This window comes from Dreissena polymorpha, chromosome 8 (genome assembly GCF_020536995.1).
Source record: "Dreissena polymorpha isolate Duluth1 chromosome 8, UMN_Dpol_1.0, whole genome shotgun sequence".
In the NCBI taxonomy this organism is placed as follows: Eukaryota; Metazoa; Mollusca; class Bivalvia; order Myida; family Dreissenidae; genus Dreissena; species Dreissena polymorpha.
In genome coordinates, this window is record NC_068362.1 from 69,850,031 (window position 1) to 69,922,119 (window position 72,089).

General features: G+C 36.5%; 3 protein-coding genes across 3 annotated transcripts in view; 1 reads left to right on the forward strand and 2 right to left on the reverse strand.

Annotated features, from left to right (window-relative positions):
• Nucleotides 1-6,519: 6,519 nt before the first annotated feature.
• LOC127840612 (uncharacterized) lies at nucleotides 6,520-17,607 on the reverse strand. Its single transcript, XM_052369020.1, has 9 exons — nucleotides 17,582-17,607; nucleotides 13,429-14,363; nucleotides 12,256-12,349; nucleotides 11,308-11,474; nucleotides 10,109-10,264; nucleotides 8,894-8,987; nucleotides 7,951-7,986; nucleotides 7,465-7,670; nucleotides 6,520-6,528 (listed from the first exon to the last, which is right to left on the reverse strand). Exons 2-9 carry the CDS (start codon nucleotides 14,161-14,163, stop codon nucleotides 6,520-6,522), a joined length of 1,497 nt encoding a protein of 498 aa, XP_052224980.1. The 5' UTR covers nucleotides 14,164-14,363; nucleotides 17,582-17,607.
• A 5,755-nt stretch (nucleotides 17,608-23,362) lies between these two features.
• On the forward strand, nucleotides 23,363-60,533 carry LOC127841272 (uncharacterized). Its single transcript, XM_052369955.1, has 17 exons — nucleotides 23,363-23,435; nucleotides 25,124-25,212; nucleotides 26,896-26,982; nucleotides 28,715-28,759; nucleotides 30,735-30,786; nucleotides 31,922-32,137; nucleotides 33,872-33,967; nucleotides 38,333-38,455; nucleotides 40,198-40,249; nucleotides 41,597-41,719; nucleotides 42,558-42,635; nucleotides 44,937-45,084; nucleotides 49,483-49,926; nucleotides 55,929-56,060; nucleotides 56,926-57,003; nucleotides 59,329-59,397; nucleotides 59,773-60,533. Exons 1-17 carry the CDS (start codon nucleotides 23,429-23,431, stop codon nucleotides 59,893-59,895), a joined length of 1,962 nt encoding a protein of 653 aa, XP_052225915.1. The 5' UTR covers nucleotides 23,363-23,428; the 3' UTR covers nucleotides 59,896-60,533.
• A 7,285-nt stretch (nucleotides 60,534-67,818) lies between these two features.
• The window catches only part of LOC127841279 (PRELI domain-containing protein 1, mitochondrial-like), a 10,332-nt gene continuing 6,061 nt past the window's right edge, over nucleotides 67,819-72,089 (reverse strand). The window contains exons 3-4 of the mRNA XM_052369974.1: nucleotides 71,371-71,587; nucleotides 67,819-69,467 (exon numbers count right to left, since the gene is read on the reverse strand). Of these exons, the coding sequence (XP_052225934.1) occupies nucleotides 69,165-69,467; nucleotides 71,371-71,587 (520 nt within the window). The 3' untranslated portion in view covers nucleotides 67,819-69,164. The remainder of the gene's footprint in view (nucleotides 69,468-71,370; nucleotides 71,588-72,089) is intronic.

Genomic DNA, 72,089 nt, shown 5'->3' on the forward strand with positions numbered 1-72,089 from the left:
GCTAAAGATCGCAATTGTTTCTCAGGTTTATCTTCCAAACTCTTATAAGGGCCAGGTCTTGTAAAGTCTTTTCGGCATGAAACATGGACCATGTCACCTGGAGATACTGTCACATTGGTTGCATGGTGTTTACTCGCAAGGCGAATTCCTTTGCAACCTTTCTCACTAAGTTTAGAAAACGGCCTCTCATCCCCAATTGGCTCGTGGCACAATGGACAGCTCAACGTCGTATCCATCTGGAAAATAAAATGCATGTATTTACTGTTCAGATTCATGTTTTTCATAGTATTAATATATACAAATATGCATTTTTTTAATGTCAGGTACACAGAAATGAGTAATTAATGACTAAATTACATATTCCTTTTACAAAAACATCAAACATAGATGGCAATTGTGAATATGAGAGTATGTTAATTTCACCATGCAAAAGGTTGTATTTATGATATTATGACCCAAATAGGCTTCCGTAGAATCAAAAAATTTTAAAACCCTTTATTTACCTATTAAATTCAGTAGTAGTTAATAACAAATAGGAGTATTGTGCGCATATTATTTGTATTTCATGACAAAAGATTGATGTTTCAACAATAGTTTGTGTGTTTTCTGAAAATGAACTTGAATAAATTTACAATGACGTAAGCGTAAATATGTTGCTGTACTGCTGTCATTTACACGTAATTATTGAAATATCTGGACCATATTTGTGATAAATACTTTACTTAAGTTTGTTTTTAATGTTGTTAAAAACAATCAACGGCAAATACTTACGTTTAATGGTCCCTACAGGCTTCTCTGTAACATGTTGACAGATCTATACGAGTTCCCGCATGGACGCCGCCATTACATATTTTGTGACGTCACATTTTAAAGCCATTGACATCACATTTCTGGTGGTATGGTAGTAAAGATGGGCCATACATTCAGTTTGAAAAAATCCCAACTTTAACCATTAATATCTCTTTTATTACAAAAGCAAAATTTCAGGACTTTGTAGTACAAACATATGTTAGGTGGTACATTCGCATGTTATACTTACAAATTCTTTTGCAATTAGTTCTAGGTCAAATGCTTCGTTGACTGGCCTATAAATGTAGATAGTGGATTTGCCCTTATGAGACCTCTTAAGAAAACACTTGTTAATTGACAAACCCTTAGGTAGGCCACACGGTCACCAAAGTACCGGTTTGTAACAACCCTTTACATATATATATATATATATATATATATATTGTGGCATTGTGTCACACCGGTCTTACTGACAATAACGTAGTGACGTCAACATTTATGTATAGAATGTATATTGTGGTACAGAGGCTTTTAGATGACCACAAGCGATTGTGTAGACAATTTCCAAATTACTTAATTACTTTCGTGTTCCAAAAAGGTTATATTAAAAAGTTTATTTTTATTCTTCTGTTGTTGTTTTTTGTTAAGCGCGAAATCATTCAAAAAGTAAAAAATATGTAAACAAATGCTAATTATGATATTAATGGAATTAATGACTTATTTTTTTTTTAAATACAACGCAACTTTTGCCTCTGTATCGTTATGCTGCGAACATCGTTATCAAAAAAATTTGGCTTAATTGCGTAATGAATATTATACCACATAAACATTTAATAATTGGTATTTGCTAAATTAATAAAATTATATTTTAAATACCGATTGTTTTGTGTTCTCTTCGTAAACAACAACAACATCCCCATGCACGCGCAGAGCGCGTGTTTTACAAAACTGGAAAGAACATGTAGCTGGTGTCTCTGAAGAGCGGTATTTATGAACTGTTTTTACAATATACAAAAATGGTGGCTGCTGATTAGCTGAACGGATTGGGCGAGCACTAAGTTATTAAGGGTATATAAAAAAGAATTCCTCCGCAGTAAGAAACGTATTCGGTCTCTGCGATCGTTCATTTTTGGGTTTCTTAACCCATGTATGCCTAGCGTCTAGAAAAAAGGCCTTTGCAAACAGCGTAGACCCAGATGAGACGCCGCATGATACAATTTTGAAGGATGGGAGAGTCCACTAGGCATAAATGGGTTAATGCTGATGAATGCTCTTAATAAACCCTAATTGATTGATGTTCTCACTAGATTTATTACTCAATTCGCAGCTTTAACTTTCATCTTATTATCCAATATGTTTGTTCATATTTTCTAACTATAACAAATAAACTGTGGTGCGATTCTCAAAAAAGGATTGTTATGCTGCATCACTTTTACGTCCATATTACGTCAGAGCTGGGACGTTAAGTACTTACCTACTTCACCGGCCAGGCAAACGTCAGTGCAATTGTCCTCATCTACCAGCCCGTCACAGTCGTTATCCTTCCCGTCGGCATCGCTACTATCAGATAGCGTACATACCTGTAGCGCAATACGTATAATTGAACAATGGAAGAGTAATTCACGTATATAGCAATATAATGACCATTGGAAGAACTATATAGAATTGGAAAAGGTCACTCATATTTTGCGATATGTCGGGAACTGGAAACATGATTACATCAGGTCGCTCACCCGTCGGGGAACTCAACTTATCTGAGCAAGTTTTGTAATGTTTTAATGTGACTTCATAAGTGTTCACAAATTTTCACTGAAGTCATACAAGGAAACGGAAACTAAAAGTTGGCCTTGTTCTAAAATGGAATGAAACCGCTTTCAAACTGTTTTAAGATATCATTAAAAAATCATTAAAAAATGTAACCCCGGTGTAGCAAATATTGATATCGGGCAGGGGGAGGCATGTTTTGAACCTTCTTGGTAAAAGACCGCCATATGATGTCACATTCAAAATAAAGAGTGTTGGGCCGAGCGGTTTCAGATAAAAAAAATCACTACATACATATAAGGGTATGAATTGACCCCCGGGTCGGACCAATTTAGGCCCTATGTATATGATTTGAATAAACATGTTTAAGGACATCCATATCATGTTACATTTCAAATATAAAACATTGGCGACTTGTTGTTACAGAAGATTTTTCAAGTGTTCACTAAATATTTAGAAGCTTAAAAAATGATCCTTCTGCGAGGACAATTTTTACATTAGGGGCATGACCCCAGGACGAAGTTAGTTTTGACCATAAAACCATGAAGTGGGCAAACTTCGTAAAAGACCACCATACACTTGTGAATGCCAAATGCCAATTCTGTGAGCACCACGTAATGTTTTAAGTACACTTAATAACGAAAACTCTATGTTTTAACACAAACATACATTGCATATATATTGCACTTCTAGTATATTAAGTACAAAAACGTTTGCTCGAATATGTTGTAGAACAATAATTGTGTCTATATGACGTATGTACGAAACAGCACATACTAATGCGGATTTTTAAACACAGTGCATTTCTTATTGTCATGAAAGAGTTTTCTGCTGGTTAGCCAACTTTTATTAGCAATTGAATAACACTTTCCTTCCGTTTATTTTCTGTTACTTCTCCTTCTGAACTTGTATTCTAAGTTAAATTTTTGATTAATCAACGTTTTATCTGTTTTGAAAAAAAGTCAGAAGATAGTGAATATGCTCCTAAATGTGGAAAATCAATACACATGATAATGATTAACATTACATGGTCGGGATATGCTCTCTTTTCCGGAGCATGGTCTCGTACACTGTGCAGTTATTGCTGTCACGTAAATAGCAAATATATACAAAGTGAAACTTAATTTGCAACATCAGGAGATAAACTCTATTATATCGTGCGGTCTTTTATTTATAGAAAGGAAATATTTGCCGAACAGTGAAACACAAAAAGTTCTCGCAATGGCATACATGTACACAACATACACTTAAAGGGACCTTTTAACGTTTTGGTAAAATGACAAAATTTGAAAAAGTTGTTACAGATTCGCAAATTTTCGTTTTAGTTATGATATTTGTGAGGAAACAGTAATACTGAGCATTTTCCATGCTCTAAAATAGCCAATATATGCATCTTTTGACGATTTAAAAACCTGAAAGTTATAAAGCGTTGCAACGCGAAACGATTGAATAATTTGGAGAGTTCTATTGTTGTCGTTATATTTTGTAAAACTACGAGAATTGCTTATATAAAGTATAAAATACTTTCTACTTTGCGTGAGCGCGGATGATCGTTTGGTCTCAATGGTTTATACTTTTACTCCAGGACTCCAGGGGTCAGTGGTTCGAACCCAGTTGGGGGTTACTTTGTTTTCTTTTTTAAATTTTACTCTCGATTTTTTCACTGGAGCTTTTTATTTCCAATGTTTACAATAATCAATATAAAGCATTTAATGACAAACTTCAAAACATGCAAAAATCTGTGTAAAGGCCCCTTTAAAATAAGTGAAACTGGGGGTCATCGCATGTAAACGGTCAGTGCGCAACATTCACTGTTTTAATAAGTTGCTAAGCAACGGCATTCCTAACACTAGCCAATAATCATTTACAAAACAATAAAGTTATTCCACAAATTACCAATTACCACAATTTACATTTAATTGCAATAAAGCGACAACAATTCAATCCAATGTTATCATAATTTAATTACTCCACGGTGAGCTATCAGAAAAATTTACGTAATCGTTATGCATATTTTTTCTTGTTCTTGTTAGTTATTTAACAAAAATAAATAAGAAAACCGTAAACGGTATGTTTGTGAACATCTGAGGAAATGAATTACTTAGAACTGCAACTTTGACTTGACCACAGAAGGGTTAAAGATGATCTAATAGGTGTGTTACTTGTAGGTAGAGAAAAGATCTTACCGGATTTGTTGTTTTATATAACTGGTCACTGGCAAAAAACATGCCTTTATAATAGGCCTCCTTAATTATTATGCAATAACAAGGCTCATCGTTATTGCTCACGTCCTGGCCAGTTTTCGTCACGCAAAAATGCTTGTGAGATTCGCCGCTTCAAATGTAAAATAATAATCATATTATATTCTCTTGTCGAGAAACATTTCTAATAGCACATTGTTGATACATCATGTTATTGTGTAAACTGTACGTAATTGTATCAGAAGGAAACATTTTCAGAACGTGGTCATGACTAATTTTAAAGAAACATTATTACATCACAGAACTATTAATGAAAGTAGCCTTATAGAGATATCGTTTAATAAACTAATTCTGAAGGAGGGAGGGATAAATGTATATTTTGAGGGAACAAACGGAAGAAAAAGTTAACGAAAGGAAGAAGGAAAATACAAATGATTATATGAATTAGTGCATTAACAAGAGAATGGCGACATAAGGATTGCATATGAGGAAGACAGATAGTAGCGTATGGAAATTATCTCTCCTTATAGATAAACATACATGGATTGGAAATCTTTGCGACAAGAATCGCTGAACTGATCGGTTGGTGGAATAAACATCCTCATGTTATTCACTTTGAGCAGCACATACACAGGCTTCACAGAGTTCAGTCTGAGAATCTGAAGAGACAAACAAAGGCTTCATCATCATCATCATCATCGTCATCATCCTCCTCCTCCTCCTCCTCCTCCTCCTCCTCCTCCTCCTCCTCCTCATCATCATCATCATCATCATCATCATCATCATCATCATCATCATCATAATCATCATCATCAATCATCATCATCATCAGCAGCAGCAGCATCATCATCATCAGCAGCAGCAGCAGCAGCATCAGCATCATCATCATTATCAGCATCATCAGCATCATTGTTTTATACTAAAAAGACATATCAGTGTATTTTTTTTAATAAGCTTTATCATCATGATTTTTTCAATTATTAGTTCAAATTATTATTATTGACATCATCATAGTCATCCTCAAAACCACTATCGTCGATACCATTATGATCACAACGACAATAACACCAACACTCATGGTCATACCGTGTTTTTGATGAGTGCTATGTTAAATGACAGGTCCGTGTTCTTAGGTGCGTAGGACATATCGTAAGTGTGGTTAACTAAGACAAAGTTGCTGTCCTCGATGCTCTGTACAAAAACGGTAGCATCGATGTCCAGTTTCGGAATAAAATATTCCTTTCCCAGTGTATATGGTGGTGGTATCTGGATAAAGTCTGTGTCGCTTATGGACTCCTTGCAAAACATGGCAAGTGTTTGTTTATTCCATGTATATTCTGAAAAGCAAAATGATTCTTACTATTATAACAAGTGCATTTGTTGAAGAGCTAATGTAGTTTATTTGACGTTTGCAATGTTTTTATAAAGATATGTTAAACAATTATTGTTCTTTTTTTTTCTCAAATACTAAACTCTTTTCACAGTTCACAGCGAAGTCCTCCTTTCTCGATTAGTGTTATGCTTTTTTATTTCCACGAAGATTCCAGTTGTGTGTTCCTTTAAACCATCATATTTTGTTTTGGTCAATATATTATAGTTGAATATTTACTATTTATTGACAAAAAAGCCATCGACCAAAACAATAAAACGTTAAAAAGCTGATCTGAATATTGGCCTTCAATCATACCTATAGAAGCACCAGTGGTCACTTCTAGTATTCCGTTGTTGTAGTTAAGGTAGTTAACGTGTGTACAATCAGAGCCGGCTATGGAAACTAGAAAACACAATAAACATCTGAATTACTGGAAAGAAATCACTTTCATATAGTTGTGTTCGGTAACGTAGAAATGGGCAAACACATTTAATGTCGTTTTCCTTGTCACACTGGTTTAGCGTTCTTACTTCGTTCTGATGTCGACCGAGGATGCGGCAGAATTCCCCAGGACGACGTTTGGGCGTCGTGAGAACGCGTGAAGAAGGCGTCGAAACGCCCAGAACGACAAAGGTAGCGGCCTTGCTCAAAGTACATGCCTATGCTTGGTGTTGTTACTGCGTTCTAACCAAAACCACATGAGATCGCGCTGAGGATTCCAGAAGCAAAGCAATTCAAACGCCAAGGAATCAATACAGCCGTAGAAGACACGCTAATATCGTATTATGGATACCGTATGGACGCCGACGATCGCCACGTGTGAAGACCGAGGAATCGCAGTAAAAGTGCAGTAAAAACGCGTATGACGTGTTGGGAACGCCGCGTTCACATGTTGAAATCAGTTGCTTGTAGCAAGACCCCAACTCGATAGTTGACGGTGTTTTGATTTATTTTATATAAAAAACACTTTGTGCGACGGTGTGACGCGTATGGTATAGAAAAATGTAGATGTACCTTTTTTGTACCCAGAAGACAACACATCGGTTGGAATGAGCCTGGTCCAGTAAGAGTTCCAGTAATTATTGTCTCTACTTTGTAACACCCATATTTCTATTTCTTCGTTGGATTCTATGAAAACCTGACAGAGAGATAGTATGTTACATATATGTGTATGTGATGTGTCCGGTAGAAATCAAACATACTTGTATCATACTTAGTTCAACAATACTTTGTATCGAAAAGTATACTTAAGGTCACATAATGTAACTTTTGCATCGGTTCATATAATTTTTTTATAATACAGATTTTAAAATTTTCATACACGGTAAAATGCATTACCCATGTGTTTGACAAGAGATTTTGATACTCCTCATATGCGCCAGCGTTCACTATCAGGTTTTTTTCATTCTTTAGTGTCACGCCGTCTAAAGTGAAGAATGTCACATTTGCATCTTTATCATTGGCCAATATTTTGAACGAACGTGTGTTTTGTGGAGGGGACACAAACCGCAGTCCCTTACTGTCTAGCTGTTGGCCTGTCGCACCTAGATATAACACAACAAGGAATGTGCTTGAGGTGATAATGATGGTGGATTCTATAATAACATCAAAGACGACGGCGAAAACAATTACGATGATGATAAAATTATGGATATATAGTAGTAGTTGTAGCAAAAGTAGTAGTAGTAGTAGTAGAAGTAGTATAAGTAGTGTTGGTGGTGGCTGTGTCGGTGGCGGCGGCGGTGGTTGTGGTGGTGGTGGTGGTGGTGTTAAAAAAATAATATTAACAATGATATCATAAACTTATCTTAAATTTTTACATACCAGTATTGATTTTCCCACAGTCTTCCGACATCAACTCTGCAACATAATAGTATTGTAATTCATTTGTTTCAGTTTCACTGTTTATAAGGACATACCATGATTGCCATGTCTAAAAGACGTAATTGTCAATAACGCCTTCGGTTTATATTCCAAAAAGGCGCAAAGCATATTTTAACCTTTTATTGTGACATAGAATATCAAACTTGTCTTATTTTCTTTGCTTGCATTTTTTTTACCAAATCAGCAATTAAAAATTAATCCCCACTCTATGAAATGGGCTTGATGTATTGTATTTGATCTTGAATTGTGATGTCGGGCGAAGGGGTCTGCTTGATTGATGCGAAATTCCGTTTTTACGTGCTTATATATCACGTCTCAAGTATTTGAACATGTTTATCCGTGCTGGTTAAACGGATCTCAAATTCGAGGCGAGTAAAAAGCAATGTAACAGTATAGTTTGTGTGTGTTTTATTTTTTAAACAGACATGCAAGCTAAGAGAAAAGACTACCTTTCGAACTCTTTAATACTCGAACAAGTATTGAGTTCATGTAGTGTTATTCAACACGCAACATATACATAGCTATAAATATAGCAAATATTAGCAAATTTGTGTTACAAATAGCAATAGCTGAATCAGTTTTCAAACTACATGTTATAAATAAGTGCAATCCTCGTGTAAGTTGTTAAACTCTATAAGACACACAAGTCAGAAACACTCGCGGTTATAGTCACGTACATTTTAATTCTTATTGTGTGTGTACATTTCTACCGGTATGTCTACCATATATTTTTCTCTCAAGAACAATGAACATATTGTCATAAAACATCTTTCAATTAAAACAAAATCAAATAATGTATTTCATAACAGTAAAACAGTGTTATTCAGTGTTAAACTTCACTGCTTTAAATTTTGGAACTTTCCTTCCCCTGTATTCGACTTACCTAGCATGAATTTGGCCCCGCCTGTTGCCGAATACAGGGTCATTTCAGTTGGCTCCTGTGTTATTGTGTCCTTAGAAAAAGCTGGGGAATATGGCTGCAAGCGAAATTGATAAAGATTAAGACAGGCGTGCATTTATACGTTATTGTTTCTGCATGAGTATGTGCGTGTTTGCAGCCACGGGACTCTCTATTGAAAGCTACTCATTGTACTCCCGTCGGATTCCGAATGATTCCGGGTCAAAATACACTGCGTTCGTTGTATTGAGGGTTGAAGTAATTTATCGTAAGATGCGAAGTGGTGAAATAAAAAATTACATGAGGTCATTAATGACATATGACCCCTGAGAATGCGACTAAATTTTTGAAATAAAAAAATAAGATTAGAAATACATGGATTCACAATTCATTTACATATACGTGGTAGTATTCATTCATCATGTAGTGAATCAATAAAGTAAAATGAAACGAAATGAAATAGAGATAAATACAAACTACTAATGTATATTACTAGAAGCCGATAGGGCAAACATAAAAGTTCTCACTATGATGCTCAGTCTCATATAACGGAACACTTAAAAAACTTCGAAATGCATAATCGCCTTCACACAAGACCCCCACACACCATAACATGTTACAATTAATCCCCACACAATTTGTTATCGAACACATAAAAATATTGAGCCGCACTCTGGGAAAACCGGGCTTAATGCATGTGCGTTTAGTATCGTCACTTACCGCTTGAATTGATTTTTTTATATTTGAGTCCTGTTCTGGGAAACTGGGCATAATGCATGTGCGTAAAGTGTCGACCCAGATTAGCCTGTGCAGTGCGCACAGGCTAATCAGGGACGACACTTTCCGCTTTTATGACATTTTTCGTTTACATGAAGTATCTTCTTAGCAAAAATCCAATTTAGGCGGAAATTGTCGTCCTTGATGAGCCTGTGCGGACTGCACAGGCTAATCAGGGACGACACTTTAGGCACATGCATCATGCCCAGTTTTCTCAGAACGCGGCTCATTTAAAGGAAGTCTCTTGTGCATGAAAATCCAGTCTCCAGGGACCGCACATTATAATCTGAGACGATACTTAACGCACATGCATTAAACCCGGTTTCCCCGAGACCGGGTCAAATTTAATAATATGATACTATTCGTTCAGTTAAAAAAATGAATACTCACGGATCGAACGATCACCATGCCACATGTACCTACCCATGTAATGTGAATATAGTTCGAGTCGCTCTGTATCTGTACATGTATTTGCATTTGTATTTTAAGAAGAGGCCCGTTGTTCGATGCTTGTGTTATGTTAGTATCGTTGCACTTACTCATGTTACATGACGACACCATTATTTGCAACGGAGTCACCTGTAAGAACAAATCAGAAGGATCCATCGGATTTTTTACGGATTAAAAAAGAGAAGCGAAATCGACGTAGTAAAGCATTTTTCTGACAAAACATGAACTAACATGCATAACCCCTATACGGTTCTCTATCTACATACCAAGTTTCATCAACCTAATTTCTGTCATTAAGTTATTGAAGGAAAAGATGGACAGACGGACACATGGGGGTTAACATATAGTCCCCACCGGTTAAACGGGTACGTTACTTATAACACATGTTTTGATTGTCGACGAAGTAATCTCACTGATAGACCAAAAATGCGCGTTTTGTTTAAGTGATTCCTGTGCCCAGTTTCATAAACATTCTTCATTTGTGAACTCAACCCAGAACATTAGATTTGAGTTTTCATTCAGTTGAGTATTGGTAATGTCGTTCCGCTAATAAACAATCTCAAATCTCATCTTTAAAAATAAGCAAATATTCTTCTTCAAACTCGTTAATGAGTCATACTCAAAACTAAAAAACTATATATGTACAAGAAAACATCACACTGTGATAAACACATTGAGTATGCAGAGGAAAAGTAACTTAAAAGTAAATAAAGAGAACGCAAAGCTGACTCCGCCTCTTGATTTGAGTTTATTCGTAACACTATGCACTGGTTAGATAAGTTACTTGATAAAATGTCTACCTTGTATAAGTGATTCCTGGTGAAGTAAGTTATTTGCTAGACAACATCACTAATTTGAGTAAATTGATCTGTACAAAAACACGAAAGTCAATCATCGGAAGCTTTTTTTTTTAATTTCTTGAGACATAATGCTCAACTTGATGATCACAAATGTTTTTTTTTAGTTTTGAGATTAACTCAAACCTGAGCTTGAGTGAGAATATGTAAACAATGTACATATAGTTAGATGCGTGCCCTAAAGATCGGTCTTTCTTCTTGCGTCCTTTACGGTGGGGCGTTTGCTTAGTTTTACATCGATACTGTTGATTTCTGTCTATAGGAAACATGAGCGAATATAATGCAGAATAAAGCCCATTGTTGTTTGAACGTTACCATGATAACAGTGTCCTCTGTGGACAACGCGCCTCTGTGAAGTTTTATGACGGCTACGCTGTGGTTGTTGAGAAGTTCAACGGTAACTGGTATCAATTTGACACCCTCGATATTGACAGATGTTACATTGGAAGTCGCTTCTTTATATGCAGTATTCACGACCAGTCCTGAAAGCACAACCACAACTTTCTTGCTTATTGCTTATTTGCAAATTAATAAAATTTAAAATATGAACTGTCAAAGAAAAGCGTTTATGATGTTTATGACTCTGAAAATTCGGGGAACTTTGCGGTGCAACGTCTTAGAGCGCACGTACATGCAAATTTAACGTTATTGAATGATGTATAACACAGCTAAACACAAATAAGTTATACATTTTAGTAACATATAAATCGCGTCGGAAGCTAATCGTATTGCTCTGTTATATGGTTAAATGGCGTCACTTGAATGCGTGCGTAACGTTGAAAAAAGATGGCTTGAAACTGATGGAAATATGTACAATAATGTTATTCTGGAGATACTTATCTTTTAATTATCTGAAAATCTGATTTTGAATGACCCACGGTAAGGATGAATTTATTGTGGGTTAATTTTTCGACAACATTGTATCATTCTAAATAACCATTTGGAAGAAGACTGCTGGCGAAAAAAAGAAACTACTTTTTATACAATACTGAATCTCATTAGCAATAACTAATTTTTACCTGTTGATTTTGTAAAAAAATAAATGTTCACATTACGCTGTGGCACGAGCTTTGCGTATTAATCGATTTACTGACTTGCAGCCATATGGTACAAAGCAGTTCAACCAGGTTTTGAATGCACTGACTGAATTATATTAGCCCTTGTCAACATTCTTAAAATCGGCTGATAGGTGTAGTCCTGAATTTGCAAAGATTATTAAATGTTTAGGGAATTATATGTAGATAAACGCAGTTGTATACGTACGTTTGTCTAACTCCGTGCATGTGTCCTCGTCCACGCGACCATCGCAATTGTTGTCAATATTGTCGCCGGCCCAGGCTGCGGTACGATCACAGTCCTGGAATATACCAGAATGTAAATATCAATATCAATCTTGTCGCCGACCAAGGCTTCGGTATGATCAGCGTCCATATAAAAATATCAGATAATGGCCGTCAGCATCAGTCTGATCACCGGAAAAAACTGCGCTATTAGCACAGTCCAAACAAAACACAATTCACTAACATTTTTAAATAAAAAAAATAACTACAAAGGGACTTTGTAACAATAATCTTCTCATAAAACGTCTCCTCAGCAAAGATGCAATTTTACATATTCGTCCAATAAAAAAAACGTATTCGTAAACGGCTTGTCAAATAACAAATACTATTAAAACTTACAATTTAAACAAGAGATTGCAAAGCAATATGGTCCCCTACCGGTGAAACTCCACCATTGTCTGTATTATATATATATTTGCCATAGCAACCATAGTTCTTGACGTAGGAACAAAATTATATGACGTGCATTATCTCCATATTACCATCTAGACATGTTTCAAGTTTCATAAAAAAATATGAAGAACTTTAAAAGTTATCGCAGGATCCAGAAAAGTGTGACAGACAGACAGACAGACAGACAGACAGACAGACAGACAGACAGACAGACAGACAGACAGACAGACAGACAGACAGACAGACAGACAGACAGACAGACAGACAGACAGACTCACGGACACACAGAGCGCAAGCCATAAGTACCCTCCGGTTTCACCGGTAGGGGAAAATAACAATTTTAAACATCCAAAAACAACTCAGGCAAATACTGACTATACAAAATCCTGTTTGAAAATAATCATTCTGAAGAAAAAAAATCCAGAAATTAATATTTCGACGATTCCTTTAACTTGTACAGTAAACATTATTTGTGTAAATGTAATTTGAATACAAATATGTTTCTTACCGGGGTGGTGGTGTTTTCAGCCCAGTTTGAGTGTAGCAAAAATGCCGCTGTATTGTTGCATGTTGCATAAATCATTCCTGCAATGCTTATTTCATTGAAGTTTGTGCTACACGTTGTATTGACATATTGAAGCGTGGTTCCAGTTGCTTGAATTGCATTTCCAACGACGAGTGCACCCTCACAAGGACAGGTTACTTTGCCTGACGTGATCCAGTGGTTCTTATCCGGTACCAACACCATCGATGGCAAACCCACCACGTTGCCTGTCCCGTTGTACAGGTTGACCGACATGATATGCAGAACGAGAACCGGTCTACTTGTTCGCACAACGCTGTTCATTCCCCAGTCGATCCGTCTTTCAACCGATGCAATCGTTTTTGGTATAATAAACGATGAGAAACCGGCTATTGATACTTCCGTATCAACTGATTTTGTGATTATTTTCATCAAATCTCCAGCGTTATTTCTCGGGTTCGGTGCAAAGACGAACGTTGTTCCCCATTTGTTCACTGGCGGAATTTGTTCGATCATAAACGAAGACTGGATGTGTCTAGTCCCAACAAACACGGCGATGTTCTTACTAGCGACGATTCGTGTTCCGCTGAGGTCTTGCGTAGACTCGATCCGAAGAACTTCCAGCTCGTTCAACGTCACTGGGACGCCGAAGTGGTTTGCGGCATTGGTATTGCACTTGAGCGTTTCGTTTTTCCCGTCGGGCAGGTACACGGTAACATTCGTGTCGTTGTAAACGGGAGTGACGGCGAACTGACAGTAGCCTCCCATGCTGCAATACGTGCCGACGTAATACTCCGTCCCAAGATGTGCGTCTTCAATGGCAGCGTAGCCTTCCTGCATCTTACCATAGGACTGGAGGACAATCACCGGGGTGGTGTCAGTATCGTTATCGACGGCGAATCTCAGGCCGCTCATGCTTATTCCAAGCTGTGAATTTAGGACAGATGGGCAATCTTTCACGTCGTATGTGTTTGCTTGGGGAGGGGCATTTGGAACCAATGTACAGGATTGATCAACCAATTTGTAAGGTGTCGAAAGAGTCAGAGCGACATTTGTTGTACTGTCGTATGTCGCATTCAGATACAACAGTGCCGTATGGTACGTCTTCTTTGCGACTATATTCGGAAATAAATGGAGTCATTAAAGTATATTTTGAAAAGACCACATGAGAAATCAAGCAAACATATTGCTTTATAATTGACTTGATTAGCATGCATTTATATTAATAAACACAGCAAACGATTCGTAAATGTGACTATCAGTTTATGTTGAAATGTGTTTACAATAAATAGATAATTTCTCATTTGTCGTTTGTTTTTAGTTGACGGACCGGATCATTTACTGAATGAATTCTCAAACTGTGAAAGCGATGTTTATTGAAATGGTTAAAATGTCCAGATATTTTATACAGCAATATTTTATTCTTTAAAACATCAACAGATCAATTTAAAATGACGAGTATTTCCCTAATTAAGAAACGAATACAATCACAAAAAGCCCGATGATTTGATTCGTAAATGGTAGGGTTAATTTAAAACATGAAAACACGACATTAAGCCAATTACTCATTGAAAGATCAACCGACCTGAGCATTGAAATTGACCTTACATTTGAGCGGCTATGTGGATATATGTGCATGTCGAACGGCTATGTGACAATATGTGAATATCGAGCGGCTATGTGACAATATGTGCATGTCGACCGGCTATGTGACAATATGTGCATGTCGAACGGCTATGTAACAATATGTGCATGTCGAGCGGTTATGTTACAGTAAGTGCATGTCGAGCGGCTATGTGACAATATGTGCTTGTCGAGAGGCTATGTGACAATATGTGCATGTCGAGCGGCGATGTGACAATATGTGCATGTCGAGCGGCTATGTGACATATGTGCATGTCGAGCTTGTGTTAGCGGCTATGTGACAATATGTGCATGTCAAGCGGCTTTGTGACATATGTGCATGTCGTGCTTGTGTTAGCGGCTATGTGGCGATATGTGCATGTCGAGCTTGTGTTGCATATAAGTTTCAAAATGTCCACGGAGTTAGCTGTGTAATGGTTACTATGTATTGTGAATACAATACTAAGCTGAATTCGAATGTCTAGCTGGATAGAAGGTGTTCGATCTAAAATGGTTATCGAGCAAAGGACGAATGTCAACGAGTGATTATGGTATTCGAACGTGAATATCAAGAAAGGAACGAATAACCAGCTCGGTATTGGATATCAAAACTTAAGCGAATATGAAATTATGAGGCTAAGAGGGGTATCAATTTCTTTTGAACTTAAACGAATGTCGAGCCAAGGTCAAATACCTATCTCGCAATTGGTTGTTCGAACTTTTAGCGAATACCTAGGTGATTATTGTGTATTCGAACTTCAGCGAATACCGAGTCGAATACCTAGGTGAGTATTGTGTATTTGAACTTCAGCGAATATTGAGTCGAATTCCATGGTCAATAGTGTGTATTCGAACTTCTGCGAATATCGAGTCGAATACCACGGTGATTATTATTAATTTGAACTTCAACGAATATCGAGTCGTGCGCCTAAGTGACTATTATGTATTGAAACTTCAGCGAATATCGAATCGATGACCTAGGTGATTATTGTGCATTCGTTCTTCAGCGAATATCGAGTCGAATACCTCCGCGATTACATGTATTGTGCATTCGAACTTCAGTTAAGGTCGAATACAAAGATTATTATAGGGTATTTGAACAATTTTGAATATTTATCTGCGGGTATATGAGAATTTTAGCGTATTTAGAGTAATGAATACCAACTGGGTATAAGTTATTCGAATTTAAGCGAATATCAAGACAGATTTGAACATCGATCTTGGTATTGGATATTAGATCTATAAAAATACCAATCCAAACTAAAAATAATATTTAGCCAGGTGGGTATTGAGAATTCTATTTTAATGTGAATATGGAGCTATGGAAGAAATCTAAGCTGGGTATTGGGTGTCTGAACTTTAGCGTATACGTGTCAAGGTCGAACTTGTGCGAATATCTAGCCAAGGATAAATAACCTGCGGGGTTTTGAGTTTTCGAACTTTTGCACGCAAAAAACGAGCCAAGGACGAATTTTTCGTAAACACTATATCAGCTAAGTATACAACCTTGGCACTACATTTGTAATAGAACGAATATCAATACTATTCAAGAACTCTCTCGAACATCGCTTATGCGGAATTGTCTGACAATATGCCAACGTCCACCCTACGAGATTATAGGAAAAATTGTCATCAAATTCGGCTCACAATTTTCTAAGATCTCCGTAAACGTAAACTTTAATTCGAAAATGTTTTATTATAAATGAAAAGGCAATTACTGCCTGAAAAATCTTTGGCGAGGAACGACTTTACAGTGTGCGCATGTATTATCAAAGGTGCAAGAACTCCCTGAAAACACATTTGCGCTGAACGAAATGACAAAATGCGCAATTCATCCCTATAGGTATACTGCATGCAAAGTTTCATCAGATTCCGATAATTAGTTCCTAATACCTTACACAATGTCAAATTATTACTAAAATCGCAATAAGTCATTGCAAAATTATTGGCGCGAACAAACTATAAATATACATATACCACCCAAATAGAGATGCTGCATGTGAAGTGTCATTAAATTCGGATTATTAATATCCGAAATCAAACGCCAACAGAAATTAATCTGCACATGACATAAGCTCCCTGAAACATTTACGGACATGAACGTCAAGCTTTTTAATATAAAGTTTCATCAAATTCGGATCATTATTTGATGAGATCGCGCATAGACAACAGAAATCCACGAGAAAGAGACGGACGGACGGATGGACGGACGCCAAGAAGGACGGAGACGATAATAGGGGAAAATCGTTTCAGACCCGCGCAAATTCTATCCCATCATAATTAGAATTTGGGCGGATGGGCAAAGTGGTGAATACTAGCTCCCTTTTCGGTAGCATTAACATAAAATCAATGTGTCGTGCCCATTTAGTAATGCTTTATAATACATGACGATAAGTTTTAAATAATTATTACTTAATGAAACATTTAATGAAAACATTTAACGCGCAGTTATAAGAAACAGAAACGTCATGAAAGAATTTAATAAATCATACACGACAATAACATTTCATTTTTAAATTGTTATAGTTTTACAAAAAGCTGTAGGCATTCTTGGCAGTCTTTGAAAGTTGTAAAGCAATACAAAAATGATAGGGGGAGTTCAAAAACACTGACCATTTTGGATATGACATTAACAGAGCGTATTTTAAGTGTTCAATTGTTCATACCAAAGAGACAATATTAATAATAAATCTTTATGAAATATACATACCAGCAAACTGTGCCAGACCGACGAGCACACTAATAAACAGGAGTCGCAACATCTGAAAGTTGATGATTCACTTTTAGCCAAATTATCAATTATGGTGTTCAGTATTACTGGTATTAACACTACTAGTATTTCAATACAATTATGTTCAGCGTCGTTGTTTTGTTTTCATTTCAAATACGTCGAGTACGTTAGTGCTATTTCGTTATAATTTATAACGTTTTAACTAAATTTTAAATTTTGGTATGAAAGAGGAGTAAAGTATATATGCAATATATGCGGAAAACACTGAATCGACTAAAACTGTCGCAGTCGTGCCTGACATATCCGCGCATGCATCTTTGTTCGATGGCAGCGCTAATAATGTTTAAAATACATAGTTTAATTTAAAAAATGTAACATAAAAATATGTGAAACATATCTTGTTGTGAAAGATTTCAAAGCCAAAGACTGAGTTTATTTATTAAGTACGAAAATTCACAAAGGGCAATTACTGTGTAATGAAGAAAGCACGAGATTTCGTTCATGTTTACAATTTAACTAAGTGAGATTTATCTACTTATGAAATTTCAACTTGACACATCTAAAAGTTTTGGATTATATTTGGAATATAAAATTCATATAATAAACAATGGCAATAACTTTTTTGATGAGGAAAAAAGAGAGAGCAAAGCTGTGTTAAAATATTTACAATACTTGGGACAACATTTTATGTATGTATACATTATTTTTTTTGAATTATTATTGTTGTCATTTTGTCTTCGTTTCATAATAGTTTGAACGATGGTTTATGTTTGTATTTCTTAAACCAAATACACAAAGGTCAAATTAAACGTAATTTATTTTATATGAGAGTTTCTCAAGAGACCGTCGCATATTTAACTCTGTTTGGTATTCCAGTTAGTTTGTAATCATTTTCGATACATGAAATCGATCGAATTCGCTTCATTCACGATGAATTTTTATTTAAAAAAAGAAATTTTGCATAGAAATTCGGATGATGTCTGATCACCATTATGGCAGTGGGAAAAACTCGTGTCAAGTAAATAAAAAAACTATTCATAACAAAACAAACAAATGCCCGATCTACCCTATCTTTTCATTGGCGGTCTCTTGGAAATAGATTTTTTTTTCAAAACTAGAACATGTTGAACAAATTCGCACAAACATGGGGATTGCTTCACTATTGCTTAACAAAACAAAAATTGTTAAGTGTAAAGTTATGAAGTAGTCTCATATCAAATAAGACACGCCAATCCATAGTGAGTAAAAGTATATGCAATTGTTAACATTATCATATAAATATTATCAACCAATCAATAATACATGAAAAGCGTGACGGTGATTTTTTTGTGAAAATGATCAAATTATTTACTAATATACCTTATACATGAAAAGCGGGACGGTGATTTTTTTGTGAAAATGATCAAACTATTTACTAACATACCTTATACATGAACGCGTAAATTATTTATCTATAAAAATATACATCGCGTTATATATTCTTCCAATAAGCCCATTATTGACTATATCAAATTACATTACATTACAAATTGTGAAGCGCAATTGAATATGTATATAATTTTGCGCTATATAAATGCTATGTATTTGTATTTACATTAAAAAAAACAATTAAAATGGATTTGATGAGAAACTGAAAATATTAAATTTAATTTAAACGCTTGATGAAATGATACTAGACAATTTTAGATTGAAAGAATGGAGAAATGTATGGAAATGTTGACAATAAGATAACTTTATAGAACGTCAGAGTAAATAAACGTAAATCCTACCTCGGTTCAACGAATGCAGGGAACACTATAAAAATAATAATTCATAAATGCTTTAATGTTATTCATATCACGTTTAAAATATCCCAAAAGTTTGAGGAATGACATTAAAATAATAAGAATCAAATTAGACGATTCATGAAAGGCTGCATGCCACCCACCAAGCAAACGGAATTTACATTTCGGTTCCAGAGAGGATGGTCGCATACATTGTTATTAATTAAATCGATTCTTTAGAACTTTTATCGATAGTAAATAGAACTGAACACATAATTTCTTTATAGTAAATAATTAGACACATCGATTTGAGCGATCCATAAAAAGGTATATGTTATCTAACAAACATATTTGCAGAAACATACACTACATAGTTCAATTTAAAGGGATCTTTTCACGGTTTGGTAAATTGACAAAATTGAAAAAAGTTGTTTCAGATTCGCAAATTTTCGTTTTAGTTATGATATTTGTGAGGAAACAGTATTACTGAACATTACCATAGACCAATATAGCCATTATACGTATCTTTTGACGATTCGAAAACCTAAAAATTATAAAGCGTTGCAACGCGAAACGATTGAATAATTTGTAGAGTTCTGTTGTTGTCGTTTAAATTTACGAAACTACGAAGATTGCTATTATAAGGTATAAAATACTTTTTCTGTGTATACTCGGCGAAATAGCCGTGAGGGCTTATGCGTTTTTACTTCAGACTAACTCCAGGACTCCGGGGGTCACTTGTTCGAGCCCTGGTACCGGCTACTTTTTTTTCCTTGTTTTAATTTTATTCTTGATTTTTTACTGGAGCTTTTAAGATCCAATGTTTACATTTATCAATATAAAGCATTTAAAAGGCCCCTTTAAGCGCTCTATTTATTTGGTCAAATACCTCTTATAATAAATAAGCAAATCAATCTTGAAATTACAGAGAGGACAAACAATTATTTTGAATTATTATAACTATAATAATAATAATAATAATAATAATAATAATAATAATAATAATAATAATAATAATAATAATAATAATAATAATAATAATTATTATTATTATTATTATTATTATTATTATTATTATTATTATTATTAGGATATCTTTAAAGGAAAGACGTGAAATTGAGGCGGTATTCAAACGATTTATAAAAACTTGTATGAAACTTAAACAAAACAAGACTACGGAATGTTCAACGATTACACGAGTTATTACGGATAAAATGACCAGCGAAAATGGGTCCTATTCCATTTATGCCATATATGGCCATTTTAAGCCCAGAATACCTGCGCATTTTCGGACACGGAAGTGCAGCCTGTTCTGGAGCTACGCTGGCCGCATTGACAAAAGACCCATTTTCTCATAATGCGGATCAAATATAGTACATGTAAATGAACTCAAAACGGTGCTGATATTCCCGTGATCCATATAAAAATCTTTCATAACATCAAAACAAGCCAAATTAAATACCTTGAGGTGACGATTTTCACAACAGCTCCATCATGGACGCTTGACTCCGAAGCAAGATAGGATTGCGGCCTGGTAACCAGCGCCGTGTATTCTCATTAAATTTTAATAAGCATGCTACCGGTTGAAAGGCTAAAACTATGTTTGTTTCAAGTTGACCGACCTTAATCGAAAACATTCGAACACTTAAACATGACGCAATAATTGTCATTTATTTAACGCTGCGCTTGTTCGTCCTTGCGTACATTTTAGGGAATCGACTTCACCTGGTCAGCCAGGAAGATTTCGCTTTAACTTTTACAGCTGAATAATCTTATTTAAAAATAAATTGTAAGGAAATCAACTTTGCCTGCGAAACACTATGGTAGAATTAAGACCATTTGCCTCTGACATTAAGTTGTATGCTGTGTTATCATGTTCCTTCCTACCCGTGTTTACGATATGTTTGTGCCAATTTACCAGAAACAAACGTTCGCAAATTTACCAGAAGCAAACATGTGTTTTGCCTAATAAAACGGCGTTCTAGAAAATCGAATATTTTAAAATGAAACTTATGAATTATTTAATATAGAGTATGTTTCCCCGTGGACCATACTATTTATCAAACGTTATATTTCATCCTCAGGATACGCATTGTCTGAACACTTAGCAACCTGATCAGTATGCGGGAAGCGTTTCTGACGAGCCTTTCAATAATTTACAATTAAATCGATAAATAAGTGTCGGTTTAACAATTCTACGAATATAAAACATGTTATCTGATCAATAGAATGTCAAAAACAAAAGTGCGAATATTTACAATAGCGAATTCCGTAAACGAAGCATTCTGAAGCGTATTATGCATTTGCCATTTTTATTTGAGCCGCGTTCTGAGAAATCTTGGCTTAATGCTTGTGCGTAAAGTGTCGTCCCAGATTTGTGCAGTCCGCACCACGACACTTTACGCCTAAACTTGATGTTCGGTAAGGAGATACTTCCTTGAAACTAAAATACCATAAAAAGCGGAAAGTGTCGTCCCTGATTAGCCTGTTCCTATCTGGGACGACACTTTACGAACATGCATTATGCCCAGTTTTCTCAAAACGCGGCTCATTTTATTTAGACATCATTAGCATATCAAAAGCGGCGCCTATTATCGCTGCTGTAATTGCTAATTAATTGATGCAGATTGCAAGGAGCATGAATAAGGAGAGAATAATTATAATTTGTTCATAATGATAGCGATTAAAAAGTTATATATGATTTCGTTGCTGCTATTGCTGCTTCTGATATTACTGTTTTTTAGGGAGGGGGCGTGGGGAGTTGTATTTTCCGGGGTCATTGAATCATTTTGAGTTTCTTGTTTCCTTCAGTCGGAAAAATATTTCAGTCAACAGTTAGCAATTTATAAACTAAATTAATTAACATTTGAGCTGAGCAATATTAAAAAATACACTCCCTTAAATAATGTATTCCTTTATGTGTTGTAATAACATTTTAATTGTATTTTTGCTTTATTGTTCCTAGTCTTATGTTGAAATGTTATGTGTTTGCTTTTCAGGCGTGTGTTGATAGTGCATTATGACGCTACTGGAATTAATTCAGTCGTGCTCTGAGAAAACTGGTCATAATGCATGTGCGAAAAGTGTCGTCCCAGATTAGCCTGTGCCGTCCGCACAGGCTAATAAGGGACGGCACTTTCCGCCTAAATTGGATTTTTGCTAAGAATAGACTTCGTTTAAACGAAAAATGTCATAAAGGCGGAAAGTGTCGTCCCTGATTAGACTGTGCGGACTGCACAGGCTAATCAGGGAGACACTTTACGCACATGCATTATGCCCAGTTTTCTCAGAACGCGACTCAATTATTCAGGCTCTAACCGATCCCCAGATAGAGCCTACAGTTAGGCTTAACACGCGCGTCAATAATGCCATTATCGGGTAATTATTACCAACCTTGAAAATAATTGGAGATGGTTTCATATATTCGTTTACGTCAATGGTTTTAGTGTTAACCCGTTTTATCAATCACATGGTCGGCCTTATTTCTGCTGTAAACATGGAATACTAGGCCTACTTAAATGAATCGTAAATAAATATTCAAAGTAAAAAACAATTTAGTTGTAATAATACAACAGTCATTGACTACATAGCATTTTATTTGAGTACAAATACATACAAAATCTCTATTAAGTAAGTCATTAAAACCCTCCATCCACTAGGCTTCTGAATGGTTCACTATCACATAATTGGAAAAAATTGGAGTTGTTTGATGTCTCGTCGCGGCGAACTGTGGCTATTTTGTGAATCCTTTGGGAGCATAAAAAGAACGTGCCAAAAAGATGATTATGATTTGTGTGAAGTTCTTTTTTTGCAAAGTATCTGCTACACATTTTTCATGTTAATATAAATTCAGTTAAAAATGCTGTTTTAGAAAAAGTATGGTAAGGGTGGTCTTTAAATTGAAAATGTTGCATTTATGTGCGCTTAAAATTTTTGCGTTCAAATTGAATATTTAAGGAAAATATTTAGTGTATTGTGACCTTATTACAGTTGGAATGTAGCCTTTGAAAAAGAAAGGTTACGTTGTACTTGTATTATTCCATAAAAACACAACGAAGTCAGAATGTCAGGTATTTCTAGTTTAATCTTGTCACAAACTACCACTAGACATCAATATTGTATACAGTTTAAGCAAGTTTAATCAAGACTCTTTGCGGAAATGAACGGAAACTATAAACGATGTTAAACGAATTTAAACATAACTAGTTCTGGCGGGCCGCCGTTCTGGCTTCCATAACTTTAAATGTCGCTTTTTATGATTTTTGACAGGCGCGACTTTATATACAGGTCTGTCAATACTATATAAACTGTACGCTGAAGTTTCTTTAGCTAAAACATAACAAGATAACTCATTCTAAATTTTATCTGTATCATTGATGATTGAGTCAAGAGTATGTGAAACTGAAAGTGAAAGAAGTCCCAACAATTTTAATAATGTAACATTTTTTTCTCTCTTTTTTCTATTTATAATTCATAAGCCCACCCACCATTATATGTTTGTAAAGTTAATTATGAATAAATGCAAGCAATTTCTGGCATTCAACGTATGTTTTTGACGATATTAGGAGTATTTTAATATTTGTTCAGCAATCAAAATGTAATTTTTTAATGTGTGTTTCATTAAGGCTGCCAGTACCAAAAAGTACGTACTAGCTTTAACAATAAGATAAATAAGTGACTAAAAGTTGAAAAACGTCATTAACCTTGAATCCCACTCATACAAAAAATAGCCCATTATATCTATTTATATAGGGACTTTTCTGATTTTAGCCCATTTGTCATTAAATTTATATATTAACATCGTAATAAAGCTTGGGCTGTCCATTTAGGTAAAAATTGCAATTTAGGGCATTGGCAAAAAGGCCACTGGTTGGGGAAAAAACAACAAAAAACTAACACATATAGGGCGCTAATCTTAATCCAGCTAGATAAATCCTGACCACAATGGGGATTGAACCCAGGACCTCCCGGTTCTAAATCAGGCAGACACTCTTCTGAGTCACATTAAAAGCAAGCTCATATAGCAAGGCAGTATAAGTTCTTCATATACAGAACCTTGCTACATTGATATATTTCTTAATAAAAATTCAAATTAGAAGAACAAAAGCTTATAAATTATACTTACATGTGTAACCCAGCCAGAAAAATCCCTGACCACCATGGGGATTGAACCCGGGACCAAATCAGACAGACACTCTACTGCGTCGCTATAAAAGCTAGCTCATAAAGCAAGGCAGTATAAGTTCTCTTTATACCGAACCCCGCTACATACACCACCTCCAATTGTGAAATTCTTCCACGAATGTCCTGTTGTCATGATATCTGTGGGACGTCTGACACATATGGTGTTTTTACGTTGGGCGCCTATGTAACCCAGCCAGAAAAATCCCCAAATCAGGAAGACACTATCGCGTCTTTGTAAAAGCTAGCTCATATAGCAAGGCAGTATACCCGGTAAGTTCTCCTTATACCGAACCCTGCTACACATGTATATATTTGGTTGATGTATTTGAAATACAATTGAGATATAATAATCATTAGACACTTACTTAAAAAAAGAACCTTTTTTTGGAGATCAGTAATTTCTTTTCATTTTTTTTTTAAATTTTGGTTTGAGAATGAGTCCATGTAACGATCCTTAGATATGCCAGGAAAAGGCTTGAGCCTTTTAATTCTTAATTTGAATACGTGGATCAGAGACTTCACACATAGCAGGTGGATTGAGAGATCTCTCAGAGGGATTTATCTGTACATTCAGGGATTTATGAAATGGACTCTGATGAGATGTCAGATGATGATGAAGTTCCGGATATGCCCTCCCTCTGGCATTCTGCGATTCACACCAATGTGAGTAACAGTTATGGCCACATTTATTGTCTCAATTTGTCTGATCATCATAAAACTTTGTACCAAGATATTTCCCAATGATATCTTGGTTAAATTTTAAATGGTTCTGATTGCTTGAAAAACATGGCCACAAGGGGGGTGGGTCATCTGTTGAAAACATGGCCACCAGGGGGCTGTGCATTTTTCCTTATATGGCTATAGTAAAACCTTGTTAACACTCTAGAGGCCACATTTATTGTCTGATCATTATGACACATAGTTAGAGCATTTTTCCATATGATATCTTGTTACGAGTTTTAAAATGGTTCAGGTTGGTTGAAATACATTGCCGCCAGGGGGCGGGGCATTTTTCCTTTAATATATGGCCATAGTAAAAAAATTGTTATATCATTCTAAAAGTCACATTTATTGTGCAATCATCATAAAACTTGGTCATTATCTTGGATTAGTTTGAAAACAGTGCCAGTTTGTTGAAAAACATGGCCGCCAGGTAGCAGCAAAGTTATCCTTATATGGCTATAGTAAAACCTTGTTAGCACTCTAAAATTTACATTTATTGTTCACTCTTCATGAAACTAATGGTCAGAATTTTATTTTAAATGATATCTTGGGCTGCACAAAACAGGTCAGTTCCTTTGTATCTCAGGTGAGTGACTTTTGGCCTTTCAGGCCCTCTTGTTTTTTTACGTGCATTGAAATCTCTGACAGAATATAACAAACTCAAATGCATAGCAAGATATGCACAGTTTTGTGTGTGAAAATCACCCCAATTCTAAGTTTGATGTCATCTCCCATTTCCACATAATATATGTGTCTTGTTCTGAGAAAATTTGGCTTCATGCATGTGCGTAAAGTGTTGTCCCAGATTAGCCTGTGCAGTCCGCACAGGCTAATCCGGGACGACACTTGTCGCTTTTATGGTATTTTTAGTTTCAAGGAAGTCCCTCCTTGCCGAAAATCAAGTTTAGGCGGAAAGTGTCATCCCAGATAGCCTGTGCGGACTGCACAGGCTAATCTGGGATGACACTTTACGCACATGCATTATAACCAGTTTCCTCATAACACGGCTCATATGTACAAATAAGAGGAACAATGTAAATTTCAAAGAAAGTTAATTTTATTTTGATAAAAATGTATAACAAACAATTTATGTCTGCATACATCAGTGTATAATAATCAATTTCCACATTTCCTTGAAATTTTGTTCTTCACTATTTAAGTGCACTTTAATTCTAAACTTTAAAGTTTGTGAAAGGAAAATAAAAAGCATCTTAATTTCCCAATTTTAGACGAAACAACATGGTGTTTTTTAATCATAAAGTCCAAAGCCTCTTTTCCTAAATTCCCAAAACATTCTGTGCCCCAACCCCCTTCTCCGTGCCCCATCTTAACAGACATGCATGTTTGTTACTAGATGGTTACTAATAGTGAACATCAAATAATCTGTTAATGGCAGCTTAGAGCATTTCCATTACATGTGTATGTTGGTTTATGGAGATGTATAAACAATACATTTTTTTTGGACAAATATAGCCAGAGATTTCTCTAGTCTTGAATTGTTCACAGCTAACTTGCCTTTTGAATACAAATTGGAAGATTATTCCTTATTTAGAACTGCAATATTATTTTCTAATAGTTTTTTTAGACTTGTTTATAACAACTGTGTTTTTGTTGCTGTTTTAGGGTGCATTGTCCAGTCCAGTTTCATCATTAGAGTCCTCATCACAATCCTTTTCCTTGGAAAAGCTTCTGACAGAACACAAGGAACATGTAATTATAGAACTTTAGTTTTTTTAAACCTTTTGGGTTCGACCAGAAACCATCTATAGGCTGTTATTGGCAATTTCCTTGCATGATATCTTGATTTGTACCTACATTAAATATCAAAATGTTTGTTGGAACTTAAGATACATTGTGTACAGTTTTTATCCAAAAAACATTGTAAAATGACTTGTGCACAGATTTTATTTTGAAGGTTAACATTTAATGCTTTTAAGTGATAGATACGAGCTGCGTTCTGGGTAGACTTGGCTTAACCCTTTGCATGCTGGGTAATTTGTCATCTGCTAAAATGTTGTCTGCTGAATTTCTAAAATTAGCATTTTCTTCGATTTTTTTCAAAGAATACTATCAGAATAGCAAACAGTTTGGATCCAGATGAGACGCGACGTTCTGTGGCGTCTCATCTGGATCCAAACTGTTTGCAAAGGCCTTAAAAATTCGGTTCCAGCACTGTAAGGGTTAAGGCATCTGTGTAAAGTGTCGTAGTCAGGGACAACACTTTCTGCCTACATGTATACTAGATTATTGTTTTAGAAGAGTTTTCTTTCAAACAAAAAATCCACAAAAGCTGAAAGTGTTATCCATAATTAGCCTGTTTGGATTGCACAGGCTAATCTGGAAATACACCTATCACACATGCATGATGCCCAGTTTTCCTAAGATGCGATTTAAGATATAAAAATGGACGACCATCAGGATTCAAACCAGGCTCCTTAAGTTTAGAAGGCTAGTACCTTAATCTCTCAACCATCTTGACTGTTACAGTTCATCCTTAATTATATATAATTTATAAAGACCATCCTCCAGTTGTCACAAATTTAATGGAAAATGATAGAAATACTTGAGATTATAAGATCATTTTCATGTTTTTAACACTTGCTGATTTTATAGATTACAAATTATGATAATGATAAAAACCAAACACTGTATTTGTCAGCATGAGTCTATGTCCTTAGTTTATATGGTACTTGGCGAACAGTGATCTATTATGTTGTGAATTTACCACAAAACGTTAGACAATTGTCATCTCATCAATCTGTGAACAAGCTCCTTTAAAACGCATAGTGAGACTTTATCAAACTGATTGATTATTAAGAAACCATGTTAAGGTAAAAAATTAGTGTACAATTTTTTGTTAATATTAAATAGAAAAAAAACCCATCAACAACTAGTTAATTCTATTGACATGAATCTATCTATAGTTCATTTATATAATTATTACCCCACAAACGAAGTTTATTGGGGTATATAGGAGTGAGCTTGTCATGGGTCGGTCTGTCTGTCGGTCCGTATTAAGTGTCCGCTGTCTAATTCAAGTTGTTTTCATCCGATCTTCACCAAACTTGGTCAGATGTTGAATCTTGATGATGTCTAGGTCAAGTTTGAATATGGGTCATGCCGGGTCAAAAACTAGGTTACGGGGTCACTTAGTGTGTTTTTTAAGATTCAGCATGGTGTCTTCTCTCTAATTCAAGTAGTTTTCATCTGATCTTCACCAAACTTTGCCAGAAGTTTAATCTAGATGATCTTTAGGTCAAATTAGAGCATGGGCCATGCCAGATCAAAAACTAGGTCACAGGGTCACTTAGTTCATTTTACACAATCAGCATGGTGTCCCCTCTCTTATTCAAGTAGTTTACATCCGATCTTCACCACACTTTGTCAGAAGTTGTATCTAGTTTATTTTGTATGCCAAGATTGTTTTAATTTTCTTTTGCAGATACGAGTAGAGAAAGAAGTCGAGGAAATCAGAACATTATTACAGGTAATATTACATTTTGTGTTGAGCATCAAGTAATAAATAATCTGCCTGACAAAGCATTTTTATTTTAGTTTTGATAGTTTGCTCTTACTATATCTAAGTGTTTATCATCCTGTTCTTTCTGTTCATCTACTGGGTACATACATCATACAATAAAATGCACTTTTCATACATTAAACATACATGTTCGATTTTGGGGGCCAAAATATTCTTATGGTCATGATCAGATTTTAGTAAATCATATAAGAATGAATCAATAAAAACTCATGATGTTTTAAGTAAATTTTATTTAATTGCATGTGATTATTGTATGAACTGTCGGACAAATAACCTCTAATTGCACAAAAGCCAACAGCATTTATGCCTAAACTAGGTTAATTTTCCTGACATTTTATACACTGATGAAATGTGGAAAAATACTATTGAATTTTTAAAGTTACAATGTCATGTGTTTAGAAGTTTTTTTTATGCCCCCGAAGCATATAGTGATCGGACTGTCCGTCCGTCTGTCTGTCTGTCCATCTGTCCATCACACTTTGCGTTTAGGTTTCGAAAAATGCTCATAACTTCTATGTCGCTTCAGATAGCAATTTCATATTTGGCATGCATGTGTATATGGACAAGGCCTTTCCATACGCACACAAATTTTGATCCCTGTGACCTTCACCTTGAACTTAGGGTCCGCATTTAGGTTTCGAAATCTGCGTTAAGGTTTCGAAAAAAGCTCATAACTTCTATCAAGCGTTTATAGGGGGCATAAGTCATCCTAAGGTGACAGCTCTTGTTTATAAAATATGAAGGCCACAAATCACTTTTATGTTCTGGTGTAATTTCATTTCACTTTTGGTTTTAACATCTATAAACGACATAACGTAAACGTTTGCACAAACCAATGATGTCATTTCACTTTAAAAGAATTAAAAGGTATATCGTCGCTGTCGTTCTCAAACCTCGTAGCTCCAAAATTTTCATTTTTTTTTCGTCTTTAACCAATATATGAAGTCTGGCGCGTGTTTTGTGCTATATCTAGTAGCTCTACGCCAATCAGAGCCCTTAAAAAAGCCGCGTGACGAAATGATGTAGCTTGATTGTTGGCTTTTTTGTCGGGCAAAAAGTCGTAGCGATTGTGGAAACACATGAAATTTTGTAGTCGCGAATAAACATTAAAAAAGTGTGTTTCATGGAAGTTAAAGCATATTCTGTTAATGGTAAGTAGTTAAACGATGTTCATTCTTATCCTACATAAGGGAAATTACTTTTATGTTGCAATTAACAGATAAAACTTATGAGAAAAAAAAAACATTTTTTTTTGTAAACAGTACTCATATTTTTTATATTTAAAGGAATTTCTGATTAATTATTATACATTATGCGTCCTCTATTTAATCATTTACTTAGAAAGCTATGTTTTTATTTAAAATGATTTAATAACAATAAAATCATGCATGTTTCAAAGCTACATCCTTTCATCCTGACAAATTGTGATGCGGCTTTTATTGCTACGTCATTTACCCTATAGGTACGTCATTTCCTTTGGACAAATTTGACAAAAACATTTTTATATTTGCAGCTACGAGGTTTCCTATCAGGACGAATTGTCGTACCTCATTAAAATGACAAAACTGTGGTGACAAAATATCGTAGCAACCATTTCTGAATATCAGTATGATTTATCAGTATTACTTACGCGTCTACTGCTTATACTGTATTTTGCAGCTTCATTTGTTTGGTATTTTTACAGAATTTCAATATCTAAAACATCGTTATAAAAAAATGTGACGGCTTCTTCTCTCTCCAGAAAAGTTGGCATTTTTTAGCTACAAGATTTGAGAACCACAGCTACGATATAATGTTGTGAAGATTGGTGTAAAAGAAACATTTCATTTGGCCAGTTGTTTACGAAAATTTGGTGCAGCTATGAAAGTTTTGATATAATTTGCATACATAGTGGGTAGAAATTTGCCTTTCTTCTTTTCAGACAAAGAGCGGAGGTTTCATAAATGCCATTGAGGATGATAATGAACTGTCTGGTAAAATGCTTTTTTTATGCACAGGGATTACTTTGTGCCGTCACTAAGAAATTGAATGATAAATTTAGTCTTTTCATTCAAATGAGTGAGTCTTATAATTCAACGTTACCATGTTTTTCAAAGATCCTCTCCTTGGATTCACTGTCAAACAGTCAATGGATTCTTATATTCCCATATTTTGTACAAAAATTCTTAAGTTTATATATATAGGATCTGGCACCAGTTGTCATATCATACCATATTTTATTAAACGAGTACAGGAATTTTGTTAATAAGCCAGCCTTTGGCGAGCTTTATACGAATTTCCTGGACAAGTTTAATGAAATATGGTATGATATGACAACGAGTGTCAGATCTTTTTTATCACATGCCTTTAAATGAGCAAATTAAATAAATATTTACACAAACATAATGATAAATCCCGAATGTTGTTAACATTTTGTGACTTCATTTGACGTTGCAACGTCATTTCAGCAAAATAACAAAATGTGATTGGTAAATAAACAAAAATTAAGCCAATGAAAACAATTTAAAAGTATATTATACATGTGTAAGATAAAAATATATGTAATGGTTATATTACATGGGAAACAGGGTATGGCATGTGATAAAAGAATTGTGTCTGCTGGTTATATAAATTTTGAGCAAAAACCTGAAGTACTCTGATTATTCTCAGGCCCTTATTGCCAAATATTAATAGTCATGCACATGTTTTGTTCCTACAAACACAAGTGATAAGACTTATTGTAGTCAATTATGAAATAATTATTTTTGCAATAAAATAAAAAAATATAAATAATATAAGTATATTTGATAAGGAACTTGTTATTGAAAATAGACAACAATTGAGGGATAACTGACTAAGTATGAGTGCTTAGTACTGAAAAACCAGCTAACCAAAGAAAAGTTTTAGTAGGTCCACCATGCCTTGCCATGACTGAAATATGTTGAAAATGGAAAAAAAATACAAGTGAAAAAAAAAGGAAAGAAAACGTTCATAACTGAAATTTATCGTTCAATTTATTTTTTGCTCACATGGAAAAAGGGTTTAATGGACAACAATTGCATATTTTATAAAGAACTTAAAGAGGGTAAAATTACTTAAGTTGATAGTTCATTTTTTTTCACCCACCAGGACCTGCAGGCAAAGGACTTCAGGACCAACATGCACGGGTTCTGAAGCAGTTTCACATGCATGACTCGTGTATGCGTCAAGAGCGCCCAGGCATGCATGTGTTCCATCCTGAGCGGTACCTGTGCAACTTTGACGCGGGTCTTCATCCATGTCACTGTGGTTTTAGAAATGTGAATGATTCTGTGATTGAGAAACACGTGCACAATCTTGAAGCACGTAAGTATGGGGCTATTGTTCAGCTATGCATGTTTTAACTCATTTCTTTAAAAACAGATTCGCATTTTTATGCCCCGGATCCAATGTTTGGGGGTATTATTTTTTTTTGCCTGTCTGTCTGTCTGTCATTCTGTTCCAAAACTTTAACCTTGATCATAACTTTTGCAATATTGAAGATAGCAACTTGATATTTGGCATGCATATGTATCTCATGGAGCTGAACATTTTGAGTGGTGAAAGGTCAACGTCATCCTTCAAGGTCATAGGTCAAACTTAGCAATATTGAAGTAAGCATCTTGATATTTGGGATGCATGTGTATCTCATGGAGCTGCACATTTTGAGTGGTGAAAGGTCAGTGTTCAGGTCGCCTTTAAGGTCAAAGGTCAAATATACGGCGTCTGTTTGTCCGTTCGAAAACTTTTACATTGTTAATAATTTTTGCAATATTGCAGATAACAACTTGATATTTGGCATGTATGTGTATCTCATGGAGCTGCACACTTTGAGTGGTGAAAGGTCAAGGTAAAGGTCATCCTTCAAGGTCAAAGGTCAAGGTCAAAGGTCAAATTTTGCAATATTGAAGATAGCAACTCAATATTTACCATGCATGTGTATCTCATGGAGCTGCACATTTTGAGTGGTGAAAGGTCAAGGTCATCCTTCAAGGTCAAAGGTCAAATTTTGCAATATTGAATATAGCAACTTGATATTTGGCATGCATGCCTATGTCATGAAGCTGCACATTTGGAGTGGTGAAAGATCAAGGTCATCCTTCATGTTCAAAGGTCAAGGTCAAAGGTCAAATTTTGCAATTTTGAAGATAGCAACTCGATATTTGGCATGCATGCGTATCTCATGGAGCTGAACATTTTAGAGGTGAAAGGTCAAGATCAAGGTCATCCTTCAAGGTAAAGGGTCAAGGTCAAATTTTGCAATATGGAAGATAGCAACTCGATATTTGGAAAGCATGCGTATATCTTGGAGCTGCACATTTTGATTGGTGAAAGGTCAAGGTCATCCTTCAAGGTCAAATATATGGCTTCAAAACGGCGCAGAAGGGTGCATTGTGTTTCTGACAAACACATCGCTTGTTTAATTATATATATAACAACTTAATATTTCTTTGAACTTGTTAGTGTTGCCTGATGGCATTTGTTGGACTGAATTTTGGAATGTGTTTTGGAGTTCGTAGTAAAAAATTATATTGTCTTTATTTTGATGAATTTAGTTTTATTTAATTTTAAATAGTTTTTAAAACGATGTCAAGCTTGAAGTATTGTCTTTTATTGGCTTAAAAAAATGAATAGCTTTGAATCATGAAGAAAAAAAACAACACAGTGTCATTGAAAGCATTCAGCTTTATTACATATTTATACATTATTTCATTAATAGTTTTAATTTATGTAGTACTATGTCATGAATGGATAGAGAAAACCAGTGACAACCCAAAATCTAGAGAAGTAAATGAGCTGCCATCTGGAAAAATGGGGCTTAATCCATTCACATAAAGCTTTGGCCCAGATTAGCCTGGGCAGTCTGCACAGGCTAATCAGGGAGAACACTTTCAGCCTGAACTGGATTTATTCTAGGAAGAGATTTCTTCTATATGAAAAAAAAACCTTTTAAGTGTCCCCCCTGATTGACCTGTGCAGACTGTACAGCCTTATCTGGGATGACACAAGCATTAAGCCCCCATTTCCCGGAACGAGGCTCACAAGCCTGCTTGTTTGCAGATGAGTACAAACAGCTGCTCACCAAGGGTGCCATTCCACACTGCTTGGGGAAAATAGTTTGCAAAGATGAATTCATGAGATGGATGTTCTTGTTAAGTGAGTAAAATAGTATGGCCTCTTAAATGTTTTCAGGCAAAATGTTTACAAACCTGCTGAAATCTCAGTTTAAAAGATTGATACTATAAAAAAGCATGACAGTGTTGCAATAAACTTTTAGATTTTTACTTCCCATATCATATGTCCCACCTATTGACTATGGAAGTGTTTACATGCTAAAACTATGATGATAGTGTACAAAACATTATAAAATATGATAACTAGTTTAATGACTATATTTTGATCCCAGCTCAATTCACTTTCACTTTCAAAACTATGAAAGCAGGGTCATCTTCAGATCCTAATTGCTATATAGCTGTCAAGATACTGAAGTTGTTGTTGCAAGCCTTTTATACCAAGATGCCTGGAGTTCAATACCCATGCCAGCGGCCTGTGTTTAGATGGTTGTCACCATACTGAACAAGTGGGGGTTACCGTACTCACAGTACTCTTGTCACCATACTCAACAAGTGGGGGTTACCGTACTCACAGTACTCTTGTCACCATACTGAACAAGTTGGGGGTTACCGTACTCACAGTACTCTTGTCACCATACTTACCAAGTGGGGGTTACTCACAGTACCCTTGTCACCATACTGAACAAGTGGGGGGTTACTCACAGTACTTTTGTTGTCACCATACTGAACAAGTGGGGGTTACTCACAGTACTCTTGTTGTCACCATACTGAACAAGTGGGGGTTACTCACAGTACTCTTGTCACCATACTGAACAAGTGGGGGGTTACTCACAGTACTCTTGTTGTCACCATACTGAACAAGTGGGGGGTTACTCACAGTACTCTTGTCACCATACTGAACAAGTGGGGGGTTACCGTACTCACAGTACTCTTGTAACCATACTGAACAAGTGGAGGTTACCGTACTCACAGTACTCTTGTCACCATACTGAACAAGTGGGGGTTACTCACAGTACCTTTGTCACCATACTGAACAAGTGGAGGTTACTCACAGTACTCTTGTCACCATACTGAACAAGTGGGGGGTTACTCACAGTTCTCTTGTTGTCACCATACTGAACAAGTGGGGGGTTACTCACAGTACTCTTGTTGTCACCATACTGAACAAGTGGGGGTTACTCACAGTACTCTTGTCACCATACTGAACAAGTGGGGGTTACTCACAGTACTCTTGTTGTCACCATACTGAACAAGTGGGGGCTACTCACAGTACTCTTAATGTCACCATACTGAACAAGTGGGGGGTCACTCACAGTACTCTTGTTTCAACCTTCAACATAAGACCATTCCAATTAAATGTCTTTCAGTAAAAATAAATACTTGGAAATTGCAACTATGATTCCTTATCGGTCCCAACCTTCATAAGTCTAATGATATAATGAGCCCCACATGATGTCTCGGGCGAGGAAATAACTGAACTTCAGGCGTATTTAAACTATTGCTCCCTAAAGAGAATGATGTCACCCAAGGTGGTTGGCCTACTCTTTGCAAGAGTTGTCTTTAATATATACTCTGCCTTTTTTGTATGTTAGTTATTGTATTTTTACAAACAAAAAGGAGAGTAAACCTAAATACCAGTCTAGGTAGACATTGTAATACACAAATACACAGTCAGATTCTAAGGTAATTATACCCCCACAAACAAAGTTTAGGGGGGTATATAGGAGTGAGTTTGTCTGTCGGTCTGTCTATCGGTCCGTATTAATTGTCCGCTCTCTAATTCAAGTTGTTTTCCGATCTTCACCAAACTTGGTTAGATGTTGTATCAAGATGATGCCCAGGTCAAGTTCGAATATGGGTCATGCCGGGTCAAAAACTAGGTCACGGGGTAACTTAGTGCGTTTTTAGCTCACCTGAGCACAGCGTGCTCATGGTGAGCTTTTGTGATGGCCTTTTGTCCGTCGTGTGTCATGTGTCGTGCATCGTCAACATTTGCCTTGTGAACACTCTAGAGGCCACATTTGTTGTCAGATCTTCATGAAACTTGGTCAAAATATTTGTCGCATTGATACCTCGACTGAGTTCGAAACTGGGTCATGCTGGGTCAAAAACTAGGTCACTAGATCAAAAAATAGAAAAACCTTGTGAACACTGTAGAAGTCACATTTGATGCCCAGTTTTCATTTATTTTTGTCAAAATGTTTGTCTAAATGATATGTTGGTTGAGTTTAAAAATGGTTCCGGTCCGTTGAAAAACATGGCCGCCAGGGGGTGGGGCAGTATTCCTTATATGGCTATAGAGAAACCTTGTGAACACTCTAGAAGTCACAATTTTTGCCCAATCATCATGAAACTTGGTCAAAACATTGGTTTCATTGATATCTCAGACAAGTTAGAAAATGGTCCAGATCGGTGAAAAAACATGGCCGCCAGGGGGCGGAGCAGTTTTCCTTATATGGCTTAAGTAAAACCTTGTTAACACTCTAGAGGCCACATTTATTGTCTAATCTTCAAATTTGGTCAGAAGATTGGTCTCAATAATATCTTGGATTAGTTCGAAAATGGTTACGTTTGCTTGAAAAACATGGCTGCCAAGGGGCGGGGCATTTTTCCTGTTATGGCTATAGTAAAACCTTGTGAACACTCTAGAGGCCACATTTATTTTCCAATCTTCATGAAATTTAGTCAGAAGATTGGTCTTTCTTTAAAGATTGTTAAAAACTACCCATGGCAATTTACTATCTGTATTTGTTATGAACAGTAAGTTATGAATGTTTTATAAAATTCTTTCCACCTTAATTATATGCAAAATAAATCCTAAAATTATTGTTGACGTGAAGCAATATTTAAAATGAGTATTTCAAATGGCATACTAATTGAATGAACATTCAATATTCAGGCCATAATTGCATTCTGTATGTGGTAAAAGTTGAAATGCCTGGAAACCCGCCAATAATAAGTGTGCTCTAGTTAAAATTGATTAAATTCTTTAATAATTAACATGATGCTTTTAAGCTGTCAACCATTACTCTCCTCCACTGCTCCCGTGATCAGATATCTGATCATTCCTTGATGGTAGCTTTATCAGTAATTCCTTTAATAATTGACTTGCAAATATTTATTTTATTAAAATGTCTCTAGACCTGTTGTTAAAAACTGTGAAAGCCTCAGATCATTTGTTTGACAGAGCTTGGCCCTAAAAATTGGAACATGTTGACGATGTGAAAATATTGTGTTCTATTTAGCAATTAAGGCGCACACTAACAAATATGTATTTAGTCCATATCAATTTAACTTTTCTGCTAAACACATTCAAAGCTTTACATATTGCCAATAGTGTTCTCATTAGGTACTAGTAATCATCTGGCCAAGCGTTTGCATTTGAATTTTGATTGCCATTTAAAAAACTTTCCATGACTTGTGACAATGTGAATTTCAAGTGTCACTCATGAATGAAAAACAAAGGGCAGAGTATATACATTCTGTTGATATGTTAGCTGTAATAACAGGAGGCCTTTCATCAATAATCTGAGGTCGGAAAGCCTTGCCATTATATTATTCTAAGCCTTGCCTGATATATTACAAAATGATCAGGCAGCAACCTGTTATTCTCTATATATGACCTGTAAAACTAAATAAAGCATTGTTCTGTTCTGTAAATTTAACATATATTTAAATGCTGATCTATTTGAGTGGCGCTCTGAGAAAACAGGGTTAAATGCATTTGCACAAAGTGTTGTCCAAGATTAGCCTGTGCAGTCTGATGATGAGTATTTATCTGCTTAAATGATATTTTTGTTCAAAGCCTCTATAACGCTCAAAATCAACGAAAATTTCGTAAATATTTCGTAAAATAAAGTTAATACCCAAACAATCAGTGTTCCATATAGCAATAGCCACAATTTCAACGCTAGATGTAGTATGATTATATAGATTTGTGTAGATACAAAATGCTTGTTTTTATTTATTTGTGACATAATTAATTCAATTTTAATTTCCCGCGAATATATCTCTATTCATATGACACACAAACACAAAAATGGTACCATGTTAGTGTTCATGTGACGTATGACTAGATATCGTTGTGGGAAATTACAATGGAATTAAATATGCAAAACAATAATAAAAACGAGAATTTTGTATCTACAAACATCTATTTTACCAGACCACATCTGGCATTGAAATTTTGGCAATTGCCATAAGGAACACTGATTTTTAATTGTATAACTTTATTTTACGAAATACTTAACAAAATTTTTGTTGATTTTGAGCGTTACAGAAGTCTCTTCTTCGCAAAAATCCTGTGAAGGGAATATTGTCATCCCTAAATAGCCTGTGAGGACTTCATAGGCTAATCTGAAGCAACAGTTCAAGCACATGCATAAAACCCCCTTTTAAACAAATTGCGGCTCTTTTATGTTCATACTGATCCCCCTGTGTGTTGCAGTGTCTGTGTATGAAGACCAGGAAAGCCTCCCAGATCTCTTGCACAAAGTAATAGAGATCGTACACAGGGATCCAGGATGGCGCCCTGCGGTATCTGACATATGCAGCATTTTGGTTAATTATGGTAAGTCCACACTTATGGGCCTTGTGGATACATGCAGCATTTTGGTTAATTATGGTAAGCCCACATGGATGGGCCCTCTGGATATATGCAGCATTTTGGTTAATTATGGTCAGTCCACACTTATGGGCCCTGTGGATATATGCAGCATTTTGGTTAATTATGGAAAGTTTACACTTATTGCCTCTGTTGACATTGCTCGACATAAAAGATAAAAATGTCTTCCAATTTTAAGTATTTAATGGCTGATGTGTGTGAAGTGTCATCCTAGAATAGCCTGTGCAGTCTGCACAGGCTAATCAGGGAAACACTTTTTGTCTAAACTTGATTTTTGCTTAGAAGAGACTTGCCTTAAAAAAACATCATTAAAACAGAAAGTGTCGTCCCTGATAAGCTTGTGCTGACTGCACACGCTAGTCCGGGACAACACTTGATGCACGTGCATTATGCCCAGTTTTCTCCCTTTTTACAGAGCACTATCCATTCATTATTTATATCAGCAAAAGAAAATGGCTGAAGAAAACAACAACAACAACAAAATTGCATTTAAGGGTGTCACGTTTAAACGTATAAACGCTCGCTTTTCGTGTTTTACTGAAAAACGTTTACCAAAACAGTAAACGTTTAAACGACAATCAATATCAATATAATACATATTGGGGTGCAAATAACGTAGCCAACTAGCCTTATGAAGTATATCGACGAAGAACTGCGCAATCCGGGTACTTGTGGTAAATCCGGGCTACCGAGTTAGGCAGTAATTTATTTCTGTTTTGTTAGCGGATGGCACATACATGAACGGAAACTAACGGAAAATCTTCGCTACTTTCCGAAAATCTTACTACTTGTCAACGAAACAGTGCATATGCCGCCATCTTGAAATATTTTAATTGATTGATTAGCAGAGTAAAACACTGCGGTAGCATGTTGAAAAGCAATATGTTAACCAAATTATATATTGATTTCGTTTTTGCTAGTTAACTGGTTTTTCATTTTCTGCGGTCAAACGATATGCACATTGTATTTCATGTGCAAAATACGTTTTGTTTTAGGAAACAGTATTTTTTATCGATTTTACATTATTTTCGACGTTCTTTAAATTATTTTTATAAAATGACGAATACACATGTGGTGATACGGGTGGTCTGTTTTATAATATTTTATGGTTTTAATATGACGTCATTGCGCGAATTGGATATGCACTGAATATTACTTCCGGAAATAACTATTTTCAGTTTGGAAATGCGATGGTACTGATGCTTTTAAAACGGACATAGGGATACCGTTTAAACGGTAACGTTTCGTTTATTTAATTTCGTTTAAACATTTAGAAAAATCTGTAAACGTGACACCCTTAATTGCATTATTAAAATAAATAAAATGTCACTTAACTGTGAAGTGGGGTCTCTTTCAACTGTGAAAACTCAGCTCACTGCATATTTTGTGGGGTTAAATCAAAGCATGTGTGATGATGGGCTTAAAGTTTATTAATTCTGAACTTAACCCATTTATGCCTAGAGTCTAGAAAAAAGGCCTTGGCAAACAGCATGATGCCGCGTCTCATCTGGGTCTGCGCTGTTTGCTTAAAGGATTTACTGTAAGAAATATTCTTAATATAGAAATAAATATACTAGACGTCCCTAATTTTGGAAATTAGTTGATCCAATTTAGAAGGATGGGAGAGTCTACTAGGCATAAATGGGTTAACAAGGAGTTGGCTTCTAAATGTTTTAAATATTTTTCAGGTGCAACTGAGGAAGAACTTTTAGGGAAAAATGAAAATCATTTTTCTGACAGGTATACAAGTCTACTCAGAATTGTGCCTAAGTAGTATCTAAACTTTGGTGCCTTGTTCATCTCATGAAAATAGGCAAAAATAACAATACCAGACAACACATGTTTTTTCAAAGCATTTAAGTTTTTTGCTTTTCAATAAAGATATCTAAGTCATACTTATGGCAGGAAACAAGACACATTTATTACTAAAAAGTATCAAGCTTTCAGACTTTATAACTAATAATATTTTTAAGATGTGAAACAAGTAAAAGCTCTATTTAGATTGAAAATGTGCTTTAATGATTATTTATCCCCTGTTAACAAAGTGTGAGCAGGTTTATAATGGATCGCGTTTGTTGTTTGTCTGGTTTGTCTGCATGATATGTTATACTTTGGTTGAGTTAACTTTTTCCACATTTCTCAAGCAATTAAGTTGAAACTGCAAATATCTTATTACCAAAAAGTGTAGGTGTGAAGACATTATTTTCATCTTCAGAGTTGTGAACACTCCTGTGTTGTATTCCCGTGATAACAGCTGACAAAAATAATGCACTGTGTTAGTTTTGTTTGTTACAATTTTTGTTGTATAACTAGGGTATAACTAGTAGTTTAATTACCCAGTGGCAATGCAGTAGGGGAGTTACTCCATAATGCAAATTGTCTGTAACACTTTCATGTCGCGCCATATCTTCCATACCTGTAAACGGATTTTCATGACAATTTCCTGTGTACATTGAGATAATGTGTAGAAAAAAAATCACTCCAGGTCAAGGTCATACATCAAGGTCAAAGGTTTGAGCCTTCTTTTTTGGTTCAACTTCATAGCTCCTACATCCTTCATAGAATTTTCCTTAAAACTGGCTAATAATGGTTAGGTCATTGAGCAATATGCAGAAAACATGAGTTAGTCATGGCAGGTCAAGGTCAAGGTCATAATTAACGGTCAAAGTTTGATTCTCCATTTTTCTTGTTGCAAGCATTGAAGGCATTGAGACATCGTGCAGAGGTCATGAGTAAGTGGTGTATTTGAAGGTCAAAGGTATCAGCCTCCATTTTCATGTCGTCTCCATATTTCATATGCCCTTTATAGAGCTTTCATCAAACTTGGCTTAAATGTTTACATCATTGAGACAATATTCAGAAGGCAAGACTCATGGTCTAGTTAATACTTCAATGACCAATGTTTGAACCTCTATTTTCGAGTCCTGTCAACATCTCCTATTCCCTTTGTCCCATTCCACTTGTCGTCTGCTTAAGTAATTATGGCTAAAAATCTTCGTCACAATTTCAAGGTAAAAAAAATCTTGGTGGGTGGGGGGGGGGGTATAGCTATTTCTTAGACTGACTCATTTTGCTTTTTTGTTGTAGGTGCAAGTGTTTGGTTCAGCCAAATTATAAACCAAAGTCTAAGGACAGCCCTTCCAATGGATTCAGTTTAGAAAATTTAGAGGCGGTTCTTCAGGTGTTAACAGAAGCGCTGACTTCTAGCGAGTAAGTGGTTGTTTTGTGTGTGTTTTTTGTCTGACTTCATCATATAATGACCATTGAAAGTTAAGGGGATATTGATGTCAAAGCTTTGAGCCTTTGACAGGGTTACTTGGGATTAAACAATGGAGAAAGGAAGAGAGGTATAATAATAACACAAACAAAACAGTCAACACTGGTATATCTGTTAACAAATAAGGTGCACATTGTAACACAGCTACTTACTACCATAAAGCCTTTTATGTACTTGAGTCATACGGCATTAGTCAACCAACAAATCAATGAAAATTAATGTCAAACAATTTTATTTTTTTAATTGTTCTTTATTTAGTTAAGTAAAGACAGTTGTACTTGAGTCATGGCGCATGAACAAGTTGATCATTGGTCTAGTGGTGACACACTGCTACCAGTACTGAAGGGGTAAGAGGTTTGATTCACCTCTCAACCCTGAACCACTAAAATTGTCTTCCCCATAAAATGTCTAACAGAGATGCAGTGTACTAGTAATAAGGTGCTTCACCTTGGGCACAAAAAGACCCAAGGTTGCAGTCTCTGGAATGGGGCGACTCCTGTACCTTGCATATTCCCCTTTATCCCAGCTAACAAGTACATGTAGTCAGTGGTGTATGGCAAGTGGACTAGATAAATATCTACTGATACACTAAAAAAAAATTTGTTGGACATTTATAGTTTAAAGATAAATTATAGAGATGAAGATAATTTTGTTGAGGTCTTTACTGCAAAAAATCACTATAAATATTGTCCCTGAGTAAACAAATTTACTAATAATGGTTGCTCGTACATATAATTTTTTATCTTTCAAATGACTTAAAATTATTTACAGGAACAGCTACTGTGGGATGGAACTCAATGTCTTACTGCATGCAGTGTGTTTGATTTCCCTTGATGTACGACTGGACAAGTAAGTATACATTATGTAATGATCAATGTTAAAGATCCAGTCCACCAAAAGCTATGTTATATGTGCTAAACTAGGTTCAATGCTTATGAAAGAAAATAATGTTTACATCACTGAAAACTATTTTGTTAGTAAAAAATGCTTTTTATTATGTTTATGCTAGATTATGCTTAGTACAAATTGAATATATACTGTGGATAAAACTAATTTTGTTGCCATAAAATGTCTTGATGTTTTAAATCTGGCAAAATGTTGGATATTAAATTTGTGGATTGTGTTGTAATGTCTGAAATGATGTGAAAGATGTTAACTTTTTTTTATGTTTGGATTTCATGGTTGTGTCCACAAAAAGTTGTGTCTTACCAAGTACATTTTTTCCCCCAAAATATCAGTATAATAGAGAAAGGGGCAATTAATGGCCCAGTGTGTAAACAATATCAGGTCGAAGTGGTGTAGTGGATATGGTGTCCGCCTAGCGATCAGGAGATCACAGTTCGATCCCCACTGTGGGAGCGTTCTTTAGATATCCCCCATAGACACCAAGTACTGGTTCTAGTCACAGAACGGACTCAAGAGCGTTTCAAATTAGCCTGAGGCTTTCTATGCAATCTAGCTAAATTAAATAGGTTTAAACTAAACAATATCCTGTTGTTATTTGTATATCGCCCCCTTAATGTACCTTTTTGCACCAATGGGGCGGTATAAAGATGGTTGAAAGCCTCAAGGTACAAACCATATTCATTTAAATGTTCAATTGCTATGTCCTTACTTTAAACTTTATGGAAGTTTGGTTTCTGGTACCATGATGAATTATTGTGGTGATAAAGTAGCCTCTCCTGTATATACATGTTTACAGTTACTTGAAAGGTCAGTTGACGTCGCCTATGACTTACCATTACACTACATTCCCTTGTATAATGTCCCCTATGAAGAAAGCCTGTGCTTGTAAATACAACAACGTTTACTATTAATTTTTAACGGATATGTCTGCCCTGCATCTGTGAGCATTTCATTGTGTTTGATGTTGTTTTACAGAAAGATATAAGGCTGTGCTTTAACAGCAGAGTGCAATTATTAGCATTTGATACATAGTAGTATCAATCTTTAATTTGCTCTCAAATAAATTGTGCTAATTGCAATTTCGTTGTCTTTTGCACTTTAAAATACGGCACAATATAATTGGATCCATCATCATATTTTTCACACTTCAGCAGAATCTTATTTTTGTGGATATTTCAATTGAGAATTGACATTCTTGAACAAAACACATTTCATGAGAAAGTAGATGAGCATGTTTGGTACCCATTCACTGTTGTTGCTTAAACGGTACAAGCCAAAAGCTGCAAATGTATAAAGTAAAACATATTTTGTATCCTTACTACTATAACTTCATAAACTATTGGTTGAAATATTGTGTTGATTGTCTTTTACCGGTTTACATCCATATTAACCAAAATAATCCTATTGTAACAGTCCATTGATAACTTAATTGCATTCATCTGCCAGTTCATATGAACGTAGTTAGGTTGTAGAACACATGTGTGATGTGAAAAAGGATCATCAAAATATGTTGAATTCTGAAAACATGCAACTTTCCAAAAATTAAGAGTACTAAATTTGAAAGAAAATCTGGATGTTAAAAAAATAGAGTACCTCAAAAGATTTGATTAAAAAGAGTATCCAAAAATTCTTTGTAATTACTTTATTCAAATGGGAAAAATAAATAAAAACTAACAACTATTTCACCATGAGCATTTGCATTTATTTAACACACCATCTTTTCCTTGTTCACTACAGTAACAAGTTCTAGTTTATAAAGTTCTAGACTTGCTTTTTTATACCCCCCAATTGAATGATCGGGGCATATTGTTTTTGGCCTGTCTTTCTGTCTGTCCGTCCGTCCGTCCGTCCGTCCGTCCATCCATCCGTCCGTCCGTCCGTCAAAATTAAAGTTTTGAGTCAGACAGATAGACAGACAGACGGACGTCCGTCTGTCCGTCCGTCCGTCTGTCTGTCTGTCTCAAAACTTTAATTTTGGTTAATTTTTGTAAAATTGAAGATAGAAACTTGATATTTGGCATACATGTGTATCTCATGGAGCTGCACATTTTGAGTGGTGAAAGGTCAAGGCAAAGGTCATCCTTCAAGGTCAAAAGTCAAAACATACAAATCCAAGGAAAGTAATAAGCTTTAAAGGGAGACAATTATCTGTACCTGCAAAATGATAAAAAATAAATCAATCAATCAAAGCGGCGCAGGAGGGGGCATTGTGTTTCTGACAAACACATCTCTTGTTCCTTTCAGCATGGCCCTGTTATGTACCATACAGCAGTGTGTCACGGCCATTCTAGACCACTACACCGAGGTTGACTGGAGACAGCAGGTTTGTACCATACAGCAGTGTGCCACTGCCATTCTATACCACTACACTGAGGTTGACTGGAGACAGCAGGTATGTACCATACATCAGTGTGTCACTGCCTTTCTAAAACCACTACACTGAGGTTGACTGGAGACAGCAGGTATGTACCATACAGCAGTGTGCCACTGCCATTCTAGACCACTACACTGAGGTTGACTGGAGACAGCAGGTATGTACCATACAGCAGTGTGTCACTGCCATTCTAGACCACTACACTGAGGTTGACTGGAGACAGCAGGTAGGTACCATACAGCAGTGTTCCACTGTCATTCTAGACCACTACACTGAGGTTGACTGAAGACAGCAGGTATGTACCATACAGCAGTGTGTCACTGCCATTCTAGACCACTACACTGAGGTTGACTGGAGACAGCAGGTATGTACCATACAGCAGTGTTCCATTGTCATTCTAGACCACTACACTGTGGTTGACTGGGGACAGCAGGTATGTACCATACAGCAGTGTGTCACTGCCATTCTAGACCACAACACTGAGATTGACAAAAGACAGCAGTTATGTACCATACAGCAGTGTGCCACTGCCATTCTAGACCACTACACGGAGGTTGACTGGAGACAGCAGGTTTGTACCATACAGCAGTGTGCCACTGCCATTCTAGACCACTACACTGAGGTTGACTGGAGACAGCAGGTATGTACCATACATCAGTGTGTCACTGCCTTTCTAAAACCACTACACTGAGGTTGACTGGAGACAGCAGGTATGTACCATACAGCAGTGTGCCACTGCCATTCTAGACCACTACACTGAGGTTGACTGGAGACAGCAGGTATGTACCATACAGCAGTGTGCCACTGCCATTCTAGACCACTACACTGAGGTTGACTGGAGACAGCAGGTATGTACCATACAGCAGTGTGTCACTGCCATTCTAGACCACTACACTGAGGTTGACTGGAGACAGCAGGTAGGTACCATACAGCAGTGTTCCACTGTCATTCTAGACCACTACACTGAGGTTGACTGAAGACAGCATGTATGTACCATACAGCAGTGTGTCACTGCCATTCTAGACCACTACAATGAGGTTGACTGGAGACAGCAGGTATGTACCATACAGCAGTGTTCCATTGTCATTCTAGACCACTACACTGAGGTTGACTGGGGACAGCAGGTATGTACCATACAGCAGTGTGTCACTGCCATTCTAGACCACAACACTGAGATTGACAAAAGACAGCAGTTATGTACCATACAGCAGTGTGCCACTGCCATTCTAGACCACTACACGGAGGTTGACTGGAGACAGCAGGTATGTACCATACAGCAGTGTGCCACTGTCATTCTAGACCACTACACTGAGGTTGACTGAAGACAGCAGGTATGTACCATACAGCAGTGTGCCACTGCCATTCTAGACCACTTCACTGAGGTTGACTGGAGACAGCAGGTATGTACCATACAGCAGTGTGCCACTGCCATTCTAGACCACTACACTGAGATTGACTGGAGACATCAGGTATGTACCATACAGCAGTGTGCCACTGCCATTCTATACCACTACACTGATGTTGACTGGAGACAGCAGGTATGTACCAAACAGCAGTGTGTCACTGCCATTCTAGACCACTACATTGAGGTTAACTGGAAACAGCAAGTATGAACCATACAGCAGTGTGTCACTGCCATTCGAAACCACTACACTGAGGTTGACTGGAGACATCAGGTATGAACCATACAGCAGTGTGCCACTGCCATTCTTGACCACTACACTGAGATTGACTGAAGACAGCAGGTATGTACCATACAGCAGTGTTCCACTGTCATTTTAGACCACTACATTGAGATTGACTGGAGACAGCAGGTATGTTCCATACAGCAGTGTTCCACTGTCATTCTAGACCACTACACTGAGGTTGACTGGAGACAGCAGGTATGTACCATACAGCAGTGTGCCACTGCCATTCTAGACCACTACACTGAGGTTGACTGGAGACAGCAGGTATGTACCATACAGCAGTGTGCCACTGCCATTCTAGACCATGTCACTGAGATTGACTGGAGACATCAGGTATGTACCATACAGCAGTGTGCCACTGCCATTCTAGACCACTACACTGATGTTGACTGGAGACAGCAGGTATGTACCATACATCAGTTTGTCACTGCCATTCTAGACACAACACTGAGGTTGACTGGAGACAGCAGGTATGTACCATACAGCAGTGTGCCACTGCCATTCTAGACCACTACACTGAGGTTGACTGGAGACAGCAGGTATGTACCATACAGCAGTGTGCCACTGCCATTCTAGACCACGTCACTGAGATTGACTGGAGACATCAGGTATGTACCATACAGCAGTGTGCCACTGCCATTCTAGACCACTACACTGAGGTTGACTGGAGACAGCAGGTATGTACCATACAGCAGTGTGCCACTGCCATTCTAGACCACTACACTGAGGTTGACTGGAGGCAGTAGGTATGTACTATACACAAGTGTGCCACTGCCATTCTAGACCACTACACTGAGGTTGACTGTAGACAGCAGGTATGTACCATACAGCAGTGTGCCTCTGCCATTCTAGACCACTACACTAAGGTTGACTGGAGACAGCAGGTATGTACCATACAGCAGTGTGTCACTGCCATTCTAAAACCACTACACTGAGGTTGACTGGAGACAGCAGGTATGTACCATACAGCAGTGTGCCACTGCCATTCTAGACCAATACACTGAGGTTGACTGGAGACATCAGGTATGTACCATACAGCAGTGTGCCACTGCCATTCTTTACCACTACACTGAGGTTGACTGGAGGCAGCAGGTATGTACCATACAGCTGTGTGTCACTGTCATTCTAGACCACTACACTGAGGTTGACTGGAGACAGCAGGTATGTACCATACAGCAGTGTGTCACTGTCATTCTAGACCACTACAATGAGGTTGACTGGAGACAGCAGGTATGAACCACACAGCAGTGTGTCACTGCCATTCTAGACCACTGCACTGAGGTTGACTGGAGACAGCAGGTATGTACCATACATCAGTGTGTCACTGTCATTCTAGACTACTACACTGAGGTTGACTGGAGACAGCAGGTATGTACCATACAGCAGTTTGCCACTGCCATTCCAGACCACTACACTGAGGTTGACTGGAGACAGCAGGTATGTACCATACAGCAGTGTGTCACTGCCATTCTAGACCACTACACTGAGGTTGACTGGAGACAGCAGGTATGTACCATACAGCAGTGTGCCACTGCCATTCTAGACAACTTTACACACAGGCTGTTTTGGTTTTATTCTGGTTGCATATAGCCATTTACACATTTGTTCTTAGTGGGAATGGGATGACCTTCTTTTAATGCCATCTGCATATTAATGTTAATGTGTAGCCCTATGCTTGCTGCTGACTAATGATATCTTGTGGAATTATAAAATCTGGTAGTTTTGTTTGAACTTAAATTTGTGTTATTATTTTTCATATTGTTAGATATAAGGCCTTTAACTTAATGTTCTTTAGACATTTGATTGTGAATAGGACCCACATGAGTCCACTCAAACCAGTGTCCGAAAAAATAATTTTTGTTTTCATAGTATTTTTTTTTAAAGGAAATTAAAATTGAACTTTGAAGTCAAATTAGGATTTTAACAAGATGCGTTTGTGAAACACAATGTCCCCCTATATGACGTTTGACCTTGAAGGATGACCTTGACCTTGTGAAGGATGACCTTGACCTTTCACCACTCAAAATGTGCAGCTCCATGAGATGCACATGCATGCCAAATATCAAGTTGCTATCTTCAATATTGCAAAAGTATTCATAAAATAAGCAATTTGGGCCACATATGTTTGACCTCTGACCTTGAAGGATGACCTTGACCTTGACCTTTCACCACTCAAAATGTGCAGCTCCATGAGATGCACATGCATGCCAAATATCAAGTTGCTATCTTCAATATTGCAAAAGTATTTATAAAATAAGTGATTTGGGCCACATATATTTGACCTCTGACCTTGAAGGATGACCTTGACCTTGACCTTTCACCACTCAAAATGTGCAGCTCCATGAGATACACATGCATGCCAAATATCAAGTTGCTATCTTCAATATTGCAAAAGTATTCATAAAATGAGCGATTTTGGCCACATATATTTGACCTCTGACCTTGAAGGATGACCTTGACCTTGACCTTTTACCACTCAAAATGTGCAGCTCCATGAGATACACGTGCATGCCAAATATTCAATATAGCAAAAGTTATTGCAAAATGTTAAAGTTGGCGCAAACAGACCAACCAACAGACCAACAGACCAACCAAAAGACAGGGCAAAAACAACATGTCCCCCACTACTATAGTGAGGGACATAAAAAGCAAATCCATAGCTTTAAAATACACTTTTTTGTAGGGCATAAAGTGTCTTTCAGACTGCATGCTGATTTTCATATTTCAGAGACTGTATTTGAGCAGAATGTTGGGCACAATGTCCACAGTGGCGCAGGAGAAGCAACATTTGGAGGCACAAGACAGGGCAAGCACTAACGAGCAGGAACAATTGGAGGCACAAGACAGGGCAGGCATTAACGAGCAGAAACGCTTAGAGGCACAAGACAGGGCAGGCATTAACGAGCAGGAACAATTGGGGGCACAAGACAGGGCACGCACTAATGAGCAGGAACATTTCGAGGCAAAAGACAGGGCACACACAAACGAGCAGGAACACTTAGAGGCACAAGACAGGGCACGCACTAACGCCCACAACATGGCTCACATAGTGGACGTTATACTGCCAACAGAGCGGGGTTTCTACCTGCATCGGGGCATGGGGTATGTCATGCTGCATAGCATCCTGGGAACCTCACAGACGGTTACCGATGAAGAGCTGAGCAATCTAGAGGTGAGAGGTCATGCAATTGCCTAATGGTATGCTTTTATGTTCCCCTTTTGTCCGTCATGCATAGTCTATATTAAGCATTTGCCTTGTGAACACTATAAAAGCCACTTTTATTGGCCAATCTTCTTTAAACTTGCTCAGAACATCTTTCTCAATTATATCTAGGCAGTGTGGGTCACATGAAATAAAAAACTGGGTCTATAGATCAAATTAAAGCAAGCAAAAGTATTGCCCAATCTTTATGAAACTTGTTCAGAAAATTTGGCCCAACGATATCTCGGCTGAGTAAGAAAATGTTTCAGCCCTTGAAAAATATGGTACCTGTTGGGAGTAGAAGTTTTCCTTATATGGCTATTATTAAACCTTATGAACTCTCAAAAGGTCACATTTATTGCCAAATCTTCATGAAACTTGGTCAGTCCCAGTGATATTCCGGCCCAGTTCAGAAATGGTTAAGTCCGTTGAAAAAACATGGTTGTCAGAGGGCGGGGCAGTTTTCCTTTTATGGCTGCAGTGAACCTTTAAGAAGACTCTAGTGGTTTCATTTATTGCCCATTCTTATTGCAACTTTTTCAGTGCATTTGGTTAAAATCTAGGTCACTAAGTCAAATGATAGAAATAGAAAGCTTGTTGACACTCATGAGGTCACACTATTGCCCAACCTTCATAAAACTTAGTCAGAACATTTGTCCAAATGATATCTGGATTAAGGTAGCGCACCCGTAATGGGCACCAATCCATATATAATCTAATCTATTATTTTCTTCATCAGCATCATTTCACTGAACTACATGCATATTTTTAGGTAGGCTTTTCGTGCTTTTAAACAAAATATTCTGATTTTTTCAAAACCACCCCCACAATCGGCTTTTGTCCAGTTTATGTGCACCCCTGGGGTATATGAAAGTTTCATAATTCATCAAGATTTCCAAATATAGGCATGCAGTTGGTGTGTACAGATGCAGAAAAGGTGTTTAAAGTTTAAACAAGATGAAAATAGTTTTCTTTTACAGCCATTTATTTTTTATAACTTGTTATCTATGGAAGAGCGCCATGAAATGTAAGTGGTTTCAGGCCAAGTAGAAATTGGGTTGGTTAAAAACAAAGTGTCATAAAATTCAAAATAGTATCATTTAAGTAATATTTTGAATTTAGTTTTTATCGATACACTATATACAGCAAAAATACCAAGAAATAGACAGATTTACTGTTTACTTTTTGAAATAAAAATATAATGCAACATGCATGGTTCTTATTTTCAGCAGTAAATCACCCAATTTAGCCATAACGTTGTTTTAATTTTAGTAATTAAAGAATGTGCATAAAAATTGCAACATATTTTACAATAAAAATAGCTTATATGCCATATTAAATCAAATAACGTTAGAAAAGAAATAAAACACGTCGCAAAAAAGTATACATCGTCGGCAGGATTCGAACCTGCGCAGGAATATCCCAAAAAAATGTCTAGTCTATCGCCTTAACCACTAGGCTACGGCACCTAATATAAGGCTCTTCAACCTTCGAAGAAATCATGGGAAATCTTTAGGGGTGCGCTACCTTAAGTACGAAACTGTGTACAAAGGATTCAAAGGCTAGGTCACAAGGTCAAATTAAAGAAAAGCTTATGAACTCTCAAGAGACCACATTGGCACATTTATTGCCAGAAATGCATGAAACTTTTTGAGAACATTTGTTGCAATAATTTGGCTTAGTTCAAAAGTTCAAGCTTTATTATGCAATTTTTAGCTCATCTATTTTTAACCAGGTTTTCCGAAGGAAAAAACTGGTTATTATATTGGCGGGCGGGCGGGCGGGCTGGCGGGCGGGCGGGCTGGCAGGCGGGCGGAACAAGCTTGTCCGGGCCATAACTTTGTCGTTCATTGTGAGATATTAAAATCATATGGCACATTTGTTCACCATCATTAGACGGTGTGTTGCGCGAAAGATGACGTCAATATCTCCAAGGTCAAGGTCACACTTTGAGTTCAAAGGTCAAAAATGGCCATAAATGAGCTTGTCCGGGCCATAACTATGTCATTCATTGTAAGATTTTAAAATCATTTGGCACATTTGTTCACCATCATTGGACGGTGTGTCGCGCACAAGAATTACGTCAATATCTCCAAGGTCAAGGTCGCCACGACTAAAAATATATTGATTTTGAAACAAGTGGGGTAACTTTGAACAATCAGTAACAATGCACATTTTGAGTTTGTCTCCCTTTATAAGATTTTTTTTCCAAATTGAAATCAAGGTCGCCACAAGTAAAACTAGATTGAGTCTTACACAAGGGGGGTAACAATGCACATTTTGAATTGTCTCTCTTTATCAGACTGTTTTTTTCAAATTGAAAACCTGGTTTTGTGACAATTTTGTCCCTTGTTTTTAATTGAACTATTGTCATCACCTGAGTGTCTGCGTCGGCGTTGGTTAAGTTTTGTGTTTAGGTCTACTTTTCTCATAAACTATCAAAGCTATTGCATTAAAACTTGGCACACTTACTTACTATCATGAGGGGACTGGGCAGGCAAAGTTAGATAACTCTGGCTGGCATTTTGACATAATTATGTGCCCTTTTTATACTTAAAAAATTGAAAATACTATAATAATGGGACTGTGCTGACAAAGTTATGTAAATCTGACTGGCATTTTGACAGAATTATGGCCCCTTTAGACTTAGAAAGTTGAAAATTTCGTTAGGTTTTGTTTTTTTGTCCACTTTACTCCTAAAGTATCAAAGCTTTTGCTTTCAGGCTTGGAACATTTTTAACCAGGTTTTCCGAAGGAAAAAAATGGTTATTAGATTGGCGAATGCGGGCGGGCTGGCGGGCTGGCTGGCTGGCGGGCTGGCGGAACAAGCTTGTCCGGGCCATAACTATGTCGTTCATTGTCAGATTTTAAAATCATTTGGCACATTTGTTCACCATCATTGGACGGTGTGTCGCGCGAAATAATTACGTCGATATCTCCAAGGTCAAGGTCACACTTTGAGTTCAAAGGTCAAAAATGGCCATAAATGAGCTTGTCCGAGCCATAACTATGTCGTTCATTGTCAGATTTTAAAATCATTTGGCACATTTGTTCACCATCATTGGACGGTGTGTCGCGTGAAATTATTACGTCATTATCTCCAAGGTCAAGGTCACACTTTGAGTTCAAAGGTCAAAAATGGCCATAAATGTCCCTTGAGATATAACCTTCATATTTTGTATGCATGTGTATATGGACAAGGCCTTTCCATACGCACAACAATTTTGACCCCTGTGACCTTGACCTTGAAGTAGGGGTCTGCGTTTAGGATTCAAAATCTGCGTTTAGGTTTCGAAAAATGCTCTTAACTTCTATGTCCCTTGAGATATAACCTTCATATTTGGTATGCATGTGTATATGGACAACGCCTTTCCATACGCACACAAATTTTGACCGTCCGTCCGTGTGTCCGTCCGAAAACTTAAACGTTGCTCATAGCTTTTGCAATATTGAAGATAGCAACTTGATATTTGCCATGCATGTGTATCTTATGAAGCTGCACATTTTTAGTGGTGAAAGGTCTAGGTCATCTTTCATTGTCAAAGGTCAAAAAAAATAAATTCATGTGCATATCTTCAATGTCAAGGTCGCCATGACTAAAAATATATTTATTTTAAAACAAACTTACAAAGGGGGTTAATTTTCTTTGTTCATTTCAAAAGTTCAGTTTGAGTTGTCTTCCTTTATCAGATTTTTTTTCACATTGAAAACCTGGTTTTGTGACAATTTTGTCCCTTGTCTAACTATCATAAGGGAGCTGTACAGGACAAGTTGCATAACTCTGGTTGGCATTTTGACGGAATTATGGCCCTTTTAATGCCCCTGGATCGAATGATCGGGGGTATATTGTTTTTGGCCTGTCTGTGTGTCTGTCATTCTGTCTGTCTGTCATTCTGTCCCAAAACTTTAACCTAAAACTTTAACCTAGGTTTAAGTTTTGCGATAACTTTTGCAATATTGAAGATAGCTACTTGATACTTGGCATGCTTGTGTATCTCATGGAGCTGCACATTTTGAGTGGTGAAAGGTCAAGGTCAAGGCCATCCTTCAAGGTCAAAGGTCAAATATATGGATTCAAAGCGGCGCAATAGGGGCCATTGTGTTTCTGACAAACATATCTCTTGTTTTACTCAGTAACTTTGAATATTTGGTTAAATTTTGTGTTTAGATCCTCTTTACTTCTAAGTATCAGGGCTATTGCTTTCAAACTTCAAACACTTTCATAAGGGTACTGTATCTTGCAAGTTGAATTTGACCCGTGACCTTTGAATGACCTTGACTGGCTAGGTCAAATTATTAAATTTTGCAAAAATTGCCATAACTTCTTAATTTATGATCAGATTTGATTCATACTTTGACAAAACAACACTTACCTGACATACCACAATAGACTCCACCCAAACCATCCCCACGCCCCACTCCAGACTCCCTCCCCCCACAATTTTTTTTCCATTTTTTTATTTTTTTTGAAAGATCATCTAATAAATGAGCCTCACACTATACCCCCTCTCAACCCAATATTATTTTGAAACATGGTTAAAAAACACAAATATTTTTTTATTATTTTATTTTTGAAAGACCATTCCACCCAAGAATCCCCCCCCCCCAATTTTTTTTTCTTATTTTTGGAAGATAATGTAATAAATGACCACACACCCACACTATATACCCCTCTTCACCGCTACCCCTCCCTCCTTTTTGTGATAGGTCCCTTCAGCTTTAAAAAGAACAAGATGTGTTTGTGAAACACAATGTCCCCCTATATGATGTTTGCCTTGTAGGATGACCTTGACCTTGTGAAGGATGACCTTGACCTTTCATCACTCAAAATGTGCAGCTCCATGAGATACACATGCATGCCAAATATCAAGTTGCTATCTTCAATATTGCAAAAGTATTCATAAAATAAGCGATTTGGGCCACATATATTTGACCTCTGACCTTGAAGGATGACCTTGACCTTTCACCACTCAAAATGTGCAGCTCCATGAGATGCACATGCATGCCAAATATGAAGTTGCTATCTTCAATATTGCAAAAGTATTTATAAAATAAGCGATTTTGGCCACATATATTTGACCTTTGACCTTGAAGGATGACCTTGACCTTTCACCACTCAAAATGTGCAGCTCCATGAGATACACATGCATGCCAAATATCAAGTTGCTATCTTCAATATTGCAAAAGTATTCATAAAATGAGCGATTTTGGCCACATATATTTGACCTCTGACCTTGAAGGATGACCTTGACCTTGACCTTTCACCACTCAAAATGTGCAGCTTCATGAGATACACATGCATGCCAAATATGAAGTTGCTATCTTCAATATAGCAAAAGTTATTGCAAAATGTTAAAGTTGGCGCAAACAGACAGACCAACAGACCAACAGACAGGGCAAAAACAATATGTCCCCCACTACTATAGTGGGGGACATAAAAATAGACAAGCGGTCTGCACCCGCTAGTTCTGTCATTCTCACGCTTAAGATCATGGTCAAACATATGCATGGTACAGCTTGTTTTTATAATAACAGGCATTTTAAATGCAATATTTGGTTCCTAAACTTCATTTGATTGTATAACCCTAATTGTCATGTCATGCAACAGCTCTATTTTGTTTTGTTAAATCCTATGATGTAACCATGGAAATAACTATTATAATAACTTCTGAGGTCGTATTCCAGAAGCATCTTAAGTTAAATTTTATTCTTATCCTTAAATTGGGAAATTGTATTCTTATCCTTAAATTGGGAAATTTTCTTAAGTGTTTCATTTCATATTGCAATAGATTGGCATCAAGATATACATTTAAATAACATCATTATGCCAATGTTATTTAAGGAATACCAAAAAAACACGTGTTTCCGTATTTAGTAACGAAATACAAAAGATTGTAATTTTGAACTTAAGTGAAATTATTTAAGAAATGACTTAAGATGTTTCTAGAATACCACCCCTGAATGGATTTCAGATTCAAGACCTCATTCCATTCATTGACTACATAGATGACCTGTTGAAGACTGACCCTTACTTGTTGTCCAGTGTGATACTGATACTGGGCAAGTGTGTGGGGCCAAATATATCACTGTCACCCCATGAACAGGTGTGTATATTTAGTACATGATGTAGTTTTATCAACCCAAATAAAGGCTTTTTCCTAATATTGCTCGAGTGAAACCTTTTAGAACTCTTGGCAATTTTCCATATATGGCTATAGTTAAGCCTTGTTAACTCTCTGTATGGGGCAAAACGTCATCCCATGAAGGGGTTTTGATAAATAATATATGATATTTTTATACCCCCCTTTGAAGAAGAGGGGGTTTATTGTTTTGCACATGTCCGTCCATCGGTCTGTCGTTCTGTCTGTCCGGCTGTCGGTCTGTCCGTCCGGCGGTCGGTCTGTCCACCAAATGGTTTCTGGATGATAACTCAAGAACACTTAGGCCTAGGATCATGAAACTTCATAGCTACATTGATCATGACTGGCAGATGACCCCTATTGATTTTCAGGTCACTAGGTCAAAGGTCAAGGTCACAGTGACTCGAAACAGTAAAATGGTTTCCGGATGATAACTCAAGAACGCTTAGGCCTAGGATCATGAAACTTCATATGTAAATTGATCATGAGTGGCAGATGACCGCTATTGATTTTCAGGTCACTAGGTCAAAGGTCAAGGTCACAGTAACTCAAAACAGTAAAATGGTTTCCAGAATGATAACTCAAGAATGCTTAGGCCTAGTTGTTTTAGCCGTTCATCAGATAAGATCCTTTATGTCTGTCTTGAGCAACTTAGGACCTTCAGGCCCTGTATCTTGTATTTTTACTTCTTGAGTGTATTTAAATGATATTAAAAGCCTAAGAGCTTATTTCTGATGCTTTAAGTACTGGTATTTTTTTAACAGCACAGATGAATGATTTCGTTGGTTTTCCTAGGCATATTAATTGACAGTAAATGTCATTATTTCAGGAGCAATTGAAGAGTTTGATGGAGAAGTTGAAATGTATCCGTGTCAGCGATGATCTTGGGATACTAGACAGAACCCTGGTAAGGGAATTAGTTTTAACCTTTACCACTGAGATACGTATTTTAGACGCATTTGTAGACCCTTACAAAGTTAAATCTAATTAAAGGCCTTTCTTACTAGATTCAAGTTTTAAAGGTTTCATTTTCATACTGATGAGCAGCAAACAACAAAAATGATAACTTTATAAGTGATTCCGATTAATATGAACTACCTCCAAACTTAACTGATATAACAACTTCCTGTTGAACTGATATAGAAAAATATATCAGGAAGCGTTATATCAGGCAAATATCGGTGTAGCGGTATGATAAATAATTTAACATTTACCATTCTGTAAACCTTGTTGCCCTAAAGTGTTAGATTAACGGCATTATTGTAAACAAATGAACAATTCAATGGAACATTAATTGCCCTTGTGACTACATGTTACAATCACATATACAATATGTTTTTAACTGAACTTTTTTAAGCAGGTGTTGTGCAACATTGACAGGTGGGCTAAATTTGACCATAACCATTTGTTGTCTGTGCTGTGTTACATTTGACCTTAGCCATTTGTTGTATGTGTTGTGCTACATTTGACCTTAACCATTTGTTGACCATGTTGTTCTACATTTGACCTTAACCATTTGTGGACCATGTTGCTCTAAATTTGACCTTAACCATTTGTTGACCATGTGCTACATTTGACCTTAACCGTTTCATGATTTTTTGACCATGTTGTTCTACATTTGACCTTAACCATTTGTTGACCATGTTGTTCTACATTTGACCTTAACCATTTGTTGACCATGTTTTTCTACATTTGACCTTCACCATTTGTTGACAATGTGTGCTACACTTTACCTTAACCATTTCATTATTTGTTGACCATGTTGTTCTACATTTGACCTTACCCATTTGTTGACCATGTTGTTCTACATTTGACCTTAACCATTTGTAGACCATGTTGTGCTACACTTTACCTTAACCATTTCATTATTTGTTGACCATGTTGTTCTACATTTGACCTTAACCATTTATTAACCATGTTGTGCTACACTTGACCTTGACCATTTCATGATTTGTTGGCCATGTTGTTCTCCATTTGACCTTAATCATTTGTTGACCATGTTGGTCTACATTTGCCTTAAATCATTAATTGTGTTGACCATGTTTGTGTACATTTGCCTTTAACCATTTGTTTATCGTGTTGTGCAACATTGCCTTTAACCATTTGTTGACCATGATGTGCTACATTTGACCTAAGCAATTTGTTGACTGTGTTGTCTACATTTGCCTTTCGCCATTTGTTGACCATGTTGGTCTACATTTGCCTTAAATCATTTGTTGACCGTGTTTGTCTACATTTGCCTTTAACCATTTGATTATCGTGTTGTGTTACATTTGCCTTTAACCATTTTTAACCAGGTTTTCCGAAGGAAAAAACTGGTTATTAGATTGGCGAATGCGGGCGGGCTGGCTGGCGGGCTGGCTGGCTGGCTGGCGGGCTGGCGGAATAAGCTTGTCCGGGCCATAACTATGTCGTTCATTGTCAGATTTTAAAATCATTTGGCACATTTGTTCACCATCATTGGACGGTGTGTCGTGCGAAATAATTACGTCGATATCTCCAAGGTCAAGGTCACACTTTGAGTTCAAAGGTCAAAAATGGCCATAAATGAGCTTGTCCGAGCCATAACTATGTCGTTCATCGTCAGATTTTAAAATCATTTGGCACATTTGTTCACCATCATTGGACGGTGTGTCGCGCGAAATAATTACGTCGATATCTCCAAGGTCAAGGTCACACTTTGAGTTCAAAGGTCAAAAATGGCCATAAATGAGCTTGTCCTGGCCATAACTATGTCATTCATTGTGAGATTTTAAAATCATTTGGCACATTTGTTCACCATCATGGGACGGTGTGTCCCACGAAAGAATCACGTCAATATCTCCAATGTCAAGGTCGCCACGACTAAAAATAGATTTAAAAAAAAAAAAAAAACTTACAAAGGGGGTTAATTTTTTTTGGTCATTTCAAAAGTTCAGTTTGAGTTTTCTCCCTTTATCAGATTTTTTTTTCACAATGAAAACCTGGTTTTGTGACAATTTTGTCCCTTGTTTAACTGTGTTGTGCTACATTTGACCGTAACCATTTGTTGACCATGTTGTGGTACATTTGACCTTAGCCATTTGTTGACCATGTTGGTCTACATGGTCTTAGACAATTTGTTGACCGTGTTGTTCTACATTTGCCTCTAACCATTTGTTTATTGTGTTGTGCAACATTTGTCTTTAACCATTTGTTGACTGTGTTGTGCTACATTTGACCTTAGCCATTTGTTGACTGTGTTGTGCTACAGGTGAAGGACATGATTGCCAGACTCACTACTAGATGGAACCTGAACATCCAAGCTGGCCGCAGCAAACAGGTGAGCAGCAAGTGTTTGTTAGCAAGCTCCGTTTCTTCACAGGAAATAGGTTCATCAGTCAGAAATTTTGTTCCTGATAGTAAGGCTGTTTTAAGGGGTCATCTTTTCTGAACAAGTATTAAGAAAAATGCAGCTCAAACTGATCTAACACCTAAATTTTTATACATCCACTCTTTTTTACTCAGATCCCAAAAAATGGCGCTTTTTTCCTAGAAAATTAGGCTTAAGGAATAAGCCTCAACAGTTGAAAAAGAAACTTCATGTAATACTTTTTTCACTTGAAGGAATAAAATTTTAACTCTTAATTTACAATATAATTAGGGGAATTCATATGGATGGTTATCGTGTTTTTAAGCTTTGTTGTTACCGTTACAGATGAGATTATTTGAGTTCAGTTCACCAGCCAAGAAGATGAAGATAACACAAGTACAGAGCCTACAAGCTTTGTCAGACTCAGATGACGATATGGAACAGGGCAATGGTGAAATGGGGACTTGAAAATGATGAAATGGGGACTTTAAAATGGTGGAATCGGGACTTGAAAATGGTGACATGGGGACTAAAAATGGTGAAATGGGGACTTGAAATTGGTGAAATGGAGACTTGAAAATGGTGAATGGAGACTTGAACATTGTGAAATGATGACTTGAAAATTGTGAAAAGGAGACTTCAAAATGGTGAAAAAGAGATTTGAAAATAGTGAAAAGATGACTTGAAAATTTGTTAAATGGACACTTTATCATGGTTAAATGATTTGAAAATTATGAAAGGGATATATAAAAATAAGGCAAGAGAGACTTAAAAATAGTAAAATAGAGACTATAAAAATGCCTGGGGTCAATGAGATTAAAAGATGTCTTATTTTCAATGTGAAAACATATAAAAGGTCAATATGCAATCTCTTCTTTAGAGCCATTGTACAATGAATGGTCAACTAATTTTTAAACTAAACGCCTGTCAGCAGCATTTCAATCTCGTGGTCAATAATGCTGGTAATCATTTTACAGAATGCACATGTTTAAATTTCGACCATAGTTGGATTTGACCTTTTCCCCCAAGGGATGACATACTGACTTCAAATGGTGAGCATTTGTGGTAAATTATTTACAGATTGCATGATAAATAATGAAAATGAAGTCTTAACCAGTTGTCTCTTTTTGACAAATTGAAACGTTGACCTTCGGTTGGGATACAAATGTTTAATGGGATATATTATATTCTCATGGTATACATTTGTGATAAGATATTTAAATGGCATGATGAATGACACAGTAATAGTGTGAACAAGCTGTTTAATGAACTTTTTTACATTTGACCTCTACGATTGAAATTGAGCTTTGAGTCAGTGTTTCATAATAGCAAATATAAATTTATCCTCGCAATTTGATTTTTATGATGTGGGATAATTGGCGACATTGTGCTTTCACTCTGTGAAATCAGTTTATCAGTTGTTTTTGTCAATGACTGCATTTTAAAGAATTTTATTTAATGCTTAAATTAAAAATTGGCTTTCAAAGTAATAAGAATTGTGTTAAATTGTGCTTATTATGTGCATGGTGATGATTTTTTTTTAAGCACGTAAAATTTGAATTTTACTTGTATTTTGCAATATTAAATGAAACCCGGCATTAAATGTCCTTGTATTTACGCGGGAAAATACATACAAATACCTGTGCACACTTATCAAAATATATTAGACAAAGTTCATTAGATGGGTTTTATCACAAAATATACTGAAAGTACAAAGATATAAATTAAGAGTAGCCAAGTAACCCTTGACCTTAAAATCTGAGCTAGGCCCATTGATTTTCTGAGAAAAATACCTCTAAACAAGACATACTTAAACAAGAGGGCCTGAAAGGATCGGAAAATAAATGTGGCCTCTAGAGTGTTAACAAGGTTTTACTATAGCCATATAAGGAAAAATGCCAAGCCTCCTGGCAGCCATGTTTTCAACCAACCGGCATCATTTTTTTTAACTCTTAAAAGATATTATCAGGATGAATCTTCTGACCAAGTTTCACGAAGATCGGACAGTAAATGTGGCCTTTAGAGTGTTCACAAGATTTTACTATAGCCATAAAAGGAAAAATGCCCTGTCCCTTGGAAGCCATGTTTTTCAAGCAAACATAATTATTTTCAAACTCATCCAAGATATCATTGAGATCAATCTTCTGACCAAATTTCATGAAGATTGGACAATAAATGTGGCCTCTAGAGTGTTAACAAGGTTTTACTAAAGCCATATAAGGAAAAATGCCCCACCCCTGGTGGCCATGTTTTTAAAGCAACCAAAACCATTTTCGAACTCATCCAAGATATCATTGGGACAAATCTTCTGACCAAGTTTCATGATGATCGGAAAATAAATGTGACCTCTAGAGTGTTAGTAAAGTTTTACTATAGCCATATAAGGAAAAATGCCCCACCCCCATGGTGACCATGTTTTTCAACCAACCGGCATCATTTTTGAACTCGTCCAAGATATTATTGAGATGAATCTTCTGACAGAGTTTCATGAAGATCGCACTATAAATGTGGCCTCTAGAGTGTTAACAAGATTTTACTATAGCCATATAAGGAAAGGCCAAGCCTCCTGGCAGCCATGTTTTTCAACCAACCGGCATCATTTTTTAAGTCTTCCAAGATATTATCAGGATGAATCTTCTGACCAAGTTTCATGAAGATCGGACAGTAAATGTGGCCTCTAGAGTGTTCACAAGATTTTACTATAGCCATTTAAGAAAAATGCCCCGCCTCTTGGAAGCCATGTTTTTCAAGCAAACATAATTTTTTTCGAACTCATCCAAGATATCATTGAGAGCAATCTTATGACCAAATTTCATGAAGATTGGACAATAAATGTGGCCTCTAGTGTTAACAAGGTTTTACTAAAGCCATATAAGGAAAAATGCCCCACCCCTGGTGGACATGTTTTTAAAGCAACAAAAACCATTTTCGAACTCATCCAAGATATCATTGGGACAAATCTTCTGACAAAGTTTCATGATGATCGGAAAATAAATGTGACCTCTAGAGTGTTAGCAAGGTTTTACTATAGCCATATAAGGAAAAATGCCCCACCCCCGTGGTTGCCATGTTTTTCAACCAACCGGCATCATTTTCGAACTCACCCAAGATATCATTGAGACCAATCTTCTGACCAAATTTCATGAAGATTGGACAATAAATGTGGCCTGTAGAGTTAACAAGGCAAATGTTGACGGCGCACGACGGACGATACACAACAGAAAAAGGCGATCACAAAAGCTCACCATGAGCACATTGTGCTGAGGTGAGCTAAAAACAAATGTGGGCAAAGGAAGGTTAACATGTTAGTTTATGACCATGGAAAAGGGTGTCAACTTATTGTTGCGAAAACTCACACTTAAAGGGATGGGGTTTTGTACACTTCATCATAATTGTTACACTTTGGCAGTGGTTTCTTTCAACTGCACTTCTTTACAACAGAGATCACAAGATAGACATCAAAACGTACAAAGGGCGATACAGAAAGCCTGAACATTTGTATTTTTCATGTTTTATTTGTGGAATTTCTACCAATGTTATATGTGTACAACTTGTACAGCTCAGAGCTGTGTTTGTGAAACAAAATGCCCCCTACTGTGCCGCTTTGAGGCCATATCTTTGACCTTGAAGGATGACAAAGACCTTTCACCACAAAATGTGCAGCTCCATGAGATACACGTGCATGTCAAATATAAAGTTGCTATCATCATTAATGCAAAAGTAATGTCCGAGGTAAAAGTTTTGGGACAGAATGACAGACAGGCCAAAAACAATATTCCCCTGATCATTTGATCCGGGGGCATAATAAAACAAGAGGGCCTCAAAGGCTCAAAGTCGCTCACCTAAGATAACAAGATATTATTGGGACAAATCTTCTGACAAAGTTTCATGAAGATCGGAAAATAAATGTGGCCTCTAGAGTGTCAACAAGGTTTTACTATAGCCATATAAGGAAAAATGCCCCGCCCCCTGGCAGCCATGTTTTTAAACCAACAAGCATCATTTTTGAACTTGTCCAAGATATTATCGGGATTAATCTTCTGACCAAGTTTCATGAAGATCGGACAGTAAATGTGGCCTCTAGAGTGTTAACAAGATTTTAGTATAGCCATCTAAGGAAAAATGACCCGCCCCTTGGAAGCCATGTTTTCAAGCAAACATAATTATTTACAAACACATTCAAGATATCATTGAGACCAATCTTCTGACCAAATTTCATGAAGAATGGACAATAAATGCGGCCTCTAGAGTGTTAACAAGGTTTTACTATAGCCATATAAGGAAAAATGCCCCGCCCCCTGGTGGCCATGTTTTTAAAGCAACCGGCATCATTTTCGAACTCATGCAAGATATCATTTGGACAAATCTTCTGACAAAGTTTTATGATGATCAGAAAATAAAAGTGACCTCTAGAGTGTTAACAAGGTTTTACTATAGCCATATAAGAAAAAATGCCCAGCCCCTGTGGTGGCCATGTTTTTCAACCAACCAGCATCATTTTTTAAACCCGTCCTGGTCTATTATTGGGATGAATCTTATGACTAAGTTTCATGAAGATTGGACTATAAATGTGGCCTCTAGAGTGTTAACAAGATATAGCCATATAAGGAAAAATGCCCCACGCCTTGGCAGCCATGTTATTCAAGCATACGTAACCATTTTCAAACTCATCCAAGATATCAATAAGACGAATCTTCTGACCAAGATTCATGAAGATCGGAAAATAAATGTGGCCTCTAGTGTTAACAAGGTTTTACTATAGCCATATAAGGAAAAATGCCCCGCCCCCGTGGTGGCCATGTTTTTCAACCAACCAGCATCATTTTTAAACTCGTCCAAGATATTATTGGGATGAATCTTCTGACTGAGTTTCATGAAGATTGGGCTATTAATGTGGCCTCTAGAGTGTTAACAAGATTTTACTATAGCCATATAAGGAAAAATGCCCCGCCCCCTGGCAGTCATATTTTTCAAGCAAACGTAACCATTTTCAAACTCATCCAAGATATCAATAAGACAAATCTTCTGACCAAATTTCATGAAGATCAGAAAATAAATGTGGCCTCTAGAATGTTAACAAGGTTTTACGATAGCCATATAAGGAAAAATGCCCCACCCCCTGGTGGCCATGTTTTACAAGCAAAGGTTACCATTTTTGAACTCATCTAAGATATCATTAGGACAAATCTTCTGAGCAAGTTTCATGAAGATCGGAAAATAAATGTGGCCTCTAGAGTGTTAACAAGGTTTTAATATAGCCATATAAGGAAAAATGCCCCGCCTCCTGGAAGCCATGTTTTTGCAACCAACCGACATCATTTTCGAACTCTTCCAAGATATTATTGGGATGAATCTTCTGACCAAGTTTCATGAAGATCAGACAATAAATGTGGCCTCTAGAGTGTTATCAAGATTTTACTATAGCCATATAAGGAAAAATGCCCCGCCCCTTGGCAGCCATGTTTTTCAAGCAAACGTAACCATTTTCAAACTCATCCAAGATATCAATAAGACAAATCTTCTGACCAAATTTCATGAAGATCAGAAAATAAATGTGGCCTCTAGAGTGTTAACAAGGTTTTACGATAGCCATATAAGGGAACATGCCCCGCCCCTGGTGGCAATGTTTTTCAACGATTTACCGGCATCATTTTGTAACTCGTCCAAGATATTATTGGGATGAATCTTCTGACCAAGTTTCATGAAGATTGAACAATAAATGTGGCCTATAGAGTGTTAACAAGATTTTACAATAGCCTTATATAGCCATATAAGGAAAAATGCCCCGCCCCTTGGCAGCCATGTTTTTCAAGCAAAGGTTACCATTTTTGAACTCATCCAAGATATCATTAGGACAAATCATCTGAGCAAGTTTCATGAAGATCGGAAAATAATTGTGGCCTCTAGAGTGTTCACAAGATTTTACTACAGCCATATAAGGAAAAATGCCCCGCCCCCTTGCGGCCATGTTTTTCAACCAACCGGAATCATTTTCGAACTCGTCCATGATATTATTGGGATGAATCTTCTGACCAAGATTCATGAAGATCAGACAATAAATGTGGCCTCTAGAGTGTAAACAAGATTTTACTATAGACATTTAAGGAAAAATGCCCCGCCCCTTGGCAGCCAAGTTTTTCCAGCAAACGTTACCATTTTCGAACTCATCCAAAATATCATTGAGACCAATCTTATGACCAAATTTCATGAAGATTGGACAATAAATGAGCCCTCTAGAGAGTTAACAAGGCAAATGTTGACGCCGCACAATTGACGACGGACAAAAGGCAATCACAAAAGCTCACCATGAGCATGTTGTGCTCAGGTGAGCTAAAAACAAAAACAGATTGATTTGTAACAGGTTTATTTTTTCATTTAAACACGCATCAATTAGCATGAGCACACGTACTATAGTAAGGTCATACACTTTCTGGCTTAATGTGTTTTTTTTTTTTAAGGTGACATTAACTTAACACCTTTTGGCAACCTACATGAGTTTAACATTTAATTAGTCTAAAAGAACTAAGTTAAACACAACATACTATCTACAATGCTGGATCCATAAGTATGCGAAACTTATTTAAACTCTACAGTTTGTGGACCGACTGACTAATTTATGACAGGCATAATCATCATTTTGGAGATCCAATTTTTAAAATAAAATATTCTTCTTCACATTGATGTGTCAAATATGCAACATACTCTTTCAAATGAAACAATTATTGTTTTGAAATAACAAACATTTTCATGAAAAAGCAATACAACCAAATGCATACCTATGTTGTATTTTTTGTTTGTCTTTTGCAGAGGCCATGCAGTGGTTTGGGTTATGGGTCCATTTTCAATATTGAAGCACATATTTGTTCCAGGATACATATATAATACAACCATATAAGGACGAAATGAACAATCACCTGACTCTTGTTGCTCATCACAAAAAATACAGTGTACTGGTATTGTTTCCTAGAAAAAGTAATCATTTGTGCGTTTATTTTTCTGATTGTCTTTTGTGCACAGAATTCCAAATTGAAACGATAAGGATATTTAAAGTTATAGTTTTTACATGCAGCAAGAAATTTACTTTGCTGTGGGGCAATAGTGGACGTTGACAATCAGGCAGTTCTATAACTGCCCATTCTGGTTGACAATTTTCATTTACAAACTGTTTCGTTTAATCAACAATTTGCCTCATACCTCCTTTAATAAACTAACTGTATTCATTTCAATCTTCAAAATGTCATAGGATTTCAAGACTTCAAATTTCAAGCACTTTGGAGCTGAATTCAAGCACTTTCTTAGCATTTCACTTGGATATGGTAAACACCAAGCACTTTTAAGCAGATTGTTTTCAAGCACTTTTCAAGTTAAACCTTCATTTTCAAGCACTTTTCAAGTTAAACCTTCATTTTCAAGCACTTTTAAAAGTCTGTGCAAACCCAGTTCTGAAACTATTCTAGTTGTGACAAGCCTTTGATCAGACGCTCTTTGAATTAAGACAGCCACGTCAGATGACACTATCATTAGTTTAAACCTATTTATTTTAGCTCTATTGCATAGGAAGTCTAAGGCTTATATAAACGCTCTCCAGTCCGTTTCCTGGGCCTAGAACCAGTACTTGGTGTCTATGGGGGAGATCTAAAGAACGCTCCCACGGTGGGGATCGAACCCATGAACTCCCGATCGCTAGGCGGACACCATATCCATTACACCACAGCGACACTATCATTACACTCATCTGCTGCAATTGCCATTACCGTGTTTTTTCTGTCAGTCTTGGAAGTGCTTGAACCACTTTAACAATAGGCAGCCTTCATTGCAGCATCATTGACGCATACACCAATCCAATATATAAACAAGAGCACCGCATAACAGATGCCACGCTCGGCTGCGGATGTATTTTTGAAGAAATGAAAGCTTGTCAGAATTATTTTTCTTTTAGGTGACAGTGACCTTTGACCTAGTGGCCTAAATATGGGTGTGGCGTGTAGAACTCATCAAGGTGCAGCTACATATGAAGTTTCAAAGTTGTAGGTGGAAGCACTTTGATTTTAGAGCCAATGTTCAAAACCTAAACAAAATTTTAAGGTTTTAGCACGACGCGGACGGCGGACACGACGACAGACACGACCTGACAAGCTGGCTATGACAATACCTCGGGTTTTCTCCGAAAACAGCTGAGCTTAAAATGAGTTAAGAGAAAAATGTTGTCAATATTTGTAAATAAAATTACACACCTAAGGATTGGCAGAATTTACAAGTTAAATGTGTTAAGGTATTGTGTAAAATGGGTGAGCCACATGCAAAATGTAATAAGTGAATTTTATTAATACAATTGCATTTTGGAAGATGAGTTTGCTATAGAGAAAATAATAATTTCACAAACATTTGAACTAAATCGTTTCATTGTATTCAAATACATGTAGAATATATAATGGGCCATTATGCCCATATCATAGTTACATGTCATCATAGCACATTTGTACTAAGTTTAACAAGAGCTTGTCACAGTAGTGCCAAATCCCCGCCGAAATGTGGTTGCTTGTATGACAACATTTGTTTTAGAGAGTAGAATAATATTTGTAAAAACAAATAAAGGGAGATAATTCATTATGCTCCAGACAAAAAATTACTTTGCAATTAAATAAAGGGATATAATTCAAACACAAAGGTAGATGGTTATGGTTCTTAGTCACTGCACTTCTCCTACTTGCCATCTGTTTAAGTTTGAAGTTTTAAGTAAATCCCTTCAGTAGATTTAGAGTGTTGCTCTGGACAAAAATGTACTTTAAAATTATATAAAAGGGGAGTTATGGTTCTTGGTCACTGCACTTCTCCTAGTTGCCATATGTTTAAATTTCAAGTTTCAAGTAAATCCCTTTAGTAGATTTAGAGTTATGCTCCGGACAAAATTTACTTTAAAGTTATATAAAAGGGGAGATAATTAAAAAATTAAGGTAGAGCTATGGTTCTTAGTCACTGCACTTTACCTACTTGCCATCTGTTTATATTTCAAGTTTCAAGTAAATCCCTTTAGTAGATTTAGAGTTATGCTCTGGACAAAAATTTCCTTAAAAATTATATAAAAGGGGAGATAATTCAAAAACTAAGCTAGATAGAGTTATGGTTCTTGGTCACTGCACTTCTCCTAGTTGCCATCTGTTTATATTTCAATTTTCAAGTAAATCCCTTCAGTAGATTTAGAGTTATGCTCCGGACAAAATTTACTTTAAAATTATATAAAAGGGGAGATTATTCAAAAACTAAGGTAGATAGAGTTGTGGTTCTTGGTCACTGCACTTCTCCTAGTTGCCATCTGTTTATATTTTAAGTTTCAAGTAAATCCATTGAATAAATTTGGAGTTATGCTCCGGACAAAGTTTTAGACAGACGGACAGGACCAATTACTATATCTCCTCCGAATTTTTTTTCGGCGGGGATAATAAAGGAATACTGGAACCTTTTCATACACTTTTTTTATCACCCCTGGTAGTGTCATTTTCAATCATTTAGTACAGGAAAATTATTCCATTTATTAAACTCTGAATAAAATGTGTATACATTACCTAATAACTGTCATCTTGATTATGCAGACACAGTATTTATTAGTCACACAAAATTGACCAATCTGATGAGTAATACTGTCAAACAAAAGTAACATAGTTTCCAATCACTTGAAACATAGTTATGCAATACCAAGTTCAAAGCTGCCCTAATTTTTCTTCCACACACTTAGTATTTTATCGTGCATTGCCATCACATGTGGAAGTGTGGAATACTTTGCTTTTAGCGATGTCTTTAGCTATTTTTGCAGAATTCTTCAACTTTTCAGCTCTGGAAGGGTGCTCAGTTTCATGGTGGTACAATTTTCCGAGGACTAGCTTAAAACCTTCTGCCGACTTTGCTGTAGAGCTCTTAAATTTGTGGAAAGTGAATTGTTCAATCATGTTTGCGGAGAAACGACGGAAGGATGCTACCCACCCCTGGCGTGTTAGAGTGGTGTGGAGTCTGTCGGCTGTGTAAACACACTTCTCATCTACTGTCTGAAATAAGAAAATCTATTATCAATTATTGGTACTATAAATGTTGTATAAGACCCTAATGAGAGCTAATTAAAACAAGAGCATAACGGGTGCCACGCTCGGCTGCTAAAGCTTGTCAGAATTTTTTTTTTTAGAGGTCACAGTGACCTTGACCTGACATTGTGACCCAAAAGTGGGTGTGGCATGTAGAACTCATCAAGGTGCATCTACATATGAAGTTTCAAAGCTGTAGGTGGAAGGACTTTGATTTAAGAGCCAATGTTAAAAACCTTTACAAACCTTGACACGTACGGCGGACACAACGAGCTGGCTATGACAATACCTCTGGTTTTCTCCGAAAACAGCCGAGCTAACAAGAGATTGCCAAACAATATTGTCCCCTATCGGTGAAACTCCACCATTGTCATTTTTTATTTGTTGCCATAGCAACCACAATTTTTGACGTAGGAACAAAATGAATTGATGTGCATAATCTCCATATTGCCATCTGTCCATGTTTCAAGTTTCATGAAAAAATATGAAGAACTTTCAAAGTTATCGCAGGATCAAGAAAAGTGTGACAGACTGACAGACAAACTGACACACAGAGAGCAAACCATAAGTCCCCTCCTGTTTTATCGGTAGGGGACAAAAATATTTCTTTTAGTTCAATTTCATGGAAACAAAAGGCTAATTAATACATTCTCTAATCCAATGGTAGAATCAGCACTTAAAGAGTCCTTACAAAAGAATTTCAGAATTCTTCTAGTGTTTGGTAAGGTCTCACCAAGATTGGATGAAAAATCACAGGTGTTGGGCGCATGGCCAAGTCACTAAAACACTATCAATATGTCATAAAACAACATCATCACTTAAACCCAAAAAAATTCTCATATATAATATATATGTATCATAATTTTTTTGTCGAAGTGATGAAAAATGTTGTTTTATGACATATTGATAGTGTTTTAGTGACTTGACCACGTGCCCAACACGTGTGAAAAATTTGTCCTACTCAAAACCGCCTCTGTCAATATTTACATGCTACAATCAATATCACATCATATTTACATGTTTCTTGATATAAACCCATTATATCAACCCTTGTGAAAGAAAATTTTATAGTAAATGAGGTCCAGTATCTTTTTTTATTTTACTTGACTTAACCAGATTTTACCGGACCTCTTTCTTTTATGCAGACCAGAGAAAATAGCTTTTGGCAGTTTATTTGTATCATAATCATGTTCACATTTTTAAGCAAATTACAGTTTAAGGATAAATAACTAAATTTTCATGTGTTCTTTCTTTAAAAAAAATTCAATAAAATGAAGCAAGATATGTATTTTTTGTGTAAGTATATATAAACAGCAATATTAAACCCGAAAGTACTCATTAAAATTTACAGCCATTTTATATGCTTACTTTCGAATTATATGTTGACAATTTAGGTCAATGAAAAGTGGAAGTTTGCAGCATTTCCAGCTTTAGTTTGTCATAACAAGGACTTGAACCAGTAAACTTTATTTCAACCCATGAAAAACTGTTGTGTTTTAATTGCTTACATCACGTAACACAATACAGTATTGAATGGTTCTGAGAATAGCAGAGTTTCTTCACCAGCACATATAGCATTTTGGCATAACTGGTTTGTAATGAACCTTTCTATTTTATCCTAAAACAATCTATCAAAGAAAAAATAAACCTATACTAGTCTATATTTTTAACAGATTGGAAGTTTTGTTTTCATTTGAATTTCCAACCAAATCAAAGTTTAACATATCTATTGTTTTGTTCGACAAAAGGACCAACCGTTTCAGAAACGATACTGGACATCAAATTCTTTTATCAGAATTGTCCGAGGTCTGACATATTTTTGCATGGGTTGCCTACATATAAACAAAAGCGGACCACACAAGGTACGTACCGAGATGTCTTTTAAGTTCACATTTCTTGTGTATGTTGTAAATGTGCTATTCGCCATGTCAACAATAGATTCTTCTACCACATACGCCTTGCTACATCCTTTGATGAATTTCTCACCCCACTTTGGAATGCTGCCTTTTTTGGTAATAAGTCTCTTTGTAATTAATTTGTTCCCAACCAGTTTACGATCCAACACGTCCTCTGACATTATGTGACGACTGAAACATCAAGAGCTTGTCAAAGTAGTTACAAATACCTCACATTGCTGCATTTAGCAATCTGTAGCAAATTGTAACAAAGACAAATTAGACCCAAGGAATTTGCAAATTTTGAGCCTAGCCGCAAGAAGCTTGTAAAGATCACAATGCAATTTTACATATCAAATATTAAACCTTTGATCCTTGTGGTTTCAGAGAAAAAGTGTATAGGAACAATAATAAAGCAGCTACTACTGATAAGCTGTACAAGGGGCACAACTTTTGTAATTTTTATCTTAGGATGATGCGAAACGCATATGCACACAATCATAATAAGTAAGAATCCAAGCAAGTTTCAATGCTGTACATTTAGAAGTGTAGAATTTCTCAGGATAAATGTTTGTCAATGAAAATACAAACTTAAAGACAGAAAGGCTGATGCACAGACAACCATGATGAATCCAGTAATACCCCAATAATTAATATTAAAAGTTACAACACAGCATTGTTTACAGTATAGTGA

Excerpts from the sequence above, each read along its gene's own strand:
- LOC127840612 (XM_052369020.1), bottom strand. The coding sequence starts at position 14,163 with ATGAGCGGCCTGAGATTCGCCGTCGATAACGATACTGACACCACCCCG. Across the intron at positions 12,350-13,428 it reads ACTGGATCACGTCAGGCAAA|GACTGTGATCGTACCGCAGC; the intron begins GTAACCTGTCCT and ends GGTATATTCCAG. Across the intron at positions 7,987-8,893 it reads CGGGGCCAAATTCATGCTAG|AGTTGATGTCGGAAGACTGT; the intron begins GTAAGTCGAATA and ends ATTATGTTGCAG.
- LOC127841272 (XM_052369955.1), top strand. Across the intron at positions 25,213-26,895 it reads ATTCTGCGATTCACACCAAT|GGTGCATTGTCCAGTCCAGT; the intron begins GTGAGTAACAGT and ends TTGCTGTTTTAG. Across the intron at positions 32,138-33,871 it reads CGTGCACAATCTTGAAGCAC|ATGAGTACAAACAGCTGCTC; the intron begins GTAAGTATGGGG and ends GCTTGTTTGCAG.